The sequence below is a fragment of the Carex rostrata genome, chromosome 8 (genome assembly GCF_964058835.1).
Source record: "Carex rostrata chromosome 8, lpCarRost1.2, whole genome shotgun sequence".
NCBI classification, from domain to species: domain Eukaryota; kingdom Viridiplantae; phylum Streptophyta; class Magnoliopsida; order Poales; family Cyperaceae; genus Carex; species Carex rostrata.
Window position 1 is genome coordinate 4,201,913 of NC_135925.1, and position 72,089 is coordinate 4,274,001.

The 72,089-nt window shown below is 32.2% G+C and overlaps 3 protein-coding genes, 1 long non-coding RNA gene and 1 other non-coding gene across 7 annotated transcripts; 3 read left to right on the forward strand and 2 right to left on the reverse strand.

Moving 5' to 3' along the window:
* Nucleotides 1-23,694: 23,694 nt before the first annotated feature.
* Nucleotides 23,695-25,562, forward strand: LOC144558290 (transcription factor MYB41-like). Of its 2 annotated transcripts, XM_078307102.1 has the most exons (5): nt 23,695-23,722; nt 23,972-24,278; nt 24,548-24,945; nt 25,057-25,210; nt 25,382-25,562. In XM_078307102.1, exons 2-5 carry the CDS (start codon nt 24,016-24,018, stop codon nt 25,407-25,409), a joined length of 843 nt encoding a protein of 280 aa, XP_078163228.1. In that variant the 5' UTR covers nt 23,695-23,722; nt 23,972-24,015; the 3' UTR covers nt 25,410-25,562. The 2 variants fall into 2 exon arrangements, with proteins under 2 accessions (XP_078163228.1, XP_078163229.1); XM_078307103.1 differs by lacking the exon at nt 23,695-23,722 and having other exon boundaries at nt 23,935-24,278.
* Nucleotides 25,563-39,482: 13,920 nt separating this feature from the next.
* LOC144558036 (uncharacterized) lies at nt 39,483-42,170 on the reverse strand. The gene is made up of 2 exons (XM_078306743.1): nt 41,180-42,170; nt 39,483-40,891 (listed from the first exon to the last, which is right to left on the reverse strand). Exons 1-2 carry the CDS (start codon nt 42,168-42,170, stop codon nt 39,483-39,485), a joined length of 2,400 nt encoding a protein of 799 aa, XP_078162869.1.
* Nucleotides 41,572-41,682, forward strand: LOC144558870 (small nucleolar RNA R71). Its single transcript, XR_013513027.1, has one exon. It is a non-coding gene; the product is annotated as a small nucleolar RNA R71 (small nucleolar RNA).
* An 8,686-nt stretch (nt 42,171-50,856) lies between the features above and the next one.
* Nucleotides 50,857-63,226, reverse strand: LOC144558836 (ABC transporter B family member 2-like). Of its 2 annotated transcripts, none has more exons than XM_078307741.1 (13): nt 62,749-63,226; nt 62,399-62,453; nt 62,115-62,290; nt 58,332-58,532; nt 57,684-57,947; nt 56,992-57,252; nt 56,153-56,432; nt 55,368-55,750; nt 54,195-54,604; nt 53,733-53,974; nt 52,959-53,206; nt 52,294-52,706; nt 50,857-51,720 (listed from the first exon to the last, which is right to left on the reverse strand). In XM_078307741.1, the coding sequence occupies exons 4-13, from the start codon at nt 58,403-58,405 to the stop codon at nt 51,170-51,172; spliced, it is 3,126 nt and encodes a 1,041-aa protein (XP_078163867.1). In that variant the 5' UTR covers nt 58,406-58,532; nt 62,115-62,290; nt 62,399-62,453; nt 62,749-63,226; the 3' UTR covers nt 50,857-51,169. The 2 variants fall into 2 exon arrangements, with proteins under 2 accessions (XP_078163867.1, XP_078163866.1); XM_078307740.1 differs by having other exon boundaries at nt 57,684-57,943; nt 62,749-63,224.
* Nucleotides 52,604-57,669, forward strand: LOC144558837 (uncharacterized). The gene is made up of 4 exons (XR_013513003.1): nt 52,604-52,731; nt 52,964-53,161; nt 57,029-57,272; nt 57,377-57,669. It is a non-coding gene; the product is annotated as an uncharacterized LOC144558837 (long non-coding RNA).
* Nucleotides 63,227-72,089: the final 8,863 nt, after the last annotated feature.

Consider the following 72,089-nt stretch of genomic DNA (forward strand, 5'->3'; position numbering starts at 1 on the left):
TAAATATTAATGATAACATTAAATTGATGGAGAGATGGGAGATAATTTATTCATATAATATATATATCAAATAAATGAATGGTAACAAAAGATGTTGTGGTCTAGTGATTTGAAATTTAGTCTAAAGGCCTTGAGATGAGAGTGCATGGGTTAAAATCCCACCTATAACAAATAATAATTTATTTTTTATTGGAGTCCGGCCAAATTATTGGGTTCCGGATAATCCGAATATCAGCTCTGTTTAGGACTTCGTATCCGAATTCGTATCCGGATCTTCTATGGATATCCGAAAATTATCCAAATTCGAACTTCCGGATACGGACCGGCTCCATTTTCACCCCTACCAAGTGTGCAAACGACTCTTCTCTGTACCCGTTAATAAACTCATAAATTTAATTTCGTCCTCTCTTTATTTCTTAACTTCACTTGTTTCTCTAAAGTTTTATATATGTAGCAAAATATCTTTGCTCTGTGTCGTTCGATTTTTTGGGTATTTAAGATCTGTGCGCATTTGTTTCAAAATTTGTGTTGATCTAACTCGCACATATCTTAAGGCGAATTAGATAGTAGAGGAGTCCATCATATTCAAATTGGTGTTGGCCTCATTGAGAAAAAAGAAAAACCCTGATAAAAGAGTGCAATTTATATTAAAAATATTTAATGCACTTAGTCAAAGTGGAATTTGAAATAGACTTCCATTTCTCATTATTCTGATCGTGTTCGGTTAATAATAGAAAAGTGAAATAGTGGAAGGACATTAGTAAACAAGTTAAAACTATTTCTTAAAAGAAGTCAATTCCTCTGTTTCACATTTTTAATAAAATAGAGAATTAGCTCATAAAGAATTAAAAAAGAGACCAAAATACAAAAAAAAACTAGAAATTTAACTGTAAAAATTAATTCTCCAATTTCACTCTGCTCTTGCTAAACGCACCCAAAGAAGAAAAAAGGAACAAATAAAGCTTCCGTTTTTCAGATGCTTCCTGTCATGAGAAAATGAATACATACAAGTCAAAAACACAAGTTCTGTGACTTCTGTCTAGTGTTTGGTAAACGGGCCGGGCCGGGCGGTCCGGGCAAAACCCGGGCACGGGCACGGGTAGCCACGGTCACGGGCACACGGGTACAACGGGCCGGGCATCACGGGTTTTTTTTTCAAAAATCCTGCCCTGCCCGTTTAATACCCGTGCCCGTCACGGGTTCGGGGGCAGGACGGTCCGGATACGGGGGGCCGGGCGGTCCGGTCCGGTCCGGGTCCGGACCGTTTTTTTTTTTTTTTTTTGTTCTGTTTTTTGTTCTGTTTTTGTTCTGTTTTTTTGTCCTTTTTTCTGTTTTTTTTCTGTTTTTTTTTTCTGTTTTTTTTTTCTGTTTTTTTTTCTGTTTTTTTTTTCTGTTTTTTTTTCTTTGAAAATCAATCAATTATAAATCCAAATTCATACCTATTAAAATTCATTTGACATAGTAATTATATTTGTTAAAAATAGGTTATAACCTATTTTTATAACCTATAAAAATTCTGATTTATTTGTTCACTCTCCATTTGAAATATAAGTAATTATATTTGTTTTTGAACTCAATAATTTTTGTTATAATTAACACATTTTAATTGCTTATGTAATTATATCTTTCCTATAAAAATAAATAATACATATATACAAGACAAAATAAGAAAATCAAAAGATAAAAATTTCATTTGTTGTGAATTAAAGTCATAAATACTCAATTTTGAAAGTAAAAAATTAATTGAGATAAATGAAGGAAAAATAACATTGAAGTAAAGGAAATTACAACTAGCAACTGATAGGTCGCGTTTGAAAATAAAAGTAATACAACGTTGAGATAATCCTAATCGGAATCAGAGTTCCACTGCTTCTTTCGTTTTCTTTTTTGCCTGCTTCGCTTAGACTTGTCTAAGGCGCAGGGTGGGCATATAAAATGCTTGAACCTTATATCCTCCCTTGTGCGTGTCGGGTAGGCGCTAATGCAGGAAGGGTGGAAAGCTTGCAAACATTCCGCGCAACAGAACATCTCACTCCTATTCCCATATTGGTAACAGGGATTGCAAAAATCTACCGGTTCTTTGTTTGTATGTTGTTGGGACTTTTCATGAAGGTTCTCGGGGTTTTCTTCTTTCATAAGTTCCTCGAGATCTCTTGAGCGGAAGTAGGGGAGGGCTCGTGTACGAGATTCCGCTGAGGGCTCTGCAATCGGGCTGAGAGCTCGCGTATGAGATTCCGCTGTGTTGGCACTCATTCTTAATAGAATAGATCTAACTTATTCAAAACAAATCAAATCACTTCACATATTAAAAAAAAAAAATCTAACATCTTTTATTAACCTATTAAAAATAAATCCGAATTTCAAAAATAAAATCTAACTTATTCAAAACAAATCAAATTACTTCACATATTCAAAAAAAAAAAAATCTAACATCTTTATTTAACCTATTAAAAATAAATCCGAATTTCAAAAATAAAATCTAACCTATTCAAAACAAATCAAATTACTTCACATATTCAAAAAAATAAATCTAACATCTTTGATTAACCTATTAAAAATAAATCCGAATTTCAAAAATAAAATCTAACCTATTCAAAACAAATCAAATTACTTCACATATTCAAAAAAATAAATCTAACATCTTTCATTAACCTATTAAAAATAAATTCGAATTTTAAAAATAAAATCTAAACTATTCAAAACAAATCAAATTACTTCACATATTCAAAAAAATAAATCTAACATCTTTCATTAACCTATTAAAAATAAATCCGAATTTCAAAAATAAAATCTAAACTATTCAAAACAAATCAAATTCCTTCACATATTCAAAAAAATAAATCTAACATCTTTGATTAACCTATTAAAAATAAATCCGGATTTCAAAATTAAAATCTAACCTATTCAAAACAAATCAAATTCCTTCACATATTCAAAAAAATAAATCTAACATCTTTGATTAACCTATTAAAAATAAATCCGGATTTCAAAAATAAAATCTAACCTATTCAAAACAAATCAAATTACTTCACATATTCAAAAAAATAAATCTAACATCTTTGATTAACCTATTAAAAATAAATCCGGATTTCAAAAATAAAATCTAACCTATTCAAAACAAATCAAATTACTTCACATATTCAAAAAAATAAATCTAACATCTTTGATTGACCTATTAAAAATAAATCCGGATTTCAAAAATAAAATCTAACCTATTCAAAACAAATCAAATTCCTTCACATATTCAAAAAAATAAATCTAACATCTTTCATTAACCTATTAAAAATAAATCCGAATTTCAAAAATAAAATCTAATCTATTCAAAACAAATCAAATTACTTCACATATTCAAAAAAATAAATCTAACATCTTTCATTAACCTATTAAAAATAAATCCGAATTTCAAAAATAAAATCTAACATATTCAAAACAAATCTAATTACTACACATCTAACAAATCTAATATAAACTAAATAAATCTAACAAATCTAACATAAAATAAATCTTATAAATCTAATTACTTAACAAATTTAATAAATCTAACATTCAATAAATATAACAAATCTAATTACTTAACATTGAATAAATCTAACATAAACTAAATCTAACATTCAATTTAAATTCTAAATTTTTTCTACAAAAATAAATCTAACATCAAATTTAATTTTTAAATTACTCTACAAAAATAAATCTAACATTCAATATTTCGATCTAACAAAATTTAATCTAGCAAAATTTAATCTAACAAAATGTAATCTAACAAAAATTAATGTTACCTTTTTAATTTCGCGAGAAAATCTTCGAGAATACCTTCGTAATTCCGTTTCCGTTTCCGTTTGCGTTTGCGTATTTGTTAAATTAACAACTATTTTTAATAAAATTAAAATTGGAGAATAATAAAAATATTGAGATGGAGATTGAGAGAATAAGAGATGAAAATATTGAGAGAGATGTGAAAATTTGTAAGGAATGGATGTATATTTATAGAATTTTGTTTGGAGGGATTAAAATTTGAATTAAAAAAAAAAAAAACTGAAAAAAAAAATGGGTAGGGGTCCGGGTAGAAAGTGGGGATGTGGGGCATGGGGGGAATGGGGGGGGGGGGAGAATTTGAGTTTAAATTTTGAATTTTAGACCAAAAGTAAAAAAAAAAAAAAAAAATTCTGCCACGGTCTCACGGTCACGGGCACGGGCACGGGTGCACGGGCTCACGGGCACGGGCGCACGGGCACGGGCGTCACGGGTACGGGTTACGGGTACGGGGGTCCGGGTTCTCACGGGCATTTTTCCAAAAAACCGGGTCCGGCCCGTTTAATACCCGTGCCCGTGTGCCCGTGTACCCGTGCATACCCGTGGCACGGGCACGGTCCGGTCCGGGCACGGGCACGGGCGGACCGGTCCGGGTTGGGTCCCCGGGGGCATTTACCAAACACTACTTCTGTCTCATCAGTACAGTGCCTTCATCCAACGAAGCAAGCATTTCCTTGGGAGTCCACATCGTCTGCATTAACTCAAAAGAGCATCTTTTGAGTTAATAGATATGGACCGTCCGATTGTAAACAGAGCTCATCCGGCCTCCCCTTAAAACATAGGAGATCTTTAATATTAGTGATAATTTAATTCACACGAATCTTAAAGCTGTTCGGACAGTCCAGATGTATTAACTCAAAAGATTCATTTTTCAGTTAATGCAGAGGATACGAATTCTTTCCTTGGAGGTGGAAGCCTTTCAGGTAGGTAAAACCTAGGAATCTATAGAAAAGTACAAGAATACCTACCCTATAAAAGACAGTAATTTACATATGTCGTGCAATCATGTATCATATTATATCATAGACATATAAAGGAGTTCGTCTAGTATAAAATTAGTGTCTTTCAATCTATATAACATTAATTTTAAAATCTATCAAATCGATTTTAAACAGTAAATTTAAACCGTTCAAACTGATCTACTTTATTAGTTGTGCGTTTACATACAAAATTTATAACTTTTCGAATTTATTTAGGATTAAGTCAAGCGGTAAAATATGTGAGTTTTAAGTTAATTTTAATACATTCATTTTTTTCAATATTTTTACCGCTTGATTTGATAATAAAATAACTCGAAAATATAAAAATTTTGCATGTAAATGCATCACTCATAATGTAAATCAGTTTGAACGGTTTGGATTAATCGTTCGAAGTCAATTTGATAGATTTTAGAGTTGGTGTTATATAGGCTAAAATGACACTGATATTATATTAGCCAAACTCCATATAAAGCATGGTCCCTAAGTTCTATATGTAGTTGCATTATTTGCATCATTTGAGTGTCCATGAGGAGAAATCTCCATTATTGGTCTAGGGACCTCTCTAAATCTAGCACACCCCTTTAACTAATGCTAATAATAATTTAATTTTTGTTAGCTAGAAGAAGGTTGCATCAAGCCATCACTGTCTAATATTCACAAGAAATCTCCTAGCCGAGTTTCCAACATGTGATAATCAGAATCTTCCATTGTCCATTAGTAGTGTAAATTTAGGTTTCCCTATTCATTAGAAAAAAAAAAAGGTTTATATATGATCCAACGATTTGAAAATGATCATAAAGGAAAATTGTATTTGAAATTCAATATTTTTGTGACGAGGGTTCCAATGCCTCATGTCTTTCATACCTCATCATACCTCATATTTTATATCTTCATTTTCAAAGTCTAAATTATCGATCCAAACTGTTCAACATAATATCTATACTAAAATATGGTTGGGGATAAAATTTTATAATTTTTGAAAATCTTTTACTATTTTTTAAGATGAGTACAAAATCACTGTTTTTTGAACGGTTTAAAAACAGTGATTTTGTACATATCTTAAAAAATAGTGAAAAAAATTTCAAAAATTACAAAGTTTCATCTCCAGGCATATTTTAATATAAATATCATATTCAGCAGTTCGGATCAATAGTTTGGACTTTGAAAACGAAGATATAAAATATGAGGTATAATGAGATATGAAAAAATGAGGTATTGGATCCCTCCTTACGAGGAGTAACCCCGAAAAATTATTTATGTGATAGATGTATTTTTTATTCATTGAGAAGGATTTAAAAATTTCATTGAAATGTGTACAGCCTTAATGATTTTGAAAGGTATACCCCACATTACAGAAAATTGGTGATATATATATAAGTTATATATTGTCCAAATAGAGTCAAATTAAAGATTCTTTAAAATTTGAAACTTCATATATTTGATTTTTAAACTTTATGAGACTGTTATGATAAGCCATATATTTAACAATTGATTTCGTTTGTCAATAGATCGAGATCATATACGAATAAAGAAATTTAATTATTTCGCTCATACATAATTTACTCTTTAATTAATTAGAATGATATTATATTTAATTCCAGTCTACCCGTGCTTATTATTAAATTGTGGTATTTCTTGTTAACATGGGTAATTAATTATATATATCTACAATAAAATATACAAAATGGGAAATTACAATTTAGCAAAACAAAAAAAACAAAGAAGAAGAAAGAAATAACAGTAAGAAGATAACTAGGTAGGTAATTCACGTTAATGACGATGCAACATATAAAATTATGTAGAAAGCGTCAACATAGCTTGAACAAATAGATTTGGTAAAGATAAAAAGGAAAGAAACAATAATGACCAAGCAAGAAGTTGTGGCCTACACACTCAGATATATAGCTATATATATATATATATATATGGGAGTTAGGCTGGGGTGCTATGGATAGCATAGTGGCCTCTATGCTACGGCTCAATATTCGAGTTTTCAAAATCCTAACGGTCGATCCGAACCGTTCATCTTGTTCTCCATATTAATATCTGCTTGGAGACCAAATTTTATAATTTTCTGAATTTTTTTACTATTTATTAAGCCACTTTGAAAATCGCTAATCCAACGGTTTTACTGTTTTGTGCAGCCACCGTTGGATCAACAATTTTGTAAAATACTTAATAAATAGTAAAAAAATTCAGAAAAATGTAAAATTTGGTCTCCAAGCAGATATTAATATGGAGAATAAGATGAACGGTTCGGATCGACCGTTTGGATTTTGAAAACTCGAATATTGAGCCGTAGCATAGAGGCCACCATGCTATCCATAGCACCCCAGCCTAACTCTATATATGGACTTGGCCAGTGCTATGGGTAGCTAAGAGGCCTCCCGTGCTACGGCTCAATATTCGACTTTTCAAAATCCTAACGGTCGATCCGAACCGTTCATCTTGTTCTCCATATTAATATGTGTTTGGAGACCAAATTTTACATTTTTTGGAAATTTTTTACTATTTTTTTAGATTTATTGAAAATCGCTGTTTTTCAGACAAATCTTGACCATAAAAAACAGCGATATTCAATAAATCTAAAAAATAGTAAAAAATTTCCAAAAAATGTAAAATTTGGTCTCCAAACACATATTAATATGGAGAACAAGATGAACGGTTCGGATCGACCGTTAGGATTTTGAAAAGTCGAATATTGAGCCGTAGCACGGGAGGCCTCTTAGCTACCCATAGCATATTAGCCAAATCCTATATATATATTATTTGGTTGCTATCAAATTACAACTAACATTTAACCAACTGATGTTGACTTCCAGAACATTCATAATTCAACAGGCCCAATGGATATATTTTTTTCTTACAATAATAATGATTAGAGGTACGCAATACTACTACTAAAGTACAGAAATCTGTACACCTTTAATTTACGCACACCCACACACACACACACGAGTTTACAAGAGCTTTTAATTAATTAATGCCAGTGGATACAACTTTTCTCATTTAACAAACTTTTTCTAATATATGTAAATAGTCACCTTAATGTGACAAATAAACATGCATGGAAACAAGCTAGCGTTTGTTGCTTTGTTAGGTACGTAGCTAGGATAAATATTGAACGCACTGCACCGCGTAGAAATATATAACACGTAGAGATACGTATGATATGCATGCATGTACGTATAGTGCATATATACGTGAATCATACATCATAGAATAAGGATGAAACATATATAATATCATTGGAATATAGATATTATTTTTTGAGTAAAAGTAAGGGTCAACCCATATTCATTTGATTAATATATATTAAGCTTGATTAAGTATATAAGGTTTGTAACAAGAAAAAAAAATATTACAAAAAATACTCAAAACATATGAGCTGCTTTGAAAATTTTAAAATCAAGTAAAAGTGAAAGAAAATAATTAATTATATATATTGACTATCGAGCTGGTAGCTTATACCATGCCTTTATATATATATACTAGTACCCTGCACATGTGTTGCAACGGAGACATATTATAAGATTAAATAAAATATAAAGAGACTTTTTAATTTGAAATTCACACAAAATTAAAAAAAATTAAATGAAAATAAAAGACAAATTGAAAAAAACGGAAATCCAAATAATAATAACAATAAAAGAAACAACAACAAATGAAAAAGGGAGCAAATATATAACATGAATGTTTTTTTAATAACATTGCGATTTAATATCTAATTTTTTCCACAAGCGAGACAGGTCATTAAACGATTTAGAGGAGATGATATCTAAAGAAATAAATTTGAAAAATATATAATTAAATTATTCAAATAAAAAATTTCTCTACATATATATTCTTGATGAAGATTATTTTAACAATAGAAATTTCTTGACATATCATTTCTCTACACAAAAGTCCTAGATATTCTTCATTTTCTCTTCAGATTAGAAAGATTTATTGCTTTTGTCAGCACAAGATCTGCTATTCATTTATTCACAAAAATACAATAATCCTAAACAAAATACGAAAAGATATGATTGTTTCCATTTTCATTGTCAAAACTATAGAGGGAGAGGAGAAATGAAGGAATCAAATCCTCTGTCCACCAGTGGACAGACGGGCAGAATTTTCCTGCCATATATCAAAACTAATCAATCCTGGCCTGCCACGTTTTGGACCTCTCAATGATGGTTTTCACAATAATTAAATACTTGATCCATCAATTTCTAAGCATAGAAAATTGACTCACTTGGTCAAGAAAAATACAATTTATTTTTATGAAATCTCCATTCTTATATTATGATATCACAAGTAAAATAAATTTACAAATTATCACAAGATATTTTTTTTATGAAAAAAAAGTAAGTTATATAGAAGAGAGTTCCAATACAATAAATTTTATGTGCAATTTGAGTTATAAATTTTCATTGAGAGTTAACAAAACATGGCATGCACAAATTAATTAGATTTTATAGATGGCAGGGAAATGAAACGGAGAAAATAGAGAAATTAAGGAATAATTTAATTGCAATAATAGAAGATAGTTGTTAGGAGAAATAAGGAAACAAATTGCTAAAGATTTATTTAGTTTTAATGTGATAAACCATATAGCAGTCTATGTGGCAAGCATGTTTTTAACTAAATTTAAACTTCTACACATAAAATAGATATATTTAATCAAAAGAAGACATATTATATGATTGGAAGGTTGATATTCAATTCGAAAATTCATCTTTTAATCTCAACCATTGGCGGATTAGGACAACTACGTGCATAATATAAGAATGGAGATATAGAGTATGGCTAAATTGCAACTGGTAGCACTTCGACCTAAGTGCATACGTGGTCATATCTTCGTATTTGATGTTCAAACAACAAATCCAAACCGTTAGATATTCAATCTATATTAAGATGTGCTTGGAGACCAAGTTTTACATTTTTTGGAATTTTTTTACTATTTATTAACATGGGTACAAAATTCAATGGTCTGAATTTGACTAGTTTTTGTACCCATCTTAATAAATAGTAAAAAAATTCCAAAAAATGTGAAATTTGGTCTCCAAGCACATTTTATTGTAGAGATCACATCTAACGGTTTGGATCGATGATTTGGACTTTGAAAATATAGAAAATGGTTGTGGTAACTTGTTGTAACTAAAAAATTGTTGCAACTTGATCCCCCTCTCTCTATATATATATATATATATATATATATATATATATAGAGTTAGGCTGGGGTGCTATGGATAGCATAGAGGCCTCTATGCTACGGCTCAATATTCGAGTTTTCAAAATCTAAACGGTCGATCCGAACCGTTCATCTTATTCTCCATATTAATATCTGCTTGGAGACCAAATTTTACATTTTTCTGAATTTTTTTACTATTTATTAAGTATTTTACAAAATTGTTGATCCAACGGTGGCTGCACAAAACAGTAAAACCGTTGGATTAGCGATTTTCAAAGTGGCTTAATAAATAGTAACAAAATTCAGAAAATTATAAAATTTGGTCTCCAAGCAGATATTAATATGGAGAATAAGATGAACGGTTCGGATCGACCGTTTGGATTTTGAAAACTCGAATATTGAGCCGTAGCATAGAGGCCACTATGCTATCCATAGCACCCCAGCCTAACTCTATATATATATAGAGAGAGAGAGAGAGAGAGAGAGAGTTAGGCTGGGGTGCTATGGATAGCATAGTGGCCTCTATGCTACGGCTCAATATTCGAGTTTTCAAAATTCGAACGGTCGATCCGAACCGTTCATCTTATTCTCCATATTAATATCTGCTTGGAGACCAAATTTTATAATTTTCTGAATTTTTTTACTATTTATTAAGCCACTTTGAAAATCGCTAATCCAACGGTTTTACTGTTTTGTGCAGCCACCGTTGGATCAACAATTTTGTAAAATACTTAATAAATAGTAAAAAAATTCATAAAAATGTAAAATTTGGTCTCCAAGTAAATATTAATATGGAGAATAAGATGAACGGTTCGGATCGACCGTTTGGATTTTGAAAACTCGAATATTGAGCCGTAGCATAGAGGCCACTATGCTATCCATAGCACCCCAGCCCAACTCTATATATATATATATCAATCACTTTTTAATTACATAATTTTATACATAACCTATCTATATTATAGAAAAATATTTTATTTATTATTTTGTGACCAAATTTGTCTATTGTCACAATTATTATATTTGTTAATATAAATTTGTTGTGAAAACAACTAATTATCCTATTATCATCAATTATCTTTTGCTCCCTTTCACCCACATCACTTTATTAAATTTATGATCCAACATACATCATTGCTTTTGCTTTTGCTATTAGAACTCCTATAACAGGTCCTACCTTTGATAAAAAGAAATTAGGTAAATCAATGAAGGCTTTAACAAACTTTGATTACTTGTGTCTTCTTACTGAAGTCAAATAGAGACAGTTGCCTGTCAAATTAACTTATTCTACCATGGTAATCTAGCTCTACTTTTGACATTGGCCAAGTAAATTTGTTAATTAATTATTAGTTTACAAATAATGAAACCATCGTTATATATAAAACAAGTGCTTTACGTTGAGTGATGATTTAAGGCTTGTTGAAATTTGGTAATTTTGCTGATGTTTTGTTGAGAAGTTTAATTTAGTTAGAGGTGGTTAATTAATTAATCTATAGTTGAATGCCCTTTTTAAGACATACACACAAACAGTTCAAACATGTATATATATAAAGATGGTTTGGTGTCAATTAATATTAGAGAAGGGTTCAAATGCTTCTATTTTTTGTGTCTTCATCATGCCTCTATTTTTAAGAACTTTAATAACTCAAAATTTAAAACTTAAAAGTCAAAATAAAAACAGTTGGATATGATCTACATCATTTTATCTATGCATGTATCAAAAATTATGACAATTCAACTTTGTTTTGGTTGTCATCAAAAGCTTGTAAAAACGTACTAATGTGGATAATTTCTAGATATTGATTTTTTAAATGATTGATTCACATAAAAACAAAATTAAAATGTAATATTTTTATGAGCAAATAGAGAAAATAATATAGATTACATCTAATGGTTTTATTTTGACGTTTATGATAAAGGTATGATGAAGACATAAAATATAGAGACATTTGAATACCGTCTTCTTAATATTATTACGCTATCAATTAAACTATTAAAAGAAGGGCGACAACACGTCATGCAAGTCCGATCTCTCAATACATTCCCCTAATTAATTATTTCATCATTTATAATAAATTAAACTTTCAAATTTGTCTAACTTCCATTTCCTGCGCTAATATCCAAACATTTAAAACTATATTTATAACCTTTTAAAATGTTACTCGCAAGCATTTAAACATTTATCTGAAAGCATTTTTACCCACTCTTTTTTTTAACTTTTAAATGTTAAAATGTTATTCGCAAGCATTTAAACCTTTAACTTTTAAATACTTTTGTCTTCAAGCCAAAAAAGGGAATATTATTTTCACCCACTCTTTTTTTTCTCTGATCATTCTAATCCATTTTTCTAACGATCCGTGATGAATTTTACGAAACTAAAATTACAAACGTTTTTTATTCGATTTTATCTTTCAAATAAGATCTATTAAGAAATATTTTTGAGTAATTTTGAAGTCATTTGTTTTTTCTAAAGTAAAATTCACAAGCATTTTAAATTTTCAAGGCTTTGTACATGAGGCTTATATGCTTTGTACATGCACGGCAGTGTTATTGTTGAGAGAGGAGTTTGAATAATTTGACTATTACCAATTAAACCAATGCTTTGTACAAAAGTAGTTAAGGGTATGCTTTCAGATAGAGATTTAAGAGTGTTTCCTTTTTTGGCTATACCAATTGTTGTAAACCTTAGGAACATTTTCTTTTTCAGCTTGAAGACAAAAATAGTTAAAAATTAAAACTATCTAGAAATGCTTTCAGATAAAGGTTTAAATGCTTGCGAGAAACATTTTAAAATGTTATAAACATAGCTTTAAATGTTTGGATATTAGTACTGGAAATGAAAGTTACACAATATTAGAAGTTATTTCTGTTAAACTACTTGGGAGACACACTCGGAGATTTTGTTTGGGGTACAATTATCACCGAAAATTTTATTAATAGGAAATTAATTAAATAAATATCCAAAATGAAGAACAAATATGAGTTTTTTTGAGATATAGGGAAAACGTGATTGTGTATAACATCCTCTGGACATTATAGACTATTATGGCCAAGATTAACGAGATTAATTACGACACTTATTAATTAACTAAAAAAAAAAATCTGCCGTGACTATCAATCACGGCAAGGCAATTTCTAGCACTTATTAGTGATATGGGACGGACTCTAGGCAATTAGGCATGACTGGATGTGATTATCAATCATGGTCATAATATTATTTATTTTTTAGTTAATTAATAAGTGCGGTGATTAGTATCACTAATTCTGGCCATGATAGTCTATAACGTCCAGAGAACGTTCTGGACGTATAAACTATCATTTTTTCTCTATATCTCGAAAAATCACAGATTCGTTCTCCATTATGAATATTTATTTAATTAATTTTCTATTAATAAAAATTTCGGCAATTATCAGGCTACAATAAAAAATTCTGATGGACCTTTACGCAAGCGAAGCCTTTTAGAAGCTAAGTAACCAGCAGCCCGTTTTCTAAAGAAAATATTATTTAGATTTATACCATCTGGGAGATTGGGATATTGACAAACTGGGATCAGCTGTAAACAATTTGACCAACTAGTACTACTGGGCCTACTGGGCTTTTAGTAATGGACTAAGAGCACCTATTAACAATGCAACGTTCTCGTATGTATATTTTACAAGAGAAGGTTTCAAATGCACCCTATCTTTTTTCTCCGTTTTCATAATCTGAATAGTCAATCCGAACCGTTAGATGCGATCTATATATTAAGATGTGCTTGGAGACCAAATTTTACATTTTTTGGAATTTTTTTACTATTTATTAAGTCACTTTGAAAATCGCTGATTTTACATTTTCTAGACCATTGGATCAGCGATTTTCAAAGTGGCTTAATAAATAGTAAAAAAATTATAAAAAATGTAAAATTTGGTCTTCAATCACATATTAATATATAGATCGCATCTAACGGTTCGGATTGACTATTCGGACTATGAAAACGGAGAAAAAGGATAGGGTGCATTTGGGTGCACCAAAATTTGGGTGCATTTGAACCCTCCTCATTTTACAATTGGGTTTTTTACAACAATTGTAAGAAGAAGAAAGAATAAAAAACCTGCCATTTCAATTTGAAAATCAACAGAAAAAAAAAATCATTATTCACAGGTCGCTTGGGCATCAGATGAGACCAATTTCATTATATTTGTCTGGATATCTGATGAGATCAATTTCATACATCCGTAGCTGGTTATTAATTTTTAATTGAGTTAGTTTATTTAATTAAAAAAGCCATTTTTAGCGCCTCTAAAAATTTAAACGCGAATATAAGACCTTTACTTGTATGGAACAACTTAGATATATAAGTTACGGCATTTTACAACAATTTGGTTTTGCGATTTTAAAAGTCCATATAGTCAATCCAAACCGTCAAACATGATATCTATATTAAAATATATTTGGACATAAAATTTTACGTTTTTTTTGAATTTTTTTTACTGTTTATTAAGTATTTTACAAAACTGTTGCTTAAAAATCAATTGTTATCCAATTACACTTTTTTTTTTGTGACACCGGATTACACTCTATATTTACAAAGTTTTCAAATTCTAAACAGTCGATCCAAACTGTTCAACATAATGGATATGTTAAAATGTGCTTCCAGATATATATATCAGTATGCTTGTTACTGGTAAGCAACATTTCTGCTGGTATGGCCGTTTTTTCAGATTTCACATCATCTCATCTGGTACATAATTCATGTCAACACACAATCTCATATGTTTAATCTGATAAGACCACATTTTGAGGCATCAAATTGGCAATTGGTTCTATTTAAATGAACCAGTGGTATTAATTGCATACAAATCATGCCTTAATTGGTATTGACAGTCACAATTATCTTTACAGTTACACATCCAAACCATCAATTTGCTTAAATTACATGTCAGTTAAATTAGGTGCGTTAATTAATCAAATTAGTCCATAAATTAATTATAAAAAAAATCAAGTGGATAGAAGACAACTAAGAATTGATTAGCTACTACAAAAATGAAACAGTATCCACAAGGGTATTCACGAGTGTATCATCGCGAATATTCATGTCGGTAATACCGACATACTCAATAAAAAATATTTTTATGCCAATGTATCCTTGTAAATAGTCACTTTTTATCCTCGCAAATATTGTCTCATTCTTATAGGCGCATAGAAATTCTTTTGAATGCACAATTAGAGAACCTATAATTTCTGTTAATTTGGAGGGTTCCTTTTCGTGAGCTACAAAAACAATTTGAAGATTGTATATAAGTACAAAGCCGTACTATTATAGGGGCAAATACATAAAGTTCCCAACCGGATTGAATTTTTCTATGCATTGGCGTAAGCCAGTGATAAGGTGACAACTATGTTACTCTGACACTCCTAGAAACCCATCGTACCCGTGTCCGATACGTATCCGACACCGACACGCCTCTGACACGGCCACGATACGTGTCAGACACGCCAGCTGGCGCGTCGTCTTACGTGGCGTGTCCTTACTCTTTTGATACGGTCTCCGACACGCTTTGACTCGTCTGGATACGGCTTAGACACCGCTCTGACACATCTAGACACGCCCTGGATACCGCGCGTCTGGTCCATTGCTGCACCGTGCACCGCGTCTGCTACCGCGCGTCTGGTCCATTGCTGCACCGTGCACCGCGTCTGCTGTGGACCGTGCTCTGTGCACCCGGCCTGCTGTGAACCCCGCCAAAAAACTTTTTTTCCCAGCGCTGCAAGCTGGATTCGAACTGGGGCTTCGTCTGTAGCGTCCCAGGCCTTAACCACTGAACCACTTTACTTTTGATGTTATAAGCTATTAGCTTTTATATTTAAAGTAATCCAGAATTTTTATATTTAATTTATATAATAATAGTATTATTAAATTAATCATACAATATAATAAGCGTGTCGTATCCTTGATTTTTGAGAATTGCCGTATCGCCGTACCCGTGTCGTGTCCGACACGATACCCGTACCCGTATCCATGCAACATAAGGTGACACCCTCTTAGATCTTCATTTGACTATTTGTCATTGAATTGAAAAAGATTTTCCATATCTAAAGCATCAATTGAATTGTTTCTCCTGCGTCAGAAAAAAAAGAGAAAAATTCAATCGGGGGAATATTCATGTACCCACCTTAAACTTTCACAGTAAAATATTTAAAACGAACATTTTCCTCACCTAGATCTTACCTATCTTGTTAATTTAACCTTTTACTAGTTTAACGAAGTTAATATTATAATATATAAAAAAAATGTTATTTGAAACATACATGAATTGACCTCCTTTTTTTGCAATAATGAATTACTATCAATTAATTTTTTTTATTGCCTTGTTACTTTCAATTACTTTCTACATTTTCTATAAAATATGATGAAATTCGATGTGTATTTCACCTTACATCAAATGACTTCAAATTTCAACTAATGCATCATCAAACAATTAATACTTAAATTGCATGAAATTTGATTCTTAAGTATTGCAAGTCCAATAATATACTTGTAAATTTACTTTTTAATTTTCAATTTCTTTTGAATTAAATTGAAAATCCCATTGTTAATATTTTTAAAATAACCATTATCAAGTGATCTCTCCTCCCTACACATGTCGTGTTTACGAAACCAGATTATCTTATCACCGGTAACAAATTAATACGGTTGTATAAAATTTATTTTATGTAGTGAACATCATCATTTGCTCAAAATTCTTTTCCTTTCTTTTTTCAAAAGTATTTTTTTTTGGTGTGAATAACTTACCAATTATAAAAATGTATTGCCATTTTTTTTAATTTACACAAAATCTTTCTAGCTAGCCTAATATATCATATATCTCCTACTATTTTCACACAATTTAACTTAACTTTGACAATAATTTTCTCTTGTAATCATAGTATATACATGAGTCTTCTTAATTCTCCTAATAATTAACTAATAAGTATTTTTTAATTATTTTTTTAAATGTTTTTTTTTTCTTTTCCTTTTTCATGTAAACAAAAGTTGTGTGGCTGGGGTTTCAGTGGGGCCATGTATGAAAAGGAGTCTGACAATAATACACAGGTCACAGTGTGGCCACTGGTAACGGTCAAGCGAAATAATTAAGATATATATTTATTATGCATGACATGTTAATTAATTTCCAAAACATGAGGCTGATGATTGCCTGATTCAACATATGAGAGTAGTGTTTGGTAAACAGGCCGGGCCGGGCGGTCCGGGCAAAACCTGGGCACGGGCACGGGTAGCCACGGTCACGGGCGTCACGGACACACGGGCAAAACGGGCCGGGCATCACGGGTTTTTTTTTCAAAAATCCTGCCCTGCCCGTTTAATACCCGTGCCCATCACGGGTTCGGAGGCAGGAATAAAATTTAGAAATAAGAAAAACAGAAATAAAAAAACAGAAATAAGAAAAACAGAAATAAAAAACAGAATTTAAAAAACAGAAATAGAAAAACAGAAATAAAAAACAGAAATAAGAAAAACAAAATTTTAAAAACAGAAATTAAAAAACAGTATTTAAAAAACAGAAATGGAGGGAATTTGGGTTTAAATTTTGAATTTTAGACCAAAAGTAAAAAAAAAAAAAAAAAAATCTGCCACGGGCTCACGGGCACGGGCGCACGGGTTCACGGGTTCACGGGCACGGGTGTCATGGGTACGGGTTATGGGTACAGGGGTCCGGGTTCTCACGGGTATTTTTTCAAAAAATCGGGTCCGGCCCGTTTAATACCCGTGCATACGGTCTGGTCCGGGCACGGGCGGACCGGTCCGAGTTGGGCCCCCGGAGGCATTTACCAAACACTATATGAGAGGCTGCTTCCTTTCCAGCTAGTTATCTATATATTATTATCCCACTAACCTCGTCTAATTTAGGATTTGGAAAATTAATTACTAATTAAGCTGACGCTTGTTAGCTAGGGTTGCTAACAACATCCGTGAGAAAGGGGAGATATTCATTTACAGAAATATGTCAAGTATTATCGTAAATGTACCATGAGCAAAGCTAGCTAGGGTGTGATGTGCTCACCAAGTGGGTTTGGTGAGAACAACTTCAAAAGTATATCAGATCGGCTTCAAATGATAAATACAAACCGTTGAAATCCATGTACTTCATTAGTGATGCATGTACATGTAAAATTCTGAAAATTTCGAATTCATTTGCTACAAGGTCAAGCGGTCAAAGAAATAAATATTTTATAAGTTGTTTTATATATTCATTTTTCACAATTTCTTTGACCGCTTGACTTTGTAGCAAATAATTTTGAAACTTTCAAAATTTTGCATGTACATGCATCACTCATGAAGTGCTTGAATTTCAACGGTTTGAATTCATCGTTTGAAACCGATTCGATATACTTTTTGAGTTGTGCTCACCAAGAGAATTTGATGAGGACATCACACCCTAGCTTTGCTTGTAACAGTATTAACTCAAAACACCCAAAAATTTTATTCTTACCATAATCGAAAAAATAATAAACCAAAACACCCTTCTTTTGAGAGAATTTCATCAATACGTAAACCGCACAGCCAATCCGCAGCCCCATTTAATGGAGACTCCACAGTCAGTCCATGGCTTCATACTAAGGTCCGCAGATTGAATCTACGGCCATAGTTTTCATTTTTTCCTTTTCCTTCTTTACTTGAAAACTATGTCCAAATTTTAAACTTTGACCTTTCACAACAAGAATGAGACACTTTTCGCGAGGATAAAAAAATGATTTTTTGCGACGGACTACTCTCATTGTTCAGTTTTTTCTTTTTGCGACGGACGACAGTCATAATTGCGTTTTTTTCCTCGCAAAAAGTGTCTACTTTGTTGTAGTGTTTGTTTGGTGTTGGCAGCAGATATCTCAAACTTTGAGCTTTATAATTTATTAATACTATTTTTGTAAAGAAAAAAAGTAATATGTGGGGCGTAGATTTAATTTGCGGACTCCAGTCTGAGGCCGCGGATTGGCTCTGCGGACTTTATTAAATGAGTCCGCGGATTGCCGCGGATTGGCTCTGCAGCCTCGGTAAATTTTGAATTCTGATTAAATAAAGTGTTTTTATTATTATTATTATGGTACGTATTTAAAAAAAATCGGTTCAAAACACTATGGTGCATTGCAATGCATAGGCCATGGTGTGCATTGGACCATAAATCACCGATTCAAAGTCCAAATGACCGATCCAAACCGTTCATCTTGTTCTCCATATTAATATGTGGTTGGAGATCAAATTTTACATTTTTTGGAATTTTTTTACTATATATTAAGCCACTTTGAAAATCGCTGATCCAACGGTGACTTCTGATTTTACTGTTCCAAACAGTCACCGTTGGATCAGCGATTTTCAAAGTGGCTTAATAAATAGTAAAAAAATTCCAAAAAAATGTAAAATTTGGTCTCCAAGCACATATTAATATGGAGAACAAGATGAACGGTTTGGATCGGTCATTTGGACTTTGAATCGGTGATTTATGGTCCAATGCACACCATGACCTATGCATTGCAATGCACCATAGCCCATCTCTATATATATATATATATATATGGCTATGAATTGAAAAAAAAAAAACTAACTAACAAAAGGGTACAATATTGAACCATAGAGAAGGTATAGTTTTTTTTTTTTTTTTCTCTTTTTTCTTTTTGATAAGATACATAGAGCTAGTAAGGTATAATAGGAGAGGTCCTATATATATTTACAGAAGAAATTGTAATGTTGTCTAATTATTAAGTAGTTGCGTTAATTTTTATATTTGGCATGTAATTTTTTTTTTATATTTTTTCATTTTATTTTTATACGATAGTTTGTCAATCAGATAAGCGAGCTACTTAATTTAGGTGACATAATTAAAATTAGATACAAAAATTGTTTGTTAATCTAGTATATATGGTGTAATAATACTTGGCTATGGCTGTTCTTAAGTTAGTAGTTTCTTGATCATGCTGAAGTTCTTTGCCTTCAAAAAAATATTGGATATAAAAAAATTATAGGGTCCTATCCATAATATACTTAGTTAATGTTTCTTTTTGCAACACTAGCTTGTAGTCGGTTGCATAATCAATTTTTATCATATACACATATATATACATACATAGTAACATAGACATATACATATGATCTAAATTACAATATTTAACATATGATATATTGTAGTTACCTCATGAGTCTTGATCATGTTTACCTTCAGAAAAATCTTATGCATTTTTTACTCACTACTTCTAAATAATATTAATAACAAAATGTCCATTTTATGATGGGTGTGAACTTGAAATTAAAGATAGTTATCTCTATTCTCATATTATGCACGTAGATGTCCTAATCCGTTAACGACTATTATTGAAAGATGAAATTTCGAATTTAATATCAGCTCTCCAATTAAATAATTTGTCTTATTTTGATTAAATGCATTTTTTACGTGTATAAGTCTAAATTTAGTTAGAAACATATTTGCCACACATACTGTCACACGATATGTTACAATTAAAACTGAATAGAGAACAAAATTGGAGAGAAATCAATTTATTTATTTCCTTTTTTTCTCATCTCCATCTATCTCCCATTCTTTATTTTCTTATTTAATAATCATGATAGATAATCAATTTATTTTTAAGAATATCAAATGCTGACATCTTTTAAAAATATTTTATCAGCATTTGATATCTTTAAATTTAATACATCACTCAATTTAAGCTATAGCAATTTTTTTTTTTTTTACAATTTTACTTCTTCAGTTTTGATAAGATAAAATATTCCTTTTTATTAGTATGTTCAGGTTCGTTCTTAGTTTTAGTTGTTAATTATATGGAGAACATATATTGAGGAGGGATTTTAGTAACATTAACTATAATTTGTGCCACAAAATATAGCAACTAATTTATTAATACAAATTCACTTTTGCTAAATATTTTTTTGTCCTTTTGGTCAATGGGATGTATATATTTCTACAATCCATTGTCTTTTTTTTTTATCAAATCTCTTTACTTGCATCAAAGTTTAAAATTTAAATTGTAAATCAAATTCTTGATATTCTTCATTTTATAATATGTTTCCGTTGCAACGCACAGGTTCGATACGAGTAGCTATTAAAACACATTTTGATCAAAATAAAAATACTTGACAACTCTCAACAACTGTTTTAAACTGAAACAATGAGTATTCATTTTTGTTCAAATGAATTGACATTCTGAAAATTATATTGTACATTATTAGTTAAATTTCACTCTAAATAATCATAAAAAATATTTAATTAAGAGTTGAGTATCTAAAAAGTAATTAAGGATAATATAAGAGTAGTCAATTAGGAGACAAAGAGACCTAATTCACTTCCAACTTCTATTTTATTACCAAATTGCAACAATTCTTGTATATATACTATTTGACTGCAAACGGGAAGGAAACATGTACTGTTCAAGTTCAACTTTTGATTGGCTAGATGCAATACATTAATTAATTAAGGCCTGCCATATATAACGTGCATGATCTTACGTAGGACGTACGGTAGGAGAATGGATCTTTTGTGATCCACAATTCTATGAAAGATCGGATGTGTGTGTAGATATATAGAATTGAAACTTTAATTTAGTATAATTCGTAGTAGTAACAATTAATATTTTGTATAATTTATGATGAGTTATTCAGGAATTAAACATAATTTCAAATTATTTTATGAAATATTTATAATTTTTTGGTTAATTAATTAAAATTAATATATAACATACTGAAAACTTACTTAAAACAGCGATTTTAAAAAATTCTAAAAAATTCTAAAAAAAATAGTAATTTTTTTCAAAAAATGTAAAATTTGGTCTCCAAGCACAATCTAACATGGAGATCAACAACTTGAACGGTTCGGATCGACATTTTGAACTTTGAAATTGAAGATATAGACATGAAGTAAAATACTCGCTTTACTTCACGAAGTACTGTAGTCCAACTATATATATATATATAGAGTGTGGCTAATTTGCTACCGGAAGCACTTCGACCGAGGTGCTTCCGGGGCTATATTAGCATATGTGATGTTCAAACAACAAATCCAAACCGTTAGATGTTTAATCTATATTAAAATCTACTTGGAGACCAAATTTTCTATTTTTTGGAATTTTTTTACTATTTATTAAGATGGTTTAAAAATCGCTGTTTTTTATGGTGCAGAATTTTAATAAAAACAGCGATTTTCAAACCATCTTAATAAATAGTAAAAAAATTCCAAAAAATAGAAAATTTGGTCTCCAAGTAGATTTTAATATAGATTAAACATCTAACGATTTGAATTTGTTGTTTGAACATCACATATGCTAATATAGCCCCGGAAGCACCTCGGTCAAAGTGCTTCCGGTAGCAAATTAGCCACACTCTATATATATATAGATATATAGAGGAGGGATCAAGTTACAACAAGTATTTTTTACATTTTCAAAGTCCAAATCGTCAATCCAAACCGTTAGATGTGATCTCTACAATAAAATATGCTTGGAGACCAAATTTTATAATTTTTGGAATTTTTTTACTATTTATTAAGATGGGTACAAAATTCAATGGTACGAATTTGACTAGTTTTTGTACCCATCTTAATAAATAGTAAAAAAATTCCAAAAAATGTAAAATTTGGTCTCCAAGCACATTTTATTGTAGAGATCACATCTAACGGTTTGGATCGACGATTTGGACTTTGAAAATGTAGAAAATGCTTGTTGTAACTTGTTATAACTCAAAAATTGTTGTAACTTGATCCCTCCTCATATATATATATATATATATATATATATATATATAAAAGAAAAACTATTTTGCACTAACGATTTTTGGAATCACATCAAAATTATGTATAATTACTAAAACATAAAATCTATTATTAGGTGCTGTAATTTTTGTAAATTATATGTTAGTAAAATATATGAAACATACAACATAAAAATCATAAACATTCTACCATTAAGATAAGTGTAAAAATTAACTGTTTGCATAATTTTTTTATTATATTTATCATTTCTGTGCAAAAGAAGAGCTTATACCTCTCTTTTTAATTTCCTCAAAAAGTTGGCAGATAGTCCCGAACTTGCCTCTCTCTCTCTGTATATATTGTTTCTATTAATTAGTTAACAACTAAAATTGTACATTTGGGAAAACATTTTCTTCTTTGAGTTTGAAACATAAAATTAATAAAATGTCTTTGCGAACTGAAAATGTACTTAATTGCAAAATTGTTGTTCTGATTGTCACGATATTTGGTTATAATTTGATAAATTATGGGAATTTACTATAACCTTGGTCATATTTGATTGAAATAAACCAAAATGTATACAAATAAAGCAATCAAATGTAGTTAAACTTAACTAGCTAAGTAGTACATAAACTAGAGCGCTTTATTTGTAAGCCCATAAATATATATAGTTAAAATTTTGTAAATTTTAGAGGACTGAAGATCATTAGCCTTAAACTAATAAATTAAGTTATTAATTTTAAAAATCTTCAGTGCATGCCATCATATATATGGGGGAAGTTACATAAAATCCAGCCATTACTAAACTTCCAATATGAATAGAGAAACACATATCCTAAGATATTTTCTCGTTCCACTAAAACCCTAACTGGATATAATCAACACACTATATAAAAGAAATAAATAAACAAATAAAAAATGGGACCATGGTCAACCTACTACACTATTAAACATCTTTGTCTCCACTATCATCCCTCAAATCATTTCACAACTCCACCTCAATTTAGATGTCTTTTCTCCTCAGGTACAACCCCTCTCCCATCTCTCTTCCTCTGATCTTGCATCTACTAAATATTCTTCCTGAAACATTGTTAAGATGCATCAGCTTTTAGAATATTCCCTTCTCCTTACACCATGCTATAGTGTTTTATATATACATAGAATCTACTACTGGATTTTGCTTTCTTAGTTTCTTCAGTATTTAAATATCTATACCTATGTACAGAGTTTTTTTTTTTTTCTTCACACAAAATACTTCTACTACTGCTTATAGGTTACATTAGCTCTTCCAAGAGAACAAATACTTCAACTAAATAGATGGTTAGAGCACCGTGCTGTGACGAGGCAGAGGTGAAGAGGGGTCCATGGACAGCAGAGGAGGATGAGAAGCTGAAGGAATTCATAGAGAAACATGGCCCAGGGAACTGGCGCTACCTCCCGAAAAAGGCTGGGTTGAAGCGGTGTGGGAAGAGCTGCCGCCTCAGATGGACCAACTATTTGCGACCCGATCTCAAGCGAGGAAAATTCTCTGATGATGAAGAGCGCCTCATCATACACCTCCACTCCGTCCTTGGTAACAAGTATGACCTCTTTCTCTCTCACATGCTCGCACGCACACGCAGAAATTATTAAGTGCTTATGCAATCATGGTCTGATTCTGTTTACTTTGATATCAACATGGCCATATGAAAATTTGAAGTTCTCATTCTAAAGAACACAAATTTATATAGTTTACATACTTTATTCAAGTATGGATCGGTAGCATGATTTCAATTGGAACTTAACCTGACAGCATGTTCTTGTGTTTAGAAGAACAAATCGAATTAATGTTCTAATTAATCTTTTGAAGGTGGTCTATGATAGCAACAAAATTGCCGGGACGCACCGACAATGAGATCAAGAACTACTGGAATACCCATATCAGAAAGAAGCTCCTCATGATGGGAATCGATCCGGTCACTCATCAACAACGCACAGATATCGATATACTGTCCAATTTACCTAGCCTTCTAACCGCCGTGAATGGATTGAATCTTGACAACATCACAAACCACTTAGAAAATGCGTTGAGGCTACAAGCAGATGTCGCACACCTAGCGAGGATGCACCTTATAAAAAACCTGCTTCAGGCAATCAGTCCAGATCCTCTGTCAACAAATGTTGATGCACTGAATTCTGTTTTGGGTTGCAATGCCCTTCAGACCGGCTTCATTAGCAACCTCTGTCAGCCAAATCTCTCAAATTCAGGTATCTATAATCTTAACACCTTCAACCAAGAATCTGACATTTCATTTTCATACGAAATATGTCGTCTGGCAAGTGACAGTACTGATAATTCCTTGTTTGATATCTCTCAAGTCCCTTCATTGGTTGCGGCTTCACCTGAGGAAATGGCTCAGCCGGCTGTGAGTCCGAATACATTTTCAAATTTATCAAGCTTATCCGAGCCGTCAGAGACGCTCAATCTAACTGATTTAGTGGATGAGGGTTTTAGTTGGAAAGATATTCTAGAGTAAGTAGCAAAACTTGTTGATATTAATTATATATTTTTATTTAAGTTTTCTCAATGTATTTTTTTTTTTTTTTAAAGCTTGGTAGTGACTACCAAGATTAAGCTTTCTCAATGTCACTATGTTAATTACCTTATTTTAATTATCTAAATTTTTTTTCTCATTATTTGCAGCCAACTATCATGGCCCAGCAGTACGTAGATCTTTGGTCATGTGGGAGTAAAGACGGAAACTATTTTTAATGTTTTTGTGTGATTAGATACCCAATAAAAAGAAGATGATTTAGAAAATAGTTTATGTAAAAAAGGGTTCTATGATTTGTTTAGTTGGTTCTGCTCTTTTAATTAAGATATTGTTTTTTGCATAGTAGGAAAAATCGGCCGATTCCGATCCGATACTCCGATCCCGTATCGGTATCGGCCGGCTCCGATCCGATCCTGAGCCGATTCTCACATAGCAAATCATAAAGAAAAGAAAAATCCAATTCTGAGCCGATCCCGATCCGATACTCCGATCCCGTATCGATATTGGCCGGGACCGATCCCGATACCAATACCGATTTTTCCTACTATGGTTTTTTGTACTTAGATCATGTGTACTTCATCTCCAGCTTCTTTGAATTTGTTTTCTTAATTAATTTTGAGCGTCTCCTTTACTCAGCATATGAATTAACAAACTCTTTGTTTTTGTGTAAAGGTTGGAGGTCAAGCCATCCAACTATTTAATACCCTTGTTATTATAACAAAGAATTTCTCCTATTCGGGTTTCGAACCCATGTTCTCTCACATAGAGATCATGTGCCTTTACCACTAGACCAAATACTAGTTCTTTTAACAAACTCTTTGCTAGATACTAAAAACATGTAATCCAGCGATGACTTAATTTATATATATGCACTACTAAAATTTGATTAGTTAGGTTAGTTATATAGGTTATTGCTTGCGGAATGAGATAACGAGCTGAGTGTGAACTTTCTTCTTGGTTTGGAATGTTCAAATAACAATTAAAAAATTTTAGTTATATAGTAAGTTGAACAATAAAAAATCTTTATCCACTATTTACAAGGTTTATTATATGTAAATTAGAAAAATTAATAAAAGAATTGAAAGATAATATATACCATTTCTATTTTTGATATATGTTATTTGTGGTATTTTTGGCTATATTTTTAGCAATTAAATAAATTTTTTTAGATGTATGTACTGACGCACACTAAGAATGCATGGTATAATGTATTAGCTATATATAGACTCTGGTCAACTGCCAATATGCAAATTAAATGGGAAAATGATTTTCTATCAATGAACTATATTTTGTGAAGTTATTTAACATTATTTTATTCTATAAACTTGAGGGAGGTTCTCAAATAGCGGCGCTACAGTTTCTGAACAAATCATGCATGTTAAATTAATAGCGTTACAGCATATTTTTTAATTGAATTTCAACAATATATATAGCATATTTAATTAGCACGGAAATATCTTTGATTAAGGAAAATTTGTTTCATTAGAAAGTTGTGCAGTTATCTGAATAATTTGCCAGTTAAAATTGTCTTTTTGTTAACTGATATACACCAGTGAAAATTGTGGGCCGTGTGCTCATATCCTACTTGTATTTTTTGATTGATTGAAACTTGAAAGACTAAATTTTAGCTACTATTTCTTTTGGTTACAAGGTGCAATTATACATTAAGTGTATTTAACTTTCTATTTGATTATTTCTATGTAAGAGAATAATTAGAAGTTAATTGCTGGTTCAAAATATAGTGTTCTCATCAGAGAAGATTAATTTGAAAACTTAATTTGCACCTAATTTTATTGCATAAAGAAGACAAGAAAATAGACACTAATCTGATGCAAACAAGAAAAAGAGAAGAGGATTGACACTTTTTTTTTTTTTGCTCTCATTCACTTTTATCTCATTTTTTTATAATCTTGCTCCTTCATTCTCGTATATATATATTTTTAAAAAGTTGTTATACCATCAGTTTCATTCGAAACAAAAGAGTTCAATTAATGGTACCACACTACATGCTAAATTCTAAAAGCCTAAAACAACACAGCCATATAATAATAATGCATATGGTACAATTTCCTGTTACCAATGAGATTAAAAAAGAAATGTAATTAAGCAAGCTCCGCTAATTAAAGTTCTTAGAGATAACCACCTCTGCCTCTTGCACCTGTATTTTGGTAAAAGACTAACTAATTAACATCAAAAGGCAAAATCAATTGCAATTTACCAGACCAAGTCCCTACCTTTTCATTAGCATCAAAATTTAGTCAACGAGATGATTTCATATATAACCCAAACCTCTCAACTTTTACAATTACCACCTTGAATATTAATCTATTCCTCTCTATTTAGAGAAAAGTTCATCTTAACAAGTTGACCAAACTCCTATCAATATAGAACTTAAATATTTTAGTTTTTAATTATATTCAGTTTCTCTCTGTTTTTTTTTTTTTTAATCTTTGCAGTGACTGCCAAGTAAATTAATATCCAGTTTCTCTCTCTCTCTCTTTCTTTTTGGCTGCCCTGCGTCTTCTGTTTCTAAGAACTGTTTAAAGTCGCAATATTAGGTAGCATTAGGTAATGGCTTTTCCTTTGGGTTCAAGTCATTGACAGTAAGAATAGTCAGCGTACAAGTGTATGTGTGTGTGTGCATATATATATATATATAGAGTTAGGCTGGGGTGCTAAGAGGCCTCTATGCTACGGCTCAATATTCGAGTTTTCAAAATCCAAATGGTCGATCCGAACCGTTCATCTTATTCTCCATATTAATATCTGCTTGGAGACCAAATTTTACATTTTTCTGAATTGTTTTACTATTTATTAAGTATTTTACAAAATTGTTGATCCAACGGTGGCTGCACAAAACAGTAAAACCGTTGGATTAGCGATTTTTAAAGTGGCTTAATAAATAGTAAAAAAATTCAGAAAATTATAAAATTTGGTCTCCAAGCATATATTAATATGGAGAATAAGATGAACGATTCGGATCGACCGTTTGGATTTTCAAAACTCGAATATTGAGCCGTAGCATAGAGGCCACTATGCTATCCATAGCACCCCAGCCTAACTCTATATATATATATATATATATATATATATATATATAGGAATATGCTAGCATGCTATGCATAGCATAGAGCCCCTCCATGCAACGCCTTGGATTTTGACTTTTCAAAATTCTAACGGTCGATCCGAACCGTTCATCTTGTTCTCCATATTAATATGTATTTGGAGACCAAATTTTACATTTTTTGGAATTCTTTTACTATTTCTTTAGATTTATTGAAAATCTCTGTTTTTTTATGGTCCAGATTTGCTGAAAACAGCGATTTTCAATAAATCTAAAGAAATAGTAAAAAAATTCACAAAAATATAAAATTTGGTCCCCAAACACATATTAATATGGAGAACAAGATGAACGGTTCGGATCGACCGTTAGGATTTTGAAAAGTCGAAATCCAAGGCGTTGCATGGAGGGGCTCTATACTATGCATAGCATGCTAGCATATTCCTATATATATATATATATATATATGCATGCATAATGATCCATTACCTTTTCATTTAAGTAAATATACATACCTCGTATGACATCCTGATATATATATATTTGCACAAAATAACTTTTGCCGTGTATCCATTATGCTTTATTTGTTTAATTAATTACATCTCACCTGAATCCCACTTTAATTTGCTTTCCCACGCTAGTCATTTATGATCCATGATTGGGAACATTAATTTATTGATGAATAATATAAAATCAATATCATTTTTAATATTAATGACAGATCAGCTATGCTTGACATTTTTTTTCAAATGGATAACATCTGCCTCAATGTATTCTGAGCTTAATAGATTTCAAATCTATAATTGTAAAAAGAGCGTCCAATAATGTGAATGACAATAAAATCTTTGGATAATTTTAGTGTGAATATAAGTTTTTTTTTTTTTTTATATATAGACAGAGAGATGGGCTATGGTGCATTGCAATGCATGGAGGGGTTTGTGCATTGGACCATAAATCTAAAATTCAAAATTCAAATGGCCGATCCAAACCGTTCATCTTGTTCTCCAAATTAATATGTGCTTGGAGACCAAATTTTACATTTTTCTGATTTTTTTTACTATTTATTAAGTATTTTACAAAATTTTTGATCCAACGGTGGCTGCTGATTTTACTGTTTTGTTAAGCCACCGTTGGATCAACAATTTTGTAAAATACTTAATAAATAGTAAAAAAAATCAGAAAAATGTAAAATTTGGTCTCCAAGCACATATTAATATGGAGAATAAGATGAACGGTTTGGATCGGTCATTTGGATTTTGAATTTTAGATTTATGATCCAATGCACAAATCCCTCCATACATTGCAATGCACCATAGCCCATCTCTCTCTCTCTCTCTCTCTCTCTCTCTCTCTCTATATATATATATATATATATATATATATATATATATTTTATTTTAGCGTACATCTAAATAATAGTTGTTAAGGTGTTAAACTGTTTTGTTATTGTAGTACTATGCAGGCTTTTGTGTTAGCTATGTGTGTTTTGCTTTATCTGGTGTAGTTAATATGTAGGTTGCAGTGTTATTTTGGTACTGATCATGTAATAGTATACCTAGGGTCTTGTATGACAGAAGTATGATACCAGTGGTTTGGCACATGTCTCCAGAACAAGTGGCTCTCAATTAATGGAAATCGATGAGGTGTACTCACTTTTATAAAAATAAAATAAATAAAGTTGTTAATTTTTAAGAGCAGAAAAGTAATTTCTAATAATAAAATTGAGTGTGTGTACAGAATTGAGCTATCGTGCTTCATGAAAATAAAAATAAAATAAATAAAGTTGTTAATATTTAAGAGTAGAAAAGTAATTTCTAATAATAAAATTGAGTGTGTACAGAGTTGAGCTATTGTGCTTCATGAAGTAAAGTGTATGTTTTACTTCACAAAACTCAATCTCTAATATTTCAGATCTTAATCAATGCAAACTTTTACTTCCCATTTACTAATTAAGTGAACTAAACAAAATATTCTTTTATTACTATAATAAAGTGAACTTTCTTTTAAAGGTGTTAATTTGTTAAAGATAATAAAATGAGAGAACTGATGCTGATCCTAATATTTATCATTAATTTGGAGGGAGAGATGTAACCGAATTTTGAGATAAATATTTTTAAACAGTAATGAGTTGGTGGAGGGACATATATATATAGAAGGGGGTATAAATGCAGATTCATTAATTACATTAATTTGATTATTTAGTTTTTTTTCCTTATGATAATCCAGTTCAAATCTTATGAATGGGTACTACTTTTGTATTATTTGTTTAGCCTTTCGTTTTGTTACATTATAAAAACTAAAAAACTTTATTGTATATATGTACTGCATTTTCAGTTATATAAAAAGTGGGGGTTGACCCCTATATATATTCCCTAATATTTTTTTTCAAGCATTTATTTACTGACATGGCCAAGTGTGCAAACGACTCTTCTCTGTACCCGTTAATAAACTCATAAATTTAATTTCGTCCTCTTTTTATTTCTCAACTTCACTTGTTTCTCTAAAGTTTTATGTAACAAATTAATATCTTTGCTCTGTGTCATTCTGTTCTTTGGGTATTTAAGATCCGTGTGCGTTTGCTTCAAAATTCGTGTTGATTTTAACTCGTGCAAATCTTAAAGCGGATTGGACAGTAGAGGAGCCCATCAGACTCAAATTGGCGTTGGCCGCATTGAGAAAAAAAAATCCTGGTAAAAGAATGCAATTTATATTAAAAATATATATTTAATGCACTTAGTCAAAGTGGAATTTGGAATATACTTCAATTTCTCATTATTCCGGTTGTGTTTGATTAATAGTAGAAAGTGGAATAGTGGAAGAGCATTGGTAAACAAGTTTAATCTATCTCTTGAAAAAAATAATTCATCTATTCCACATTTCTCATGAAATAGAAATTGACTCATAGAGGAATAGATAAGGGATCAAAATGCAAAAAATAGAGATTTGACTACAAAAGTTCAAAATCAATTCCACTATTTTCAATTCCCCAATTTCACTCTCTTCTTCTCTCGTTTGGCAGAAATAGAATTTATTTTTCACTCTATTACTCTATTCCACTCTTGCCGAACAGACCTTTTTAGGCCCTGTTCGCATGGGAAGAAAAAAAATTCAGTTCATTGAACTTTCTTTCTACGAAAACATTAATAGATAATTCATTTTAATCCATATCCCAAACTCGTTTTTAATTCCATATATCTGCCGAACAGGACCTTAAAAGAAAAAGAAACAAATAAAGCTTCCCAATTTTAGAAGCTTCCTGTCATGAGAAAATGGATACATATATACAAGACAAAAACACAAGTTCTGTCTCATCAGTACAGTGCCTAGATCCAAAGAAGCAAGCATTTCCTTGGAGGTGAAAGCCTTTCAGGTAGGTAAAACCTAGGCATCCATAGAAAAGTACAAGAATACCTACCCTATAAAAAGACAGTATGATGATATGTCATGCAATCATGTATCATGTATCATATCATATATAGACATATAAAACATGGTCCCTATGTTCTATACGTAGTTGCATGATTTGCATCATTTGAGTGTCCATGAGGAGAAATCTCCATTATTGGTCTAGTGACCTCTCTAAATCCAGCACACCCCTTTTACTAATAATGATTTTATTTTTGTTAGAAGAAGGTTTCATCAAGCCATCACTATCTGATATTCACAAAAAATCTTCTAGCCGAGTTTCGAACCTGTGATAATCATAATCTTCCATTGTCCATGAGTAGTGTAAATTTAGGTTTCCCTGTTAGGAAAAATTATTTATGTTATAGATATGTAATTAGAGTAGAACTAGGGTGTTTTTAAGCTCACCAAAGTGTTTGGTGAGCTTAACTCTAAAATCTATCAAATCAGTTTCAAATGATGATGGATCCAAATTATTGGAACCCGCTTATCTTATGTGTGATGTGTCTACATGTGAATTTTTTAACATTCGAATTAGTTTAGTATAAAGTCAATCGGTCAAAATTAGAAGGTTAATAAATTAATTTTTCATTCATTTTTTGAACGTTTTTTGACCGCTTGACTTTATACTAAATTAATTCAATTTTTTAAAATTTTCACATGTAGACTCATCACTCGTAAGGTATGCGGATTTTAACGGTTCGGATTCGTCATTTGAAACAGATTTGATGGGTTTTGGAGTTAAGCTCACCAAACACTTTGGTGAGCTTAAGAACACCCTAGTTCTACTCTATATATGTATTATATTCATTGAGAAGGATTTAAAAATTTCATTGATATGTGTACAGCCTTAATGATTTTGAAAGGTATACCCCCACATTATATGTGTACAGCCTTAAAAATTGGTGATATATAAGCTATTGTCCAAATAGAGTCAAATTAAAGATTAATTAACTTTAAAATTTGAAACTTCATATATTTGATTTTTAAACTTTATGAGACTGTTATGATAAGCCATATATTTAACAATTGATTTCGTTTGTCAATAGATCACATATGAATAAAGAAAATTAATTATTTCGCTCATTCAGAATTTACTTTTTAGAAAGATATATTATATTTAATTCCAGTCTAGCCGTGCTTATTATTAAATTGTGGTATTTCTTGTTAACATGAGTAATTATGTATCTACAATAAAATTTACAAAATGGGAAATTACAATTTAGCAAAAAAAAAAAAAAAAAAATGAAGAAGAAGAAGAAGAAGAAAGAAAGAAAGAAATAACAGTAAGAAGACAACTAGGTACGTAGTTCACGTTAATGACGATGCAACATATATATATAATTACTAGTATTATGCCCGTGCGTTGCAACGGGATATATTATAAGAGAAAAAAAATTCCATACAAAATGACATATTTTCATGAAAAATAGACTAATAAAAAATAATTATTCAACAATAAAAGAAGAGGAGGGTTAAAATGCACCGTCCCTTTTGTGCTCATAATGTGCACTCTCCTCTCATATCTTCATTTTTAAAGTTCAAATAGTCGATTCGAACCTTCCAACGTGTTCTTTATATTAAAATGTGCTTGGAGACCAAATTTTACATTTTTTGGAAATTTTTTACTATTTTTTCAGAATTTTTTATTAAATTAAACAATGATAAAAAAATTCAGCAAAGTGGTGATTTTCAAAAATTCTGAAAAAAATAGTAAAAAAATTTCAAAAAATGTAAAATTTGGTCTCCAAGCACATTTTAATATGAAGAACACGTTGGAAGATTCAAATCGACTATTTGAACTTTGAAAATGAAGATACGAGGGGAGGGTGCACGTTATGAGCACAAAAAGAGAGTGCATTTTAACCCTCCTCATAAAAGAATAGGCCAACGTATTCTCATACAAATAAAAGATGCAAGAGATGCATATAGATATCTGAAGAGGAGAAACAAGGAAACAAAGAAAAAAATCACTAAAAGCCAAATAACTTGTTATCAAATATCCTGATATGTATAGAAACAAAATTGATAATATTTCAGGATTTTTCACGGAAATAGCTTAGAAACATATATAGAAAAGAAATAAGGAAACATAATTATATCGCTAAATTGGAGAGGAAGAAATAAGGAATGAATGAAATAAGAAAACATATTATATATATTGCTAAATATCAGAGTTTATTTAATTTTAATTGTAATGTATCGTGTGGCGAGTATATTTTTAGTTAAATTTAGACTTCTACACATTAATTATTCAGATGCATTTAATCAAAAAAGTACATATTATGTAATTGAATGGTTGAGATTAAATTTGAAATTTCAACTTTCAATCGTAGCCGTTGGTGGATCGGTGCGCGGACACCCAACGTGCTTAATAATGGAATGGAGATGTAGAAAGCGTCAACAGAGCTTGAACAAATTAATTTGGTAAAGATGAAAAGGAAAAAAAAAATAATGACCAACAGACCAAGCAAGAAGTTGTGGTCTACACAAGACTCAGATATATAGCTATAGATATATATAGCTAGCTGAAGTAAAACAATTAATACATATACACATATTTTATTTGGTTGCTATCAAATTACAACTAACATTTAACCAACTGATGTTGACTACCAGCCTATGTAAATTATTGGAATATGTTAAGAGGAACATATATAATTCATAATTCATAATTCAGCCTATGGTGCATTGCAATGCATGGAGGAGTTTGTGCATTGGATCATAAATCTAAAATTCAAAATTCAAATGGCCGATCCAAACCGTTCATCTTGTTCTCCATATTAATATGTGCTTGGAGACCAAATTTTACATTTTTCTGAATTTTTTTACTATTTATTAAGTATTTTACCAAATTGTTGATCCAACGGTGGCTGCTGATTTTACTGTTTTGTTAAGCCAACGTTGGATCAACAATTTTGCAAAATACTTAATAAATAGTAAAAAATTCAGAAAAATGTAAAATTTGGTCTCCAAGCACATATTAATATGGAGAACAAGATGAACAGTTTGGATCAGTCATTTGGATTTTGAATTTTAGATTTATGATCCAATGCACACAAACCCCTCCATGCATTGCAATGCACCATAGCCCATCTCTCTCTCTCTCTCTCTCTCTCTCTCTATATATATATATATATATATAGGCTGTGGCTAATTTGCTGCCGGCGGTGCTGCCAACCTTTTTTTTATTTTCTGATGTCCAAACAATAAATCCAAACCGTTAGATGTTTAATCTATACTATAATCTACTTGGAGACCAAATTTTACATTTTTTGGAATTTTTTTTACTATTTATTAAGCTAGTTTGAAAACTGCTGATTTCAATGCTGCAGAAATTTACAGTTTTCAAACTAGCTTAATAAATAGTAAAAAAAATTCCAAAAAATGTAAAATTTGGTCTCCAAGTAGATTATAGTATAGATTAAACATCTAACGGTTTGGATTTATTGTTTGGACATCAGAAAATAAAAAAAAGGTTGGCAGCACCGCCGGTGTTTTCAAATGCTGCAGAAATTTACTGAAAACAGCAGTTTTCAAACTAGCTTAATAAATAGTAAAAAAATTCCAAAAAATATAAAATTTGGTCTCCAAGTAGATTATAATATAGATTAAACATCTAACGGTTTGGATTTGTTGTTTGGACATCAGAAAATAAAAAAATGGTGGCAGGACCTCCGGCTAAAATGCTGCCGGCAGGAAATTAGCCGGACCCATATATATATATATATATATTTGTGTGTGTGTGTGTGTGTGTATTACCACAACTATTTTCTACATTTTCTAAGTTTAAATCATCGATCCAAACCGTTCAACATGATCTCCACAATAATATGTGCTTCCAGATCAAATTTTACATTTTTTCTAAATTTTTTTACTATTTATTAAGATGGGTACAAAAATCAATGGTCTGAATTTGACTAGTTTTTGTAAAATACTTAATAAATAGTAAAAAAATTCAAAAAAATGTAAAATTGGATCTGCAAGTACATTTTATTGTGGAGATCATGTTGAACGGTTTAGATCAACGATTTGGACTTTAAAAATGTAGAAAATAGTTGTGGTAACTTTGCGGTAATCAGATCCCTCCTCATATATATATATATATATAATCAATCACATTTTAATTACATAATTTGATACATAACCTATCTATATTATAGAAAAATATTTTATTTTTTATTTTGTGACCAAATTTGTCTATTGTCACAATTATTATATTTGTTAATAAATTTGTTGTGAAAACAACTAATTATCCTATTATCATCAATTGTCTTTTGCTCCCTTTCACCCACATCACTTTATTAAATTTATGATCCAACATACATCATTGCTTTTGATTTTGCTATTAGAACTCCTATAACAGGTCCTACCTTTGATAAAAAGAAATTAGGTAAATCAATGAAAGCTTTAACAAACTTTGATTACTTGTGTCTTCTTACTGAAGTCAAATAGAGACAGTTGCCTGTCAAATTAACTTATTCTATCATGGTAATCTAGCTCTACTTTTGACATTGGCCAAGTAAATTTGTTAATTAATTATTAGTTTACAAATAATGAAAGCATCGTTATATAAAACAAGTGCTTTACGTTGAGTGATGATTTAAGGCTTGTTGAAATTTGGTAATTTTTTGCTGATTTTTCGTTGAGAAGTTGAATTTAGTTAGAGGTGGTTAATTAATTAATCTATAGTTGAATGCCTTTTTAAGACATACACACAAACAGTTCAAACATGTATATATAAAGATGGTTTGGTGTCAATTAATATTAGAGAAGGGTTGAAATGCTTCCATTTTTATGTCTTCGATCATCATGCCTCTATTTTTAATAACTTTAATAAAAATTTAAAACTTAAAAGTCAAAATAAAAACCGTTGGATATGATCATCTACATCATTTTATCTATGCATGTTGATGTGAATTTTACTACACAAGTAATAAATCCTAAATTGCACTCAATTTGGTTGCAAGTGTACAACCTTATCGAGGAGTACTTAGGGATCGTCTCCACAGGGACAAGTCGGAATATTAACTCTAACCTAACAATTTAATGTAGTAAAAGAAAATAAAAGAAAGTAAAGAGGTTTTCGTGTTTGTTCAGTTGGTTGGTTTGATTGCGATTAAATTAAACTAAAGTCTTAAGGAGAAATTCTGATTTTTAACAAGTATGAGAAATTAAGGTTTCTTAGGGTTCCTATCCACTAGTGTTACGACTAATTGGTTTATTAAATTTGTTCTTTTATTTATGAAGGCACAGTTGGGTGTTGTAGGTACAAAGGGATATCTCTATATTAATACCATCTTTCGATTAGAATAAACGTCACCTCTCGGTACTTAGCTACTCTAATCTAAAGTCATTAAGTTCTTACTGTCCCAATAAATCTAGAAAACTATCTTTCACCTCTCGGTACTTGGCACAATTCTCTAAACTATTAGGTAAAGCCCGTATAAGACACGCGTCACCTCTCGGTACTTAGCCTATCAAATACCCTATTCCTTATGGTCTGGACCTAATATTCAATTTCTCAATTGCAAATACCAAATCCTAGGGTTTCATGTGATTTCGATTAAGTCCTCACAATCAATTAAAATAAAGAATAGATCATAACAAAGAACAATAATATATAGAATAAACACAATTAAATCATAACAAAAGTTTCAAGTACAACCCTAATCAACCCTAGAAAAGTCTTTAGCCAGTCATGGCTAAAGCACAAATCAAATCAAAATAATAAAAGAGTTCCAAAGGAAGAAAAGAAAATAATAAAACCGGTTGATCAATGATCTCTCCTCCCTTCTTCTCTCCTCTTGCTATTCCTTTCTTTTCCTTGTTAAAACCCTAGAAATTCTGCCTAAAAAACGTCCTTAAACAGTTCTGTAACATTCCTTTTATAACCCCCTCCAAAATCCCAAAATAACTAACTAAAAATATCAAAAAACGGGGTCTGAACCGACTTTATTGCGGGCCGCAATGTACTGTAGCAATTAACAGACTGCGCAGAAAAATTCTGAAGAGGTCCTTGCGGGCCGCAATAAAAGTCTTTGCGGGCCGCAATAAATTTCTTTTATATTCTCAGGTTGTAGATCTTCTCGTTAGCTTTCCAAAAAGTGGTCACAAGCCTTAATCGGAGTTACGAGTCAAAAGTTATAGCTGTTTTAAGTTCAGACTCTATTTTTGGCTGACTGCTACAGTGCATTGCGGGCCGCAATAACTGTGCTGTAAATGAAGAGGCTCTGACTTGTTTGGTTGCGGGCCGCAATAACTCCATTTCGGGCCGCAATAAATGTTGGCAGAAGCTCATTTCTTCGTGCTAACTCACCCGTTTTGCTTCGTTAAGGTCCAAACACTTGATTACCTGTAAAACAAAAATAACTAGGGCAGTAACTTGAACTTTTGGACATTTCTAACCTAATTAAACCTAATTTAAACTAATTTAACCAAAACTTGGCTTAATTTACATACCTAACCCTAGGTTTAAATAAATACAATTTTGGCTTATCAAATTCCCCCAAGCTTGAACATTGCTTGCCCTCAAGCAACATCTAAACTTGGAACTCTAATTTAACCCTATATCAAGTATGTTTTTCAATCGAAAAATTTGTATGATCTTGCCAAAATTTAAAAATCTCAACGTAAATTTTGTACAAATTTAAAGTGCAACCCTTGGCTAATCATGCTTCACCCCACAATTCAATTACTCTAACTTTTATTTCCCTAAAGTTTTAGAATTTGTAAACTTCGGATATCTAAATTTGTTACAAAAAATGCATTCTTATTTGCGAAAATTATTTTTAAAAATCCCCCAAGCTTGAATCAAACTTAGGTTAGAAAGTCGCGGACTTCGTGTGTTGATATATGCAAAATTTTATTTTTCTTTTGTTGACACTATAAATCTTTATCCTTAGAACAAAACCGGCTAGTTATAGGTAGCTAATCCATACCCAACCATTTTAATTCAAAAGTGCATTCGCATGCTCTTGGTTCAACCCTTCCATGACACGAACCTACATGGTTAGTGCAAACCCGGTCACTTTATCGGGCAAACTAGCGGAGCAAAGTGTCGATGACTCATTGCTATAAGTACGTCATGTCGCCGTAACATAAGCAAATGAAGTCTTTCTTTTCTAAAAATTTTCAACTTGACTATTTTTCAACATTTTTACAAAATATCATGAATACACACATCCTTAGGCATTAAATCATACCTATGGATATCCCGATCTTTCTAAATTCGTTTTTCACAAACAAGTTGCATTTTCAAAAAAAAAAAATTTAAATCCCTAAATTTCCAATTTCTTAAACCTTTATTTCCACAAAGTTTTTCGCCAAAGTATGTGGTTATTTCAAATTATTCCAAGGGTATTACTAAAAACTCGTTAAAATTCGCAGCAAAATTTCTAATTTTTTTTTGACAATCACTCAAATTTATCAAAAATTTTATTTTTGCCAAGTTTTAACACAAAAAATTAAACATGATTTTATACTTTATGCATTTTCAAACAATTAAGTCCAATTATGCAAGACTCTATTTTTCATAACCTCATAAAACATCTTGACAAATTCGCAATTTCAAGCAATTAAGTTTAAAATCACAAATCCTATTCATGGTCAAGTAAAAACAGTGTTATAAATCCTAAATTTTTGAAAAACATGCATGCAAAAATACAATTTCTTCTCATCCCCCAAGCTTAAATTAAACATTGTCCCCAATGCGTAAAAATAAACAAAAGTAAATAGGGAGAAACATGGACTACTCTATTGGCGGAAGGTGGTGGTGGTGCGCCTTAATGCGCGGATGGAGGATCGGGAGGACGGCCTCCCCATTGCTCCATTTTGTGTCGATTTCCTCGAGATTTGTCGGTATCAGATGTTTCCACCGACTTCTTGGGTGCATCCTCCGAAGTTTCGGCAAAGTTAGGAAGGATCTCAGCGGTTGAAACCTGAAAAATTGGACTCAGAATATGCTTTTTGTCAATCTGGGAAGGGTTATTGCGGGCCGCAATAAATTCTGGTTTCTGCCGCTCCTCTGACTGGTTATGCTGCGGACCGCAATAAATGTTATTGCGGGCCGCAATAGGTTCTGCAGAACTCGTTTTGTTGGCCTTTTCACACTCCTGGTCCATCCAATACTCAAAGGAACCCTTCCTCAAGTTGTACTCGAGTTTTTCATCTAAAAATCTGTCAAGAATATCAACGCTAAAAACATTTTGATCATTAGATGGATATCTCATGGATCTTTTAATATCGAATTGCAATTTTTCTTCACCAATGTTCATAGTTATAATCCCATCATGGACATAAATCACAGCTTTTGCCGTATTGAGAAATGGTCTACCTAACAAAAGCGGTGTATGAAGGTCCTCATCCATATCAACCACAACAAAGTCAATTGGTACAAAGAACTTGCCAATTTGGATCGGTAAATCTTCTACCACTCCTAGGGGTAACTTAACTGATTGGTCTGCCAATTGAAGAGAAATTCTAGTTGGCTTAAGTTCCCCTACACCTAACCTATCATAGACCGACTTGGGCATAAGACTTACACTAGCTCCTAGATCACATAGTGCACGTTTGAATTGGACATTTCCGATAGAACATGGTATGGAAAATTTACCCGGATCATCCAACTTTTTGGGCAATTCATTCATCACCATGGCACTACAATTTGTGTCTAAGGATACCATTTGTACTTCCTCAAGCTTACGCCTATTTGAAAGAATGTCCTTGAAAAATTTGGTGTAAACCGGCATTTGGGTCATTACCTCAGTCAATGGTAGGTTCACATGCAATTGTTTCATCAATTCAAGGAATTTGGCAAATTGTTTGTCGGTCTTCTCATTCTTAAGCCTACCAGGAAAATGTGCATATTTGTGAGGAGGTATGTAAAGAGGTACCTGTGCACTTACCTTTGACGGCTCATCTTGAGATGGTTTTGCTTGCTTGGCAGGTTCGCTTGGTGCAATTGGTGTAGCTTCCTTTGAGGCGGAATCCTCATGTGTGGAGATGTGCTCATCACTGCTTCGTGTCTCTTCACCCTGCGGCTGTGCATAGTCATCCTTTGGCATAGGTGGATCCTCGTACTGCGTACCGCTGCGAAGCATGTGCCTGACTGCCTTGACTTCCCTGGGATTGTTCTCAGGTTTTGGTGGAAGGGTCCCCAGTTGGCGGGAGAATTGTGTAGCTTGTTGTGCAACTTGGTTTTCAAGCATTTTATTTTGGGTTGCCAACATGTCTACCTTTTTGGTCAATTCATCAAACTTTTGGTTTTGACTTGTCATGAATGCTTCCATCATCAATTCAAGATTGGATTTTGGTTGTGCATTAGAACTATACCCTTGGTTACCATAACCTTGATTTGGTCTATTAAAGTTTGAGTTACCTTGGGTATTTTGGTCATTTTGTCTCCACGAAAAGTTTGGATGATTTCTCCAACCGGGGTTGTAAGTATTGGAATAAGGATTGTTATTTGGTGTAAAATTACCTTGGTTAATTGCATTAACCTCATCAAAACTACCCCCATCACTTATACCACAGTTAATTGCTAGATGATTGGTACTACCACAAATTGAACAAGGAAGAGGAGAAGAATTGTTTACCGAATTTATGCTCATTTGATCAATTTTGCGATTCAAAGCAGCAATTTCTGCAGCCAAGTTTGGATTCGAATTCGCCTCCTTCATTCCCCGCTGCAAGATCATCGGTGTCTCCCTAGGGTTGTGCCATTGGCCTTGGTTGAGAGCCATGTCATCCACCAACTTGTATCCGTCCACAGCCCCTTTATTCATGAGACTACCTCCAGCGGCTGCATCCAACATACCTTTGTCGTGTGGCATGAGGCTGTTGTAGAAGATTTGCAGTAAATTCCACCCTTCTATACCATGATGGGGACAGCATCTCTGCAGTTCTTGAAACCTCTCCCATGCCTCGCTCATGGTTTCATCTCCTTTCTGTCGGAAATTGTGGATTTGATGGCGCAAGGAGTTCGTTTTGGATGGTGGAAAGAACTTGTTGAGGAAAGCATTCGCCACCTTAGGCCAAGTGTTCATGTTCTCGGGCCGTTGTCCCCTTATCCAACCTTTAGCCTTGTCTGCAAGAGAAAAAGTGAAAGCCATCACTTTAAGATCATCAGGAGAAACAGTTTGTACCTTGATTGTGCTGCATATTTCTTCAAAGTTGGCTAAGTGTTGTGTGGCATCTTCATGAGGCAGACCATGGAAAAGATTACGCTGCACCATGCTAACCCATGCAGGAGGAATTTGGTATTCCTCAGCATTGATAGTGGGTGCTGTGTACCCAAGGTGGATTTCCTCAGCCCTAGGTGCTGTAAAGTCTCTCAAGGGCCGGTTGGCATCAGCGGCTTCATTGTTTTCTCTTTCTACATTAGCTGCCCTCAAACGTTGAAGCTCATTGGCCATCCGATCCCTTTCTCTTTGAAGGTTTTGAAACCTAGCATCCTCATTTCCGGTCGACATGTCTAACCGGCGTGGATTCAAGGGTAAGAAAGGTCCCCTTGTTGGGTGTTTGTTCCGTCTCTGGTAGAAGAGATGGGTTGATCCTCGCCTAGAAAACCACTCAACCAAATCTGTGACGTTCGGGGTTGAAGGTTCCTCTGCCAGATTTCAACCTAAAATGAGAGGGAAAGAAGGCAAAAGAAAATTAAAAACAATTACTAACTAAATTACTTAGGTTTGATCTAAAATTCACCGTTGTCCCCGGCAACGGCGCCAAAAACTTGATGTGAATTTTACTACACAAGTAATAAATCCTAAATTGCACTCAATTTGGTTGCAAGTGTACAACCTTATCGAGGAGTACTTAGGGATCGTCTCCACAGGGACAAGTCAGAATATTAACTCTAACCTAACAATTTAATGTAGTAAAAGAAAATAAAAGAAAGTAAAGAGGTTTTTGTGTTTGTTCAGTTGGTTGGTTTGATTGCGATTAAATTAAACTAAAGTCTTAAGGAGAAATTCTGATTTTTAACAAGTATGAGAAATTAGGGTTTCTTAGGGTTCCTATCCACTAGTGTTACGACTAATTGGTTTATTAAATTTGTTCTTTTATTTATGAAGGCACAGTTGGGTGTTGTAGGTACAAAGGGATATCTCTATATTAATACCATCTTTCGATTAGAATAAACGTCACCTCTCGGTACTTAGCTACTCTAATCTAAAGTCATTAAGTTCTTACTGTCCCAATAAATCTAGAAAACTATCTTTCACCTCTCGGTACTTGGCACAATTCTCTAAACTATTAGGTAAAGCCCGTATAAGACACGCGTCACCTCTCGGTACTTAGCCTATCAAATACCCTATTCCTTATGGTCTGGACCTAATATTCAATTTCTCAATTGCAAATACCAAATCCTAGGGTTTCATGTGATTTCGATTAAGTCCTCACAATCAATTAAAATAAAGAATAGATCATAACAAAGAACAATAATATATAGAATAAACACAATTAAATCATAACAAAAGTTTCAAGTACAACCCTAATCAACCCTAGAAAAGCCTTTAGCCAGTCATGGCTAAAGCACAAATCAAATCAAAAGAATAAAAGAGTTCCAAAGGAAGAAAAGAAAATAATAAAACCGGTTGATCAATGATCTCTCCTCCCTTCTTCTCTCCTCTTGCTATTCCTTTCTTTTCCTTGTTAAAACCCTAGAAATTCTGCCTAAAAAACGTCCTTAAACAGTTCTGTAACATTCCTTTTACAACCCCCTCCAAAATCCCAAAATAACTAACTAAAAATATCAAAAAACGGGGTCTGAACTGACTTTATTGCGGACCGCAATGTACTGTAGCAATTAACAGACTGCGCAGAAAAATTCTGAAGAGGTCCTTGCGGGCCGCAATAAATTTCTTTTATATTCTCAGGTTGTAGATCTTCTCGTTAGCTTTCCAAAAAGTGGTCACAAGCCTTAATCGGAGTTACGAGTCAAAAGTTATAGCCGTTTTAAGTTCAGACTCTATTTTTGGCTGACTGCTACAGTGCATTGCGGGCCGCAATAACTGTGCTGTAAATGAAGAGGCTCTGATTTGTTTGGTTGCGGGCCGCAATAACTCCATTTCGGGCCGCAATAAATGTTGGCAGAAGCTCATTTCTTCGTGCTAACTCACCCATTTTGCTTCGTTAAGGTCCAAACACTTGATTACCTGTAAAACAAAAATAACTAGGGCAGTAACTTGAACTTTTGGACATTTCTAACCTAATTAAACCTAATTTAAACTAATTTAACCAAAACTTGGCTTAATTTACATACCTAACCCTAGGTTTAAATAAATACAATTTTGGCTTATCACATGTGTAAAAAATTATGACAATTCAACTTTGTTTTGGTTGTCATCAAAAGCTTGTAAAAACGTACTAATGCGGATAATTTCTGGATGTTGATTTTTCAAATGATTGATTCGCATAAAAACAAAATCGAAATGTGATATTTTTTATGAGCACATAGAGAAAATAACATAGATCACATTTAACGGTTTTATTTTGACGTTTATGATTTAAATATAAATTTGTTAACGTTTTTAAAAATAAAGGCATGATGAAAACACAAAAAATAGAGACATTTGAACAGTCTTCTTAATATTTCTTTTGGGCTTGTGAGCTTCGTGAAATTGCTAAATTGATTTGTGGTCACTGGATTGTAAGTTTGTTAGTTGTGGTCATCAGATTTTTGTATTATTTTTTTTGGTCTTTTTTGACATACCAATAATGCATCAATATGTGCACAAATTTTTATTTTTTGACCATTTGATTTGATACTAAATGAATTAAAAAATTCAAAAACTTTATAAGTAGATGAACCTCTTCAGAAAGAGATAAGTTTGAACAGTTTGAATTTTTTGTTTAAAGCTAATTAGATGAATTTTGAATTGAAAACATATTAGCTGAAATACTACTGAAAACATATTAGCCGGACTCATAAATATATAAACAATACGATGTTGCTTGCCTATATATGTAATCATAAAGGATCAATCACTTCCTAAATTTGTTTAGGTAGGTCCATCGACTACTAAAATCAAATTACTTGTCCACATGTTACTTAAAAAGAGAGAACATTTATATTTTTCCACCTGGGTTTTGACTTGTCAATTAAGCTCCTTAACAAAACGGAGATGAAATACAATTATTTTGTAATTAGAAAAGATGTTCACTGTAGTGGGAAAAATGGCATGGCGGAGCCAGTTTCGTTACGGAACGGCACAACACGTGTGTCAGTTACGTGTCGTGATTCGTGTGTCTCGTGCCGTGATTATCTTTTGAAATTTTGGCACAACACATCACGTGAAAAATCTAGTCATGGCACGGCACGGCACGTATATATAGTCACGCAAGACGCGAGTGACGTATAAATAGGACTATTAGATATTGATTAAATGATGAATCTTGAATAAACTAACTTAAATTATGATTAAATGGTCATGCGAATCATGTGAGGCACGTTTGGTCACGGTATGTTTGGGCACGGCGTGACTCATGTGGTGTAGTCATTCGTGTGCCGTGACCATCTCTTGATATTTTAGTCATGGTACAACACGTGAAAAATTAACTTGGTCACGGCACGACACAGCACGGCACGGCACGATATAAAAGTCATAGTGTGTTAGTCACGGCACGGTATGACACGTACTCTAATATTACACGTAGACGATTTAGCTTGATTAAATTTGTAATATAACTTATGCATTGGAAATATTTTATGGTTTTGTTGAATTATTTTTTTCTGATAAAAGTGGAGTAAATATCCTACCTATTGCATTGAAATCATCATATCTGATGAGAGGTATTAAAAAAATTGATACCTAACACCAATAAAGTCTATATTACAAATTTACATTACACTACATGATCGATAAAAAAAAAAAAAAAAAAAAAGCAAACTACATTGATTGATTAGACACCTACAAACGAAGCCAAAATATAAAGTGTTTTACAAAGCCATTGGTAAAGCAAAGTTTATTTCCAAGTTTGATGGAGTCCGTTAGGTGAACAAATGAGGTAACAAATCTCCTTTTTGAATGTATGAATTTGCTGAAAAGAAGAGATCTCTCTTATTATTCTCTTGCAACAAAACAGGCATATAAGACGAGGTAATGGTTGTGGACTTCTCAAATTTTAAAATTGTTAGCAATTTCTCAGCGGCCACACATTTTGAATGCTTGAAAATAACTAAAAAGTTGGTCAACACTAGATTTGGTGGTGTTTCTGTTTTATTAAGAAAGATAGATTTGCTCTGATTTTTGTTATTTATTAATTTGTTGTACCACTTTTCAAGAACACTCCGAAAGCTTTGTTACTTTTTTGTTGTTATATATTTATTTTTATGGGGAGAGAGAACAACTGTTTTCCTTTTATGTCCAAGGCTACTATATATAATTAGAACACAAATGGGTGATTGTGCAAATAAGGAATTTTATCAGAAAAAATAGAACACAAATGGAACCTCTCTTCGGCCTTTCTTGTCTTGGCTACCCTCATGCATCACGTTTAAATTTACACTTCTGTTCCTTAATGGTACTATATTTATATCTTCTTCTCGTCTTAACAAAAAAATAAAAAATAAATAAATACAATCAATTAAAAGATTTCCATAAGAATTTGCCTAATAAAAAATCCTGATGGGCCTTTACGTAAACGAAGCCTTTTAGAAGCTAAGTAACCAGCAGCCCGTTTTTCAAAGAAAATGTCATTTAGATTTACACCATCTGGGAGCTTGGGATATTGACAAACTGGGATCAGCTGTAAACAATTTGACCAACTGGGCCTACTGGGCCTACTGGGCTTTTAGTAATGGACTCAGAGCACCTATGAACAATGCGACGTTCTCGTATGTATATTTTACAATTGGGTTTTTGACAACAATTGTAAGAAGAACAAAGAACAAAAAACCTTACTCACAGGTCGCTTGGGCATCAGATGAGACCAATTTCATTATATTTGTCTGGATATCTGATGAGACCAATTTCATACATCCGTAGCTGGTTATTAATTTTTAATTGAGTTAGTTTATTTAATTAAAAAAACAATTTTTAGCGCCCCTAAAAATATAAACCAGAAATAAGACCTTTACTTGTATGGAACAACTTAGATACACACACACACATATCAGTATGCTTGTTACTGGTAAGCCACATTTTCTTCTGGTATGGCCGTTTTTTATATTTCACATCATCAAATCATCTGGTACATAATTCATGTCAACACAATCTCAAACTATTGGCAGACTTCTTTTAACATTACATGTTAGTCAATTGAACAGTCCTCTCTTTTTTTGTATTCTTTATTCTATTTTTTTTTCTTCAATTCTATTCCTTTCATATTTTGTATTTTTTTAAGAAATGAGGAATGCTAACTTGTGTAAGCATCTCTTTCGAAATGAGGAATGCGTGATCAAGTAAGTTGTTAATTACTTGCATTCATGCAATAGAAGTGACATTTACAATTTATAAAAGTAAAATAAAATTCCGTTTTCTTCATACTCATTAAGAGCTCTCTCCTCTAGTAATTAAGGCATTCATTTAACCTTTTTGTTTGAAAAAACGTCCATTATTCTCAAATTGAAATATTATGTACATTTGTCTAAAGTATTTGCTTAAAATAAATTAAGTTACAAATTAATTGTATATGAAATATTGAAGAAAACCAATTAAAATTGATATTCAATATTTTTGTCATTAAAAAAACCTCTCATTAATTCAAAGAGTATAGCTAGGCATGATCAATTGGAGTATTTTTCTATCTAAATATAGTAATATTATACTAAAAAAGGCAGTTACTTTGAAATATCAATTGGGTCATATGTGATAATTATTTTTGAAGTTATTCAAAATATAGTAACATAATAAATAGCTGAATAAATAGTGGAATACTAATAATTGAAATATCAATATCAAATAAGTCATATGTATTTGATAACTTCAGTACAACAATTATCATTAAAAAATTCATTACAACATAGAGGTATTGCATGGAGAGAATGACTCAGTTGACCAATAAAAAGGTTTACCTTTCAATTAAATGTCACTTCCATTAAAAAAAAAGACAATTTAAATATAAGTAATTTAATTATGATTAAGTATATGTAGAGATGAAAAACTTTACACCTTTACAAATTGCAAGTTCTTGCAATTTTTTTCAATATAATTCTGTTAACCTCTAGAATTGGTCACACATGTAAAATTAATAATATTAATGTTTAAAAGAAATTATTTAATATATAATTCTCTTGAAATTAATCTTGTGATTGGATGTATCCTTTTAATGATCAATTAAACAAAAAGGAAAAAAGAAAAGAAAAAGAAAAGACAAAAATAAATAAAAATAAGGAAACAAATAAAATGACTGAAAACAATTTTAAAAAATTGAAAAATAACAAGAAAAAAACAATGTAAATGGCTGTAAATGAATGCTAAAAAGGAGAGGAGAGAGAAAATAGAGAAATGCATTAATTAATCTTACGTATGGATTTGCATTATTTTTCTCATTACAATAAAGAGATATTGCAGGAGAAGAATGAACTTGTTTACTAATAAAAAATTTTATCTAAATGTCACTACGAAGGACAATTTATATATGCAATCGAATTATGATTAAGTATATATAGAGATGGGAACTTTACACATTTACGAATTACAAGTTTATGCAAAAAAATTCAATATACTTATGTTGATCTCCAGAATTAAATTTTATTAATTTTTAAATATACTTATGTTGATCGCCATAATATACTTAATTATGTTGGTCTCCAGAATTGAATTTTATTAATTTTTAAAGGAAATTATTTAGTATATAATTCTCATAAAATTGATCTTGTGATTGGATGTATCTTTTTAATGATCAATTAAACAAAAAGAAAAGAAAAGAAAAAGAAACGATGAAAATAAATAAAAATAAGAAAATAAAATAAAATGAGTGAAAACAATGTAAAAAGAAAATTGAAAAATGACAAAAAAAAAACAATGTAAACGGATGTAAATGAATACCGAAAAGGAGAGGAGAGGGAAAATGGAGAAATGCGTTAATTAATCTTACGGACGGGCTTTCACTATTTATTTAATTATTTTTATTTAAGCTTTGAATTCACAAATGCTTTTTACAAACTTGTTGTTTGGTTTACATGAACCGAGTCCAAATGACTGAATGAATCTTCTTTCCGAGACCAGAGTAGGTCCAATACCTATTGGATCTAATTTAGGTTTGATGTACATTATTTCCGTCTGATCTATTTCAAGATACGTGCACATGTGCCAAATAGTGATGCTCTGATCTGTTAACCGCTGTGATTAACATATGAAATTTTGGATTGAATATCAACTTTTCAATTAAATAGTCCATCTTCTGATTCTATGCATATTTTTGATAGAATATACCTCAAAGACATCTTCTCCAATATTCCAACTTTTTTTTGGGTCACGTGTCAGACGTTGGTTGGCCAAGACAGCTTGGAGAATTTGATGTGTTTGAGTGAGACAAAGAATAATACTAATTCTGAATATATTAGTAACTATTTCAAACTATTATTCTATGTTTGAGTGTGTTGAACGATTCAACTTGAGCCCATATCCTTTGAGGCAACAAAATATTTTTTTTAGATTCGGACTATTCGATCAAAATTTGGGCCAATCTGACCCATTCGACCAGAATTTGAGCCAATCCGACCAGAGGTTAAATGCACGAGTGTCTTCGATATCTATGCAGATTCTGATAGGATGGACTTGATCTAAACATAAATATTATGTTACCTTAACTGATATGAATCATGGGATTAGCTTAAAAAATAATACTGCGAAATAATTTGACCAACTGGGCCTACGGGGCTTTTAGTAATGAGAAAAGGTAACGTCCTCCGACCACAGTCCCCTGAAAATTCTCGCGTATAAAATTTTTCTCTTTTTAGCTTAGTTCTGACGTGTTTTTTCCGCCACGCGCTTTCAACTGCCATAACCGGCAACAACGCGGTCCCCACTACTACAGCCGCCATTTTTCCTATTTAAGCCCTTCATTTTTTTACCACTTTCTTTTTTTAAAAAATTAAATCGTTTTTTGAACCTTCTTTCCTTTTCTGATTTGATTTTTTTCCTTTTCTTTTTCTTCTTTGTTTCAATCGAGTATTGAATCACAGAATCGAAGATCAGCGTCTCCTCTTGTTGTAATTTTAGTGCCGTTTGTCTATTTAATATCATCGTTGAGGAGCATCAGTATTGTCTATTTTCTCATTCAATATGTATGTTCACAGGATAATATGTATACGTACAAACTGTTGAATAGAGACCTTCTAGAAGGTGCCAAAAAAAATTATCGAATAATTAAAATAAAAATATAATTTAAAAAAAAAAGAATTTATGGGTATATTTGTAGAATTTAAATTTGGTCCCTGTTCGATATATACATTTTAGAAGGTGGTCGTTCAATATCTTCTAGAAGGTGATCCTCAGTTTAACTGTCGATTGTACTTCAATTGTACTTTGTTTGTTGACCACGCGTTTTCAACAGCTTTCACGCATTTTCATCTGGGACCACGCAGTTTCATCTGCAGAACATCCATTGAACTTGTTTATAGGATTATTTTCATAATATTACAGGATCTAATGAACTTGTTTATAGGATTAGTGTAAAAAGTCTAGAGATTTTCAGGGGACTGAGGGCCGAGTCGCTTCCTTTAGTAATAGACTAAGAACATCAAATGAACAATGCGACGTCTCTTGGTGATACGAGGTTAGGCTGTATGTTTGTAAGTGGATAAAAGTTGGTAAGGTATTGGAACTCTTTTCTACAGACATCTTGCATAAATAGAATTACAAATCCAAAACTCGGCTGAGTTTGAGGTCTTATATATATAGGTCGGTCTGACAGATCGGCGTATGGAAGCGGTGACAGCCTCATAGTAGAGAACTAGAGATCACCATAGTGTGTGATTGTCTCGAGCTTGGGCTGGATCCGCCTGTGAGGTTTGCCGAGCAGGCTTTCATTGGACCGTTGCGGGATGTTTCGGGTCCAACAACGTAATCGGACTCGGGAGAGATACCCGACCCACGGGTAGTCCATGGGCCTTCGGTATATGGTCCTATCACTTGGGCTGGAATCAGCTTTTAAAGGTGAGATTTATATCAAGAACAAAAGCGCCTTACGTGTGCACTATCAGACAAAATATTCAAACAATTAAAGGATCATAATGCTTCAATTGAAATAAACAGAATCCAAATAATATGCTACTGAAACTAATTTCATCAATGTACAGTAGTCCAAAAGAATATTTCCTTTCATGGTTTCTTTATAGTTTATACTCACCAACTAAAATAATAATTTTAACAAGTTCACAAAAAATAGAAAAAACAAATTATGGCCCAAATAAATCCTATATCTCCCTTCACACTTATAAACCATCAAACAAGCCCGTTTTCGTTATGTGATCCGAAAAAGAGCTCACTAATTGGTTCCAAATCTAAACTTACATTTACTTGGTTTATGGTTGTTGTTGCTGCTGTTGTTGTAAATTAATAAGTTTATAATAAGCTCCATTTTTCATCTCAACTAAACTTTCATGACTGCCTTGATCAATGATCTTCCCATCCTGAAGCACTGATATAACATCAGCATTTTTAATAGTCGAAAGCCGGTGCGCCACTATGACAGTGGTACGGTTCTTCATGACCCTATCTAGAGCTTGTTGTACCACCCTCTCTGATTCCACATCCAACGCACTTGTCGCCTCATCCAACAGCAAAATAGCAGGGTTTTTTATAATTGCACGTGCGATGGCAATGCGTTGCTTCTGGCCACCTGACAGCTGGACCCCGCGCTCACCAACTTTCGTGTTGTAGCCCTCCGGCAGGGCACTGATGAAGGAATGTGCATTTGCGAGTTTCGCTGCCTCGACGACCTCAGCTTCAGTAGAACCATCCTTGCCATAGATAATGTTCTCGTATATTGTGGTTGCGAAGAGCGCAGGTTCTTGTTGTACCAGGCCAATGTGTCTTCTTAATGATTTCAGTTTTAGCTTCTTGATATCCTTGCCTGGAACAAAGGATTTACAATAATTTCAGATTTGAAGCTATTTAAAAGTTAAATAACACAAGGGATTAAGGGTGATACAATACTTGACAATTGAGTTGTGTACAAAATTTTAGTTCTTGTTTCCAGACCAGGTCTATTTAAATTTATCTCAAGTAGACCTTCAAAATCTGTAAAACATCCAAATACCCTTGAAAACCATTTGATTTTCAAATGGCAGAACTTCAATTATTTTTAAACCTTAACCCTCTCTATGTGCTTTTATTGTTCCCCGTTATTTTTGGAACTTGTGAGGGAAAAGGACGACGGAAGAGTGTTTGAGCAAATTAGTACAATATATGGAGTCTACATTCTCTGAGGTAATATAAAATTTCTGTTTAGATCGGGATCGTCCGATCAAAATCCGGATCAATCTGGTCCGAGGTGGAATGTACAAGCTCCCTTTAATATTTGTGATGATTGTGCGGATTATAATCGGACGCTCCAGATCTAAACGGAAATATTATGTTACCTTAATTGAATGGAATTCCAATTTATAGAGAGTATAAAGTGTAAAATGGTTAAAGCAGAACATACCGTCAACCATAACCTTGCCAGAAAGGGGATCATAAAATCTCAGAATCAATGCCAGAACAGTACTTTTTCCAGACCCGCTCATACCCACCAGTGCCATGCTCTTCCCGACCTTCATCTTCAAATTAAAGTCTTTAAAAATTACCGCCTCAGGCCGGGCCGGGTACCTGAACTCCACCCCTCTCAATTCAATCACCCCATCAACTTTGCTAAGCTCCTCTCCACTGTCAGCCGACACCTCGGTCTTTCTGTCGAGCACTTCAAAGACTGAGGCTGCCATCTGGTTCCCTTTTATGATGTCTGGTGCCAGTGCCAGTGTTTCTCCCATGGCAAGTGCAGTTACAATCAGAACCATGAAGGATTTCATGATTGATTTGAAGGTTGCTTCTCCTCTCCCCATCAGAACAGAGCCGTACCTGTTGCGCACATAAGGTGTTTGATGTAATGATTCCAATCACATTAACTTTTATGTTCATTTTTTTTCTCTCTTTCTGTATCTTACCCAAGGTTCTAATGTCTGGCTTCAGCATTTAGTAGCTGAACGGTACTATTATGTACCAGCTCTCTAGATAGTATTGGTTTCTACTTTCTACCAATTAGGCAGGCTGGTACTAAAGTTTTTCAATACCACAAATCATTCAGTTTAAATTCTGAACTCTTGATCTTACCATAGAGCGAGTCCATAACACGAGAAGAGAAAGAATTGGGAGACACCATAGAATATTCCTGCAGCCTGGCCCCGACGAAAAGAGCGTTTGGCTGGTTCCCTCAACTCATCGGCATACATTTTTATCACTTTCTCCTCAGAACAAAATGCAGCCACTGTTCTAATGTTGCTTACAGCTTCAGCTGCCAGCATGTTTGCCTTGAGGTATGTCTTTCCCATGTCCACTCCATATCCTTTCATGAATAGTTTCTGTTTGATGATTTGTTTAGAAGGTTGTTAGTACTGGTACACATTTAATTTCAATTTGGTGCAAATTTTGTAAAATCCTAAAATCCAGATAAGAGCTAAGCACCACACACACTTTTTGGAACAAAAGTACTACAAACGTACCACCAGTTTTTATTTCAACAGAAACATATCATTTTTACAAGCAAATAAACAACATCTGATAAATCAAAATTACATCATCAGTTCATAACCCTTAAGACCCCTGTACCCCTGTGAGCTTCATGTCTTTGGTCGCAGCAAGATAAAAGCAGAGCCAGAAAGCTCCGTCCATTAAAATATAGAAAGTGTGGCATCACAGATTTATTCTTAGTATTATCCCTTAAAATGCAAGCACCACAGACACTAGTTCACATAAATAGAATTAAAACCTATGTGAATCTAGTTGTCCGTATTATATTTGTATGAACTCTCTGTGAAGTTGAATGATTTTTTTATTCAAATTCACATAAGAAAAAAATTAAGAGTGATAAAACTTGAATGGAAGTACCTCACTGATGTGACCGCTGATCATGAGTGGGTAGGTGGCAATGACAACAAGGGTGATACGCCAGTTGAGGATGAAGGCAATGACAAGAGATGTGACGATCATGCCAACATTTTGCAGCAGAATTGTTGCCCGGTCAACGACTATTGTTCGAAGCAGTGTTGCATCTGTCTCCAGCTGAGATGAAAGCATTGTGCTTGCATGGTTTGCTTCATCAAACCACCCTATCTCATTCTTCAGGATGGCTACAAATTAAGAAGAAATTAAAATCATAGTTAACCTACTTTACTTATTTTGGTGCAGTACTTTGCTGTACTAGTCAGTGGCATGATTGAATTAAACCAAGTCTAGCAGTCAACTTGTGTTTGAATCATAATGAAACTGTATCTTAGGAAACAAATCAAAAAATTGAATTGTCTATCCAACGTGCAAAAGAGAAAGAGAGAGAGTTGAAATGCAACCTACCTGCAAACATCCTCTCTCTGACCCTAAGAGTCAGCCTCTCTCCCACGATACCAAAGTTAAGGTGCACCAACACATGAAATATAACAGTCAACACTGCACCACCCAAGAAGAGGAATGCTATCTTTTTCACCTCCCTCTGTGTCTCCTCCCAGCCCATGTAGTATGATACAAGTGCTTGCGTAACACCAAGTGCGAAAAGTGGCATTTGAGCTCCGGTCACGAATGAGCTAAGCGTACCAACCATGCCGTACATCCAGTCAGGGCGTACCATCCCGTATAATTTTCTCATAGATACAGGGCGAGGCCTGGATGTGTCATAGCCAGGCTCGGCATATCGGCTGATTGAGTCCTTGTCTGACCGAAAACTACCTCCCAAGCTCCGGCCTGATAGCTCCCTTGAATACTTCGAACTATTGGACAAAATTATAAATAAGAAGTCAAGAATTGAAGTTGGGAAAAAATGATCAATTAAAGGTCTTAATGAAGGCTTTATTAAATAAAGAACCAGTTATGCTTCAAATTTAAAATACAAAGGATCCTAATTATGTTTTTAATAGTTAAGGGATCTTACACAATATTCTAGCGGGGTTTCAAAGAAGTTACTGTGGTGACTCTATTATTGAAATAAGAGCATTGCAGTCATTCTTTTTTATTTTCTTAATCATATCTGCTTTTAGAAAAACATGGATATTTACTATTTAGTCCTTTTTTTAAAAGAAATAATCTCAAGGTTACAGATTCCATTGAAAATGAAACCGTAATATTAAGATTTTAAATTGGTCCGTGGTTGTCCTCGGGCACTACACAAAATTATGATCTGCACATACTCCTAATCTCCCTTGTACAGTTGTACTGGCTGGTACCAAAAGTGTCATGTCCCTCTCTCTGTATTTACCCTCAAAAACATCCACAAAACAAAAGAGAAAGGGAACATAGATACAACGATAACAGATATATAGTGGACTGGCCAGATCAGCTTCAGCACTCCTTAGTGCTTGAAAGCTGCATCTGATCTGAACCACCTAATGTAAACATAGAAACATAACAAAGAGTGAACGTAAATAAACAAAGAAATAAAAGTAACAGCTTGGCAACCACCACCACGAGATGATGTCAAGTTTCTACTATGGACTTTGCATCATACAGGCATGCTTATTTAAACATGAGGCATACCTTTGATGACGTATGCTGGCACTCTCAGAGAGCGATGGCCGCTGCTTCAGTTGTGCGGCCTCTTGCATATGTACAAGGGATGCATATGCGCTCCCAGGTGTTGCCATAAGCTGATCATGGGTCCCAGTCTCCACGATTCTACCTTCTTGAACCACAGCAATCATATCTGCATTTCTAATTGTTGATAAGCGGTGGGCAATCACGACTGTTGTTCGGCCTACCATCACTCGGTCGAGAGCCTCTTGTACGCTTTTCTCAGACTCAGCATCAAGTGCACTTGTTGCCTCATCTAGAAGGAGAATTGAAGGGTTTTTTAGGATGGCTCGAGATATGGCGATCCGCTGCTTCTGACCACCCGACAGCTGGATTCCACGTTCTCCTACCTATCATAATTCTGTGCTATAAGCAGTAGGCATGCATTCTGTTTGATTTTTTTTTGTATGAAACAAAATGATTGCTAACATATTATCAATGATAGATAGTGGCGTGAAATTACAGGTTCACTATGACTTATTATATTTTTATTATGTTTATATTTATATTTTTTGCATTCTTCCGTAGTTATTAAAAGTCAGGATCTAATATGAAATGGAAATATGAAAATTCTTTAGACTAATATTCCTGTGAGAATAAATATTAGGGACCACTAATCTCTGATCTTGTCACCTAATTGTTGAAGCTGTGCTCAAAATATTCAGTACACAACATGAATTTCAGCAGAAAATTTGTGTACCTCATAGCAATCATATTTTGGGAACAAGCCCTGATTTATGAAAAACACATACCTGTGTTTCATACCGATCAGGCAAGTGATTGATGAAGGTGATTGCTTCGGAGAGCTTGGCAGCATGGTTTATGTCGTTTATAGTGGCTTCATCCTTTCCATACAAAATATTTTCACGAATGCTGGTTGCAAAGAGTGCAGGCTCCTGGTTGACAAGTCCGATCTGGTTCCTGAGCCACTTAATGTCAAGCCCCTTTATATTGTGCCCATCAAGCAAGATTGATCCCGCCAATGGCTCATAAAACCGCTCGATTAGTGATACCACAGTGCTCTTCCCAGATCTGTTTAGAACAAAATGAACTTATTTGGACCTACTTCTCTTGTTTGTTTTAATAATGTCATAAGCAACTGATGATATGAACGTAATTCTTATTGGTCCAACTGGAAAAATAATAAACTAATTATCTTTTTTTGAAAACTTGGTAGTAGCTACCAAGATTCGTGAGGGGGAATCGAACTCTCGACTTTTGGGTATTACAACTCTAGGACATTTTCCTAGCCAATTGTGCTACCTCCCCTTTCTCAATTATCAAACTGTAAAAATATGAGTGATTATTCTTGAACGTGCAAGGAGCCAAAATAGTTATCTTCTCTTTTTTTTTTTTATTCAATGCATTAGCAATGACCTTGCTATGGTTTTCCCTTTGAGCGCCTTGCTCTTTTTCTTTTTTGTTTTGGTTTCCTTCAAGTTTCCAGTGTATGTAGGACAAGGTTTATATCCATGCCATTGAATCAGCCTAAAACACTTATTCTAGAGGATAATTTTTGGCATACTTTTTTTAGTTTCATCAGTAATACTAGAAAAGTTTTTCTTTATACAGTAATAGGCTTATATCATACCCACTTCCCCCTACTAATGCCACGATTTTGCCGGCAGGTATTTCAAGGTTAAGCCCATTGAAGATGAGAACATCAGGCCGAGAAGGGTAGCTGAACTTCACTGCAGAGAACTGTATGCGGCCTTCAACAGATGGCAGTGTCTTTCCTGACTTGGCACTTGTCTTATTTACAGTGTTTCTCTCTATCATCTGAAATATCGGGTACGCGGCAGTTCTTGCACGGAGGAATGTCGAGATATTTGGTGCTGCTAGACCTAGAGACCTTCAAAGCAAAAAAAAAGGGTAATACAAGTTAATTGATTGATTGATTGATTGATTTTAAAGAAGAAGAATCATATTAACAGCCTTTTTTATCATATTAAAGAATTTTGTTTGTATTGTAACAGTGCCTGCTGCAGTTGTGTTTTATGATTTTTTTCTTCTTTTCTTTATTTTGTCATTTGAAATTTTCAGATTAGTACAACTAGATGATGCACAAATCTCTGGCTAAAGCCATTTCAATATATATTTATATATTTAAAGGCAAGCATCTCATTCCCGGCCCTCTTCTTATGTATTGATCTTTAGTTAAAAACAGGCATTTCTTTTTTTTATCATCATTTGTTTCTTTGGATTCATTTTTAATCTACTACTATTTTCTATCTTTGTAGAATAAATTTCATCGAAAGAGTTTGAGAGAGAAAGAGAGCTTACAATCCAGAAATGACAACATTCAGCATAGTAGTGAAAGACTCCCCACCATTTGATATATTTTTGTGCACCACAATGCTCGTGTACCAGACAAGCAATGCCCATGAACAAAATAGTACGCAATGCACTGACCCAAGACCAAGCCCTTTCGCCAGCCCTCCCTTCTTGCCGTACTTGTATGTTTTTTTCAATGCATCTCGGTACATCCGAACTGCTTTCTCCTCCCCAACAAATGCTTGTACTGTACGCACATTCCCTATCACCTGTCTTAATTGACTTGCAATTAAAATCTTGATTTGAGAAGAGTTATCACAAGGGTTTGCTTTAAACTTTTGAAAGTAACAATCATACCATATTTTTCTTGTTAATGTAACTTTTTTTGTTATCTTCAATAAGGGGTATAAATTAATGTGAAAGGAAAAGTATGCCCGTCAAAATATGACAGTTCTATCTTTAAACAGCCATCTCCCCCGATCAAAACACATGTAGGGTTAAGTTCTGATGGACACTGATGGTCACTGATGGTCAGAATGTTTACTGCAACTTTGACAAAATGTGGGTGGTTGTTTGACAATATTCATGAAATTGCAGAGTTAATTTGCAGGGAATGCTCATTAACATGTACGTTTATGGTAATAACTAGAGACGCACCTCTTCAGCAATTTCTCCGGCTTTAACATATGACTTGCGAACACGCGCCATGAGCCCGATGGTGACGTAAGCATATATGCCACCAGCAATGGCAATAAGTGGGACGATTGACAGTGTAACCAAGCTGATCTGCCAGACGCGTGCAAATCCAATTGCAAATCCTACTATAAACCTGCTTATGTAGTGCATGAAGTTCCCAACCTAGAAGTGAAGGGAAATAAAAGTTATTGTAAATCTGTTAATAGTAAAAAATATGAGGTTGGTTTCTAGAATTTCACATGATGTTACTAATTGGTAGTATATGCGTTAAATGTGAGCATATCTACTTTTTATTTTGGCATTTTAGTGTTGCAAAGTGAAATTACTGGTAAACATAGATGCAGAAATATTGGCAATAAAAGTTTTGAAACTTTAATTTTTTTTTTTATGCAGTTTATATATTCTGCTTGAAATAGGAAAAGCTAATTGGCTTTTGTACCTGTAAGATTCTCTTATAATTAAATTTGAACATAATTGTTTTATTTTCTTTAATGCATGTTAGCTCTTCAAACTTTGCAATCTCACACATGAATTGCTCTTGTGCTACTAGAAACATCCTATGTTCTTAATAGATGGCACTCAGCCTGTTGCACTATAATGCTCTATTGTTCTAACTTACCTTGATTTGGAATTCTTACTAAAGGTGGTAGTGTATGGACCACTCATTTATGTGCCTCTAATTAAAAAAAAAAATAGTGAAAAAAGAAATTGATGTCCCTAACAGCAACATGCTTATAAGAAGAGAAATTGTAAGGTTTCTTTTTAGATGCTGAGTAATTATTAGGTTTCCTTTTGGGTACACTATGAAAGGAAAACCATATCATTTTCCTGGAAATTTGGTGATATCTTCTTTGCTATGGCAGTAAAGAAACAGCCTGAATCTGGGAATAGGCTTACATGTTGTTGTAATGAGTTACATGAGAGACTATTTATTACTGTTCGATTTAATTTTTTTTTTTTTTTAGGAAAAGCCCTGAGGCGTACTGTTCAATTTAATGTGGTCACAACTTATGAATTCCCCTTTATTACTGTTCGATTTAATGTGGTCACAACTTATGAAATTGTATTTGCTAATAAATATTCCTGTAAGACGGTACATATGAAGCACAGAAGCAGCAATTGCATTTACTATGCAATCCATATCTAATGATAATATGCCAACTGTATACAAAATAGCAAAAGCATATTGAGGGAGGCTATGGTACTACCCATAGCACACTTTAATCCGTACTACGATCCATATCTTTATTTTCAATGTATAAATAGTCGATCCGAAATGTACTTGGAAATTAAATTTTACATTTTTTATATTTTTAAGAATATTTTACTATTTTTTAGAGGGGTAGAAAATTATTACTTTCGAATGATTTAGAATCTTTAAATCAAGTGTTTCTGGAATTCAGATCCTCCCGGTACCGTAATAAGGAATCTTTTAGAATTAGTGGATCTGTACCGCTCTTTTTACCTTGGCACAAATCTCAAACCCCAATAATCTGCCCATGTGCTAGCTCGAATCTCAAAGCAGTTGGGAGTTAACAATAAACTGTATAGTGAGGGGAATCTTTTACGGTACTTGGGAGGATACTTGCCCATATTTAATGGCGGAGGCAGTATGGACCAGGGTGGGCACCCGCCTACCTCTAGATTTTAATAATTACCTATAAATCCATATAAAATTAGATTATTGCCTACCTCTATTTCGGTTTATTGCCTACCCCTGCCGCCTATTTGTGGCTTGATTCAGTCTTTTTCGTATCAATTTTGAATTTAACAAAAATGAGTTTTGTTGATTTGGAAAAAAAGTGAACGGAGACTCTTTGGAGAAAATTAATAATTAAATAAAAAAATAATAACTATTTTTAATAATTTATTTTTTGCCTACTTCTGATAAAAATCCTGACTACGCCACTGCCCGTATTTCTGTATCTATCTAAAAAATAGTAAATAATTCTAGAAAATATAAAATTGTCTTGAAGAACATTTGTATATAGAGATCATGATGAACAGTTCAAATCGACCATTTAGACTTTGAAAATAAAAATATAGATTCATAGTACGGACCAAAGTACGCTATGCATAGTATTGTAGCCACACACACAAAACATTTGTTCTTAACATCTCATTCCTTACGGATTATTCTCAAAAAAAAAAAAATCTCATTGGGTCCAAACTAACTACATTGTATACTTCTAGATATATTTAATACCATAATAAAATGAAATTACTTTTATGAAGAACTTGTATGGATTAAAATTAAAACATTGTATACATTTTAAGGATATAAACACTTGGATTATAATATTTCTTTCTGTAAAGATTTTCTTATCTTTTGGAATTACATTGTTGTTGTTTTTTTCCAAAAAAAATAAAAATAAATAAATAAAAGAACATAAAAGAATGCATGATTAACGGTTGCTGTCCTTTGTAATTTTTTAGCAAGAATAACTATTATCATCTACTAAATCTGCATCATAATCAATGCATGTAGATTGGACAACACAAAAGGATCATAGGTAGCAGGATAGAAAGAAAAAGGTATAAATAAATAAGGACCAATTAAATCGGTGCACTGGACCTACAGCGTATATAAGTTGTAAGATTGGTTGGGATATAATAGCCGTTGATCAATTCTGAACTTCATGTGGGCCCATTAAATGTGGCTTTCTTAATTTTCGTCCTTTCTTCTGGTGCAATTTAACATCAGTTGCAATTTTTTGTCAGGGCTTGTTGGTGGTATTTTTTTGATAAAAAAGGGAATATTCCAAAATTTTACAACTAGTACGTAACAATATATCTCGTGACAGATCAAACACCTTCAAATTGTCCGATTTCTAAGTAAGCTTTAGATAAATATTATATAATACAAACCATTTGTCAAGTTACAGCTTAATTAATTTAATTTTGAAATATACTATATAGCTCTAAAGATATAGACAGAGCTTATTTGTCTTCATGCAGTGCATCAGTATTCAGTTATATTTTTTTTTGTTGTCTTGTGCGCGTTATATGAACTGAAAGTCTGAAACGAGCTCTATCAAATTTTTTTATTCAAAGTTTGAATGACTTCACAACGAAAAAGTTCAGAAGGAAATAAAATTTTGAAAGTTAGTCAAAAGAGATAAATATGTATGATGTATCTAATATTATATATATTTTCCCAATACCCCTCATACAATAAATATCTAGCAGCCTCTGCTAGACTTTGAAAAAAAAAAAAAAAAAAATACTCATACAATAAATGCTTCCAACAACTCTCTTACCAGTTACCTGTACCCCTTTTAATTATCCTTAATTAGTTAATGCTATATACCCACAAAAAGGAACTTCCAAAGTAAGCCAATATTGTATTCACATCTAATGTATTAAATAAGTAGATAACATTATTAAGAAATTATTAGGTTATTAGTACCTAGCTACTTTAATCATAACATGGGTTGTTTCAAAAAGAATGAGGAGTATGAATTTTTGAAATTTTAATAAATAATTAAGCTTGAATAGACTAGACCCTTGTTTTCCAAGAAATTTTTCTGAAGAGAAACGAAATTTTCAAAGTTTCCATACCAAAAATTGATGGAATAAGATTTTAGTGATATATATAAAACAATTTGACTCAGAAAAATTATTCCAGATTTCCCTCAAATTTCCCTCCTCTAGTAGATTCAAATCAGAACAATATTTAACCAAACAAAATAAAATCAATTCATGAAGCAAAGCAATTTCCAAAATATGTATATGTGTGCATACCTTTTCAGAGATGGCATCTTGAACTATGATTATATCACTGGTGATTGCATTTATCACCTCACCTGTTGATGCCTCTGTGTCAAATACACTAATATCTTGATCAAGCATTGATCTCAAGTAAGCAAGTCGCATCTTTGCTGCTTGTCTTTCTCCTGTATACATCCAGCATGCCACCTCTAGGTTCCCCCCCCCAAAAAAAAAGAAAAAAAAAATTCAAATTTGCTTCATCTTCCAATAATTAATATGTAAATCTAATTAAGCTTGTTATATTTTTTTTAGCGTACCTGTCCATGACGAGAACAAAATTACGATACTCAGATAGACAAAATCCAGTGAGTACTGCAAAAAGTAAATAATGAAAAGAAAAGTTTAAGAGAATTAAAATATTGTAAAATTAAAGGCAATATTTTGTATGTAAAATGCATGGTTTATTAACAAACTATGAGAAATATCCCCTCCTTGTGTACTATAGTTTTGTTTCCATATTGATGAAAAACAATATTAATTTTGTATTTCTTCATTTTGGTATTGTCATTACCAGCCTTGTTGCACTGCTAATATATAAATTTAAATCAGTTTCTTGTAGAACAAAAGAACACTGATTTAAGCAAGACATTCTACCAAGTTCCAGTACCTTAGCTACCCGGTGAGAGACCGAGGCGGGGAAGAGATAGGCAATTCCAATTAGGTTTATGAGCTTGCCGAAAAATATGAAGAAGACGGGAACCGAGGCACCGTGCGCACACGCACCAATCGAACCTATTGTCATCAGAAGATAGTCCCATTTGTCGGCGAAGGAAAACAGCTTGAGGAACGGCACCTTCGGCGACTTTTTCTTGCTACTGTTGTGATCATTTGCACTTGATCCATTTTTACCAGCTCCATTTGGGTCTTCATGGTTTTTCTCTGAGCCTACTACAAAGCTCATCCTCTTTGAGTCTTTCTTCCCTTTGGTTTTTGTTTTTGTTTTTTGTTTTTATTTAGGTTTTTATTGTTTATTCAAGATCAGTGTTCCAGGGGTACAGATGGTTTTAAATAGTGCTCAGTGAGCTACTTAATGTGTGAAGGCCAAAAACAGTCTGAGAGTGTGATGGAGAGAGAAAGAGAGGTGCAAAAAAGGAAAAAAAAAAAAAAAAAAAAAGGTGAAGAGAGAGATTCAGACAGAGAGGTGCAATTAGTGTGGCTAAACAAACGGTTGACAATATAACTTTGTTAGCAACATGTATACACAGTAATGTAGTTGTTAGTTAAATGTTTCAGCAAAGTAAACATTGTACGCTAACACATAAAATTAATGATATCAGAGGAACAAAAAAAATTCCTCAGATAATAAGAAATAACACTATTAATTGATATATAGGTGTTGAAAGTTACGGAAGATAAACTGATGCTCAAAGTCTGACCACTAATTAACCTACACACACATATTTAATATATATAAGAGAACTAAGTTATATACAAACTTATAAAAATTAATTAAATTTCAATAAACATAACTAAAAAAATTTTAATTATGAGGTGACTGAATGTAGTTGTTAATTAAATGTTGCAGAATGCAGAATGGAGATCTGAAAATGATGTTCTCTGTTGAATTGCCCAATAAAAAATGTACATCAATTTCGACTTAAGAATTTTGAATTAAGGGTTTAATTATGTGTGAGCCAAATCAACATCTTTATTACGTAATTACGCCATGGTACAGAAGTACATTTAATTTTAATAGCCTTTTAGTTGAATGCAATACATAGTTAAAATGATTTCAAAGGAACAACATATTTTTCTGAAATGAAGGAATAATATTTTAGTTGATAGGTACTGTTGAAAGTAACAGAAAATAAATGAGGCTCAACGAATTACAGTTGGACCCTGAAAGCAATGGCAGAATTAGAAAATAAAGATTGAAAATAATACTTAAAATATATAATGTGTGGCTATTTGAATTAGAAATTAGAACTCAATAAGTTCCTGCAAAGTGAATTTTTAATCACTTATAAATTATAAACACACTTTTAATATTTTATGAGAGCTAAATTATATAAAAACTTAAAAAAGATTCAATAAAATTTTGTTATACATAATTAAAAAAATTTAAATTACGAGGTGTGGAAGTACCTTCGGGCGGTAATTATTTCCTGGTCTGACGGTAGATATGCCGAAATTTTTAATTAAATATACCACTGTCAAAAAAAAAAACAAAAAACAAAAGATCAATGAAATTGGAGAATTCAAAAAATACCAGGGCCGCAATGACAAATGACAGCTCTATTCTTGGGGGTGCCATTTGTTGTTGCGGCCCCTAAAAAACCAAAAAACTCAGCATATTTAAATGAATTATTTTATTTTTGAGGGGCCGCAACAACAAATGACGGTCCCCCAAGAATAGAGCTGCCATTTATCATTGCGGTCCTGGTATTTTTTGAATTCTCCAAAATTTGTGAGTTTTTTATTTTTTTAATTTTTTGTGAAAATGGTATTAATAAAAATTTCCGGTAGATATGTCCTTGCAGAAAAGAAGAATTACTGGTGAAGCAAAGATAAACACAAGAAAGCAAGTACAATATTAAAAGCAAGAGATGAATTCAGATTAGCAAATACGCGTAGTTTGCTGCTTTATTTGTTCCCCTCAGCAACTATATCTGGTGTGCCAGCTCAGCAGACAACTTGTAAAGGTATTTTTTTGGGGGGAAATTTCACGTATACCCCTCAAAAATTTCAAAATTATGTATTCTCTCATCTAAATTTTGAAATTACATATTTCCTCTCTAAACTTCAAAAACTCACATATTTATCCATTTTATTGTCTTTTAAATTAAAACACATTCTAAATTTATAAAATACCTATTTTACTCTTTTATTGAAAAGCATAAAACGCCCATCTGACTCTAATTTGAATATGAAGGTTCCTCTACTGTCTGAATTGCTTTAAGATTCGTGCATGCAAACACACAAATCTTGAAACAATGTGCACAGATCTTAATGCAATGCACATGGATCAACATTGCTTTGAGATTCGTGGACGCTAGATTAGCACGAATCTTGAAGCAAATACGCAATAATCTTATTGCGATGCGTGCGGATCGGACGGCAGAGGAACCTTTCAGATTCAAATTTGAGTTTGATGGGGCGTTTTATACTTTTAATGAAATGTAAAATTGGTATTATATAAATTTAGAATGAGTTTTAATATAAAAGACAATAAAATGGTTAAATATGTGAGAATTTAAAGTTTAGAGGGGAAATACGTAAGTTTAAAATTTAGAGGGGGGAATACGTAATTTGAATTTTTTTGAGGGGTATACGTGAAATTCCCCCTATTTTTTTTAAACTAATTTCTCTTAATTAAGACCGCTTAATTTCAAATATAGAATTATTAATTTATTATATCAACTTCATAAAATTCAAACATGAAGAAATATTAGCTTTTGTATCACACATTTCCATTTATTTAAATTTGTGTGAAAATTTATTTTTAATTCTTAAAATCCTTAAAAATAATTAATTTAGTCCCTAAATTATTATTTGCGTCAAATTGGTCCTCGATACTTTAAAAAAGAATGAAGTGGTTCTTAAACTTTTTTTACACCAAATCATCCTCTAAAATTTGGAAGGAATCATATTATTCTTTTTTGGAAGGCCTAATATAGTTGTGCATGTATGTGTCTGAATATTGCTATGTATATATATGAAAAGAAATAAATCATTTGTTCTAAACAAACTAACCAGATAGAAAATACAACAATTTTCTTACATATGCTACACAATATTATTTCTTTAAAAGATATAAATGATACTTTGTAAATTTAAAATAAATTTTAATAGGAAAGTCAATAAATTGATAAAGTTGTGAGTTTTTAAATTTTAGAAGGATGAGTATGATATTATGAATTTTAGAAAGAAAAAAAAAATATAATTTTAAATTTTTTTAGGGATATAGATGGCACTATTAAGCCCCATTATGGTAGCATTTTTGGTACTAATTATTTTGTCCCGGCGATTAAGGTCAATTATTAGACGCAAAATCAGAAATTAAGTATATGATTTTCAATTCAGGTTGAGATGATTATTTTTTTAATTAAACCTTAGTCTAGTACTCAGTAGGTGCAAACTAAACATGGTAACTTTATCTGATATAAATACCGTTAAAGTCAAACATATGGTACCGAAATTTTTTATTAATATCCAAAATTAATAATTAATTTACAAATCTACACTTTGTTGGACAGGATTTCAAAAAATCCCGAAACCATGAATTAAAATTGTAGTTTTGGACCTACTTTCCATTAAATTTTTTTACGGTTTTAGCTTCTTTGTTTCTCATCTAAACTGTGAAAGAGGAGGAAGACAAGGACGTGTATTTATAGAACAACTGTCCGAAACCACAAAATTTCCGGACTTAAAATCGCAAAAACATTTAACGGTTTTAGCCCAAAACCGCAAATTTTATTCTAGTCCCAAAACCGGAAATAAAATTTGTGGTTTTGGACTAAAACTGTGAATTTTTTTTTGTAGTTTTCCATCTCCAAAACTGTGACTTAAAATTGCGAAAAGTAGATCCAAAACTGCAATTTTAATTCACGGTTTGGATATGTGTTTGAAATCCCGTGCAACAGGGTGTAAATTTGTAAATTAATTATTAATTTTGAATATTAATAAAAAAAAATCTCGGATAAAAAGTATACACGTATTGCTAGAATTAATAGAAAGACGTACAGAAAAGGAAAATCTAATTGGATTCATTTCAGGTACATGATCTTAAACGGTGATATGGTTTATAAAAATAAAATAAGTACCGTATGAATTGTGATTCCATTATTTATATTTTCAGTATGATATAAGATTTTCCGGATTTCGGTATATTCCTAAGTTCAAATATTTGTACACTTACACGCCCGCATATATTTCAAAATAAAATTGATTGAAGCAACATATCCGAAAGTAATTTCCCTTGTAAAATTAATTTTATATTGATTATTGAATATAAATGATCGGGTGCATCTAATTAATGATTGTTAGTATTTGTCGGTCCAAAGGATATATAGTACAATATTCAACAACATAATTGCAACTGTGGAAATAATTAAGCACATGAATAAATTTATGATTATGGTTATTAGTAGTAGTATTATTAGTATATTATTATTATCATTATAATTATTATTATCAGTATCATTATTATTATTATCATTATTATCATCATTATTATTATCATCATCATCATCATCATTATTATTGTTGTTGTTGTTGTTTCATATGTGAATCATTTATCGGTTTGATGAAAGGTTATCATTTGACATATTTTATTACCAGTGTTTAATACAAACCAAGATATTACTAAGAAAAAAACAATTTCAACCTATCTAAGTGATTTTTTACCTATCTAAAAAAATAGTAAAAAAATTCTAAAAATATAAAATTTGGTTTGCAAGTACATATTCATATAGAGATCATGTTGAATGGTTCGGATCGACCGTTAGGATTTTGAAAACTCAAATATTGAGTCGTTGCATGGAGACCCTCTATACTACTGTACTTACATAAGCATATGAGGGTATCTACTTATAAGTCATTTTTTCGTTTTCAATATCCAAAAAGTTGATCTGAACCGTTAGATGTGATCCCTATATTGAAATGTGCTTGGAGACCAAATTTTACATTTTTTGGAATTTCTTTAATATTTATTAATCATATTTTAAAATTGCTGATCCGATGGTCCAGAAAATTTTACTGTTTACAGCAAAACAGAAATTTTGAAAAATGCTTAATAAATAGTAAACAAATTCAAAAAAATGTAAAATTTGGTCTCCAAGCACATTTCAATATGGAGATCACATCTAACGGTTTGGATCGATTGTTTGGATTTTCAAAATGAAAATACGGCGTGGAGTACAAACGTGTTTTACTCCATAGAGTAGCGTAGCCCATCTCATATATATATATATATATAGGGTCCGGCTAATTTGCTGCCGGTAGCATTTTAGCCGGAGGTGCTGTCGGGTTTTATTTTATTTTGTGATGTTCAAACAACAAATCCAAACCGTTAGATGTTTAATCTATATTATAATCTACTTGGAGACCAAATTTTACATTTTTTGAAATTTTTTTACTATTTATTAAGCTAGTTTGAAAACCGTTGTTTTCAGTAAATTTCTGCAGCATTGAAACATAACAAAAGCAGCTGTTGCTTTTGTTATAAGAAACATAACAAAAGCAAGGGCCCAGATTCGAATTCTTTGAAATAAATATGGACATGTCACAACATATGGCATGTAAATAATTTATATGGAAGTCAACAAAATATTTGGAGTTACCCGTTTTATACCTTTCAACAAAAGTGTGTACGTATTTCAAGTTCCAAGAGAGAAATCCTATAAGATTTAATGTCTAACTGTATATGTACATTTATTTAAGACTTAAGGGAACACAAGTTTTGTAGCTTTTGCAACAGGTCGATAGGTTGGAGAGAAAAATTGGGTCTGGATCCCATAAAGTAACCTAATTTTTGAGTTTTAAATCGGAACCGTCCGATTTGAATTTATCTCTCAGAATATGTGCACCTACTTCGGATAGATTATCACGGATTCAAATCGGATGGTTCTGATTTAAAACCCAAAAATTAGGTTACTTCACTGGGTCTGAACACAGAATGTGAGTAATAATTTAAGGTTGAGAAATAATTAATGAGAGGAGCCAGAAACAGTTGAGCGGGGATGGTTGGAGATTTGAGAGATGAGAGATGAGAGAGAGAGCGGTGAACCGGTGATGGCTACATCAGTACATGGAAAAGAAAGACATTAGGTGTCCCCATTTATTGCACATAAAGGGGCAAGAGAAATCTGTTTGTCATCATCTTCTTATTATTATTATTAGTTAGATTAGTTGATCAATGATCATGTTTGTTTATCTTTTTCTTTCAATAAACAGGAGCTGGTAGGACCTACCACCAAGTTAAAAATAATTTAGTTACTCATAATTAATTTTATTAATTAATTATGCATATTTTCTTTTAAGATTTTATATAATTCAGTTTCTTGTAATTAAAATACAAATTGTGTCTGTAATTTTTTTTTTTTTAAAAAAATCTAACTAAAGATAATATGGTTAATTTTGAGCTTCAGTCTTTCATAGAAAAAGAAAAGCTGTAACAACATAATTCCAATACCTCATATTTTTCATACTTTATCATACCTTATATTTTATATCTTTATTTTCAAAGTTCAAACTGTTGATCTAAACCGCTCAACAGGATATCCATACTAAAATATGCTTGGGGATGAAATTTTATAATTTTTAGAGTTTTTTACTATTTTTTAAGATATATACAAAATCACTGTTTCTGGACCGTTAAAAAAACAGTGATTTCCTAACCATCTAGAAAAAATAGTAACAAATTTCCAAAAATTATAAAATTTCATCTCCAAGCATATCTTAGTATGGATATCATGTTGAATGGTTCGGATTGATAATTTGGACTTTGAAAACAAAGATGTAGAATATAAGGTATGATGAGGTGTGAAAGACATGAAGTATTGGAACTCTCCTCTTTCTTAATATAATAGCATAAGTATTCGGTCAAATTGTTAAAAAAATTAATACATTAGCAAAACTCTCAGGATATATATTAATTTAGTTTTTTTTTTCTCAAAGCAATATTTCTCATCACAGTTTTTAGGTGGTTTATAAAAAATAAAAATAAAAATAAATAGGAAAGAACGTTATAAAGGATCAATGAATGTAAATTGAATGTAAAAAAGAAAATTAGTGTCCGATACACTATTTCAACTAGAACTTGGTGTTCTTAATCAATCTCACCAAATCTATTATTGAACATAATTTCAAAATTTAACAAATTTGTTTTCAAGTTATGAATTCAAGTTGGCTTGGTATAAAGTCGAGCGGTAAAAAAATAATGACAAATGAATATATTATAATTAACTCGTAAAATTTTTTTTCTGGCTTGAATTTATAATAAATTAATTCAAAAATTAATAAATTTTATATGTAAACGTGTAATTCGCAAATTAGATTGGTTTTAATAATTTGGACCCGTTGTTTGAAGTTAATCCGAGAGGTTTTAATAAAGTAAAGTTCTTCGAGATATTTGATGGAATTGTTCGGTAGGATTAAAAAAAAAATCCTTGCCAGAGGAAGTGTTCTTTAAAATATGATAAGATTAGAAATGAAGGTTTAATGTGAAAGAATTATATATTGTTGTATGTAATGATCAAATTACCTGTATTATTGTTGTCATGCAAAATGATTTACTAAAATAAAATATTCACGGAAAGTATTAATATTTACAGCAAACCAAAGAAAGAGTCTACTTATGCCAGTATGTGTACCGAAATTTTTATTAATACCATTGTTTAAAAAAAAATAAAAAAACCAAAAATTATCGGGAAGCAAACTTATATTCTTCTTCCCATTACTGGTAGGGAAGTAACTTGCAAAAGAAACATAGCTATTAATGACAGCTCACATCTCAAAAAGATAAGTTTGCTTCACCAATCATGCTCAAAGAAAAACCAACACCAGGTAAACGAGCCTCCAAAACTTTTGTATAGTAGATTCCATCATCGAATTAGGAAATGAAATCGGCTGAAATCCTCAAGGATTCCAGGACTCTCTAATTTCAAATTCAACCATTTAAGTTTTTCCATACATGAATCTCAAAGCAGAAATATATAGATGATTGGATTGCGAATTCCAGGATCTCTAAAATCTCCATGGATTCCAGCAGATTTGTTTGCTCGAATTAGAAGCCCTCTAAAAATTCAAAAATACACTATAAGTAATATACTGATAATTAGGTTTTTTTTTTTTTTTTTTTTTTTTTTGGGGGGGGCTACAATTCAATCTGCGCTCCTCCAAAAATATGACCGCAGATTGAATTGAAGACCATGATATTTTTTTTAATTCTCTAATTTCAATGGTTTTTTTTTTTTTTTTTGAAATGGTATTAATATTTTTTTTGGATATGTGTAAAAAGGCTAGTACTGACTGGCACAAGCACTAGAACAGAACCATCAATAGAAGGCGCTAGTAAAATATTGTTAAATATATGCTCAATATACACCTCAAATTATAACAGATTCATAAATATGTACTCTATTTGGAACAACCCCTGTCATTATTGAAAGAAAATGACCATATTTGTTTTTAATCTCCACTGTCAAAGTTAAAACTAAAAGAAAAGAAAAGGAAAGGAAAGAAGTTAGATTCTGAGTTTGCAAATTATACTCTTACAAAATCACAAATTAAAAATATACTGAGTCTTCTGATTGGTACAAGTGGTCCAAAGGCTTTAAAAATTTAATTATCTATTAATCGAAGACCTCATTTTAAATGTATATTGATCATTAGCAAAATTCAGCAATTAGTTAGCAAAAAAAAAAAAGAACAGTACGAAAACTGTATATATTCAGGTACAGTATAATGGATAGGAGTTGAGGATAAACAAATGAACATAAATTGACAAAAAATTCATAAAGTTTTATATTCTTATGAGTGTGTAAAATGATGGTTGTTCTTTTGTTCTCTCTAAAGAAAGACAAAATCAATAAAACATGAATATTAGATAAAAGTTTGACAAAGAAATTTGAAATTGTTATTTCTTGTGTTTTTATTTTTCCCTCAATAACCCTCCTCTTTATCCTTCCAAAATAATAGGAATTACACAAGTTACCATAAAATCAAAACAAGCGCATCTTAAACTCACAAATTCAAATTACACAAGTTAAGAACACTCTAGTTCTACTTCACTATTTCTTCAAATTAACATATTTGTAACTGAACTTCAAACATTGCAAAATTCAAATTACATTCTTGAAAACAACGAAACCAGAGAACTAGCCTTTGGTCTAGTGGCAAAGGCACATAGTCTCTATGTGAGAGGTCATGAGTTCGAAACCCAGATGGGAGAAATTTTTTGTTGTAATAACAAGGGTATTAAATAGTTGAGTGGCTTGACTTCCAACC

Excerpts from the sequence above, each read along its gene's own strand:
- LOC144558836 (XM_078307740.1), bottom strand. The coding sequence starts at position 63,042 with ATGAGCTTTGTAGTAGGCTCAGAGAAAAACCATGAAGACCCAAATGGA. Across the intron at positions 53,207-53,732 it reads TCAGCGGTCACATCAGTGAG|AAACTATTCATGAAAGGATA; the intron begins GTACTTCCATTC and ends ATCATCAAACAG. Across the intron at positions 52,707-52,958 it reads TGTTATGGACTCGCTCTATG|GTACGGCTCTGTTCTGATGG; the intron begins GTAAGATCAAGA and ends TGTGCGCAACAG.
- LOC144558036 (XM_078306743.1), bottom strand. The coding sequence starts at position 42,170 with ATGTCGACCGGAAATGAGGATGCTAGGTTTCAAAACCTTCAAAGAGAA. Across the intron at positions 40,892-41,179 it reads GGTTAATGCAATTAACCAAG|TTGCACAACAAGCTACACAA; the intron begins GTAATTTTACAC and ends TTGAAAACCAAG.
- LOC144558290 (XM_078307102.1), top strand. The coding sequence starts at position 24,016 with ATGGTTAGAGCACCGTGCTGTGACGAGGCAGAGGTGAAGAGGGGTCCA. Across the intron at positions 24,946-25,056 it reads GCCAAATCTCTCAAATTCAG|TCCCTTCATTGGTTGCGGCT; the intron begins GTATCTATAATC and ends ATATCTCTCAAG. Across the intron at positions 25,211-25,381 it reads AGTTGGAAAGATATTCTAGA|CCAACTATCATGGCCCAGCA; the intron begins GTAAGTAGCAAA and ends CATTATTTGCAG.